General features: G+C 42.5%; 1 protein-coding gene across 2 annotated transcripts; it reads left to right on the top strand.

Moving 5' to 3' along the window:
- Positions 1-17713: 17713 nt before the first annotated feature.
- Positions 17714-48984, top strand: LOC139156408 (shugoshin 2-like). 2 transcript variants are annotated; one of them, XM_070731974.1, is made up of 9 exons: positions 17714-17840; positions 19919-20077; positions 20819-20994; positions 24763-24840; positions 36933-37021; positions 37829-38103; positions 40258-42042; positions 48515-48623; positions 48741-48984. In XM_070731974.1, the coding sequence occupies exons 1-9, from the start codon at positions 17783-17785 to the stop codon at positions 48865-48867; spliced, it is 2856 nt and encodes a 951-aa protein (XP_070588075.1). In that variant the 5' UTR covers positions 17714-17782; the 3' UTR covers positions 48868-48984. The 2 variants fall into 2 exon arrangements, with proteins under 2 accessions (XP_070588075.1, XP_070588074.1); XM_070731973.1 differs by having other exon boundaries at positions 17746-17840; positions 40246-42042.
- The last annotated feature ends 23105 nt before the right edge of the window (positions 48985-72089 follow it).

The raw sequence follows: 72089 nt of genomic DNA, 5'->3' as shown, positions 1-72089 counted from the left end.
TTGTAAGGAAATAAAGCACTCTACCACAAACATACATGGAAATGGAATCTAAAGAGGATGCTGACAAACTGGAAAGAGTGTGGAGAGACTAAATCCTACAAACAGGTTAAATCGTTCAAAGAGCAATTAAAGGAACTTGGTATGTTAGAAAACCAGCCTAAGAGATGATAGCAGTCTTCCAATACCTGCAGGAATGTCCCAGGGAAGATGGTGTGGATTCATTCTCCCTAGAACCTGAGAGTAAGACAAGAATGGGTGAGTGGAAGGTTTACTGTGAGAGATTGAATTAAGGAGGAATTTCCTGACTCTCAGAGCTATTAAGAAACGGAATACACCACCTCCTGAAGTTGTGAATTAACCATCATTGGAGGTTTCTAAGAAAAGCTATTTGTCCATGAGGATTCCTGCATTGGGCAGTGGGTTGGACTAGAGAGTATTCAAGGTCCCTTCCAGCCCTATGATTCTATGAAACAAGAGAAAAAAAAATACTTTCAGCCAATGAAGGGCTACCAAAATTTTTACTACCATACTGTGGGCGTGGCTTATGTAGTACGCCCTGCATTTTCTTTCAACATCTTTCAGTGCAAATTAAACGCTCTGGGGTGGAGCTCCATTTTCACTACCCCACATAAACAACATTTACACACCACTTGAGAATAAAAAAGCAAAGGAAACAAAAAGACCAGTACACATCCACTCCAGCAACCAAGAGGCAGATAAATAAGCAGAGATTAACATGAGGCAAACAATTAAGCAGAAAACAATATCATACTGAAGGCGATATTAAGGCAAGCTATTGTATATAAATGGAGAGAAAACCCCACTGCCTTCTATCACTGAACATATTACTTAACAAGGTAATACAATGAAACATCTGCAAGCAAACAACAAGCTCTTTGGCTGTTCGACAAAATGTCTGGGACATTATCATAAATCCAATCTTTGTTTATCAGTAGTCAAATTATTCCATATTTGTTGCTTTTTTTTTAACAAAGCAAAAGTCTCCTAAGCATTTAGTGGTTATTGATAGATTAAAATATACAACAGCAGTTTTTTTTTGTTTTTGTTTTAAATTGGAGCAGGCCAATGTGGACTCGAAACTTTCTTTTTAGATACAGATCTTGATTTCAGTATATATCAAAATTTAACTGAATGTCTATTCCTCATGTTGTATATCTTTGTAAATAATACATCATACATTAATACTAAATATTTTGAACTTACAAGGGCACTGCAGCTATGGAAGACTATTCAGAATACAAAGTGTCAGGACTTAGTTGAAGATTTTGGCTGTCTAAAGACAATTGGTTTCCTAAATGTGTGTGTGCGTGCGTGCATGCGTGCGTGCATGCGGGCATGCTTGGCAACACTTGCATTAGTAAATTATAGAACAGCCAGGGAAAAAAGTAATATTTGAAAAATAAACCAATGAAATTCTCTAATATAACCCAAAAGTATTGTGCCAAATGCTCATTAAATTTTATTCAGAGTGATAAGTTTTCATCCTGCTGCTTTTATTCCGTGAAACCCAGCAAATGATAACAGAGCCAAAGAATGACATAGTTAATCAGCAGTGTATTTGTTTGCAAGCTATTACAAATTGATGAATGATTTAAATATTGAATAGGAAAAGGACATAAAGCTTTGAAAGAGTTATTTAGTTTAGTAAATATGGGCTTACCAGCTTTGTCTCTGTACTTTCTCAACTTTTCTTTAACTGCATAACATGTGGTAGTCTTGACAAATTATTGATGTTCTTTATTCAAGTTACATTGTTTGGCATTGTTTGGTTATTCACATTTCTCCTTTAACGCTGTATGTCTTGGCATTCGTCCTTAATTATTGTTGGCTCAAGAACCAATTATGAAGTGAAGGAGGAAGAATGATGTTACGATTAATATTTGAGTTTTGGGTTTTCCAGAGGACAAATGTTCAAGTGTCCAAATTCAGTTTTAAAGCAGTCAAATTCATTAGACAAGGCCTATAAAACTCAGCAAGAAATTTACACACAGCTTTTGCTTTGTTTCGATGTAAACAGATCTTATATAACACAGTGTCATAACTATGGAAAAGACAGAAGATGCTAGAAAGCAAAAATATGTTTGATGAGTTCTTGCACTTCTGTTTTAAACTTTACTACACATAGTCCTCAATCCACAACCATTTGAGGTTATAATGACACTGAAAAAAGTGACTTATGTTTTTCATACTTATAAACCTTGCAGCGCCCCCATGGTCACATGATAAAAATTTGAGCGCTTGGCAACTGGAACATATTTATGACAGCTGGTCATAATATCACCTTTTGCGACCTTCTGACAAGCAAGTTAATGAGGAAGCTAGATTCATCTAACAACCATGTTAGTAATTGAACAACTGCAGTGATTCATTTAACAACTGTGGCAAGTAATGTCATAAAATGGGTCAAAACTCATCTAATAACTGTCTTGCTTAGCAACATAAATGTTGGGCTCAATTGTAGCTGTAAATTGAGGATTACTTATACTATTAGCCCTGATGGGGCAGTGGTTAGAATACAGTATTGCAGGCTAGCTCTGCCTACAGCCAGGAGTTCGATCCTGACCAGCTCAAGGTTGACTCAGCATTCCATCCTTCCAAGGTCAGTAAAATGAAGACCAAGATTGTTGGGAGCAATATGCTGACAATTGTAAGCTGTTCAAAGAGTTCCTAAAGTACTATGTTACAATATATAAGTCAAAGAGCTATTGCTGTTAGGTTCTTTCATTCCAACTGGACCATCTGATAATTTTGGGAAAGCAGTTTAACAATAATCAGTGACTGAATTCGCATCACATACTGAGTGCTGATATATTCTTATTGAATAAACTTAAACTGGCTTAGTTTTCATAGTATTTCAAGCAATAAACCATTGGTTACCAACTATACTGGCTACATTTGTACATATAAAAGCACAAACTCCCAAACCACATTTTCGCTTTTTGGGGAGAGTTTGAACCCAGCCTTTAGACCTTTGAATATTTGTTCCTTTGTTTCTATTGCCATTTGCAGTTTTTTTTTAAAAGAAATCCACAGTTCCCTATCCACTGATGTCTCCTCTGCAATTTTCCATTCTTAGTGGAGTAATTAAGACATTGGTGGCCTCAGCCAGGCTGAATGAAGGGATTTCTTTGTTTCATTATTCATTGTCTTGCCCTCTCAGCAGCTTCCTCAAAGGAGATTCTGTTTCTTCAGCCTGATTTATGCAAGTCTAATCAAAGCCATTTAAATGCATGCCCCAATAAAGCAAAGTATATGAAGGTCCTTGATGCACAGTGACAAACAGTGATCTGTGATCAGGTTATAGCTTTTCTGCTTGCCATGCTTACTGTGGCCTAGGTGGCTATGCCTTTTGGCATATGTGACAAAGGATTCCCCCTCCCAAGTTTCAGAATTTCAGAAGCTAATCCTTGTGTAGCATTCACTGACCTCTTGTTGGGTAGAAGCTGAGTGGATTGAAGAACTGCATGGCGCCTGGAGTTCCTTGATGATATAGACTCTAAGCCAATCATTACCTGCCAGTTTTGTTGTTGGAATGAGTTGCTTGAGAACCTTTAGGAAAAGGTGTGAGGAGTATATAAAATGCAATGCTTCGTTCCTTGCTGACCTTTTCCTCTGGAAAGGTTGAGGGATTACTGGATGTCACTGTCTGAATGCTCTTTGTGGTAACTTCAAGTGGTCACAACCAATTCAGCAAACTTCCACCTTGGGGAAAGAAATCATATTTGGGGTGGGGAATTCAGGAAGGATTTAAAAGGTCAGCCAAAAATTCATAGGCTTTTGTCTTATACTATTGAAACATATTCTTTCTCAAAGTTGAAGCTGCACAGATATGTTTGGGGACACTGGCATAAAATAGATATGAGTTCATCAGGGATAAAGTGATCTATATCTAAACCATATATTGAGCGAGAGGGTTTATAGTGTTGGAGATTTTCTCCTAATCACATGGTTTAAAATTCTCCTAGAATTAACCATTTTTCCCTTAAAGCTTTCCTTCAAAAATTCATTATTGCCTATCTTTTACCAACTGAACAAAGTAAGAACAGTTCATGCTGTTTCCTCCTGCTGAATTTCATGATTAGACAGATGATTGCAACCCAATATTATGATGGGCAATCTGGAAAGAAAGCAGATGAAAAGCAGAGCACTACATGTCCAAATGCACTCCACACCTGGCGGCTAGCAACCTTTTGTGCTCCTTTGTTGTGTCATATCTTCAGACTCTAGGCTTTCAAGAGTACCTTTATTCATCTGATTACAAAATTAGTATTGCTATAATGAGATCTCTCCTTTTATTTTTGTCTTCTTGCTTTCTTCCTTCCTTTTGATGATACAACCATTTGCTTTTATCTATCTCCATGGTGATGTGCCTTGTCCCAAGATTGCTTCTACCCTTCACCTCCAATTACTGTTGCTGTGGGGATTTAGGCTGCATGCTAATGTATTAATATACATTCTAGAATAATATAGATTACAAATAAATAGATATAGCTTTCTAAATAAAATACCTCTCTGTATACAGCAAAATAACAAACGTTTTGTTTAATTAGGAAAGAAATATCCTGAATTAAAGGCACCCCAAATGTAGAAATACTTTTAGGACCTTATGAAATCTTGCCTTAAGAGTAAGGTGACAAGACGTCCCACTTTTTGCGGGACAGTCGCGCTTTTGAGCAATTTCTTCTGCGTCCCGCAGCGTTTTTAAAAAGTCCTAATTTTGGGGAGATTGTGTTGGAGCCAGAAGGACTGGCTCTTCATCCTTTGATGCCTGGCGATGATGTGACTTGAAGGGATCGCCCGGCAAGCAGCTCAGCTTCCACGCTGTCTGAAATCGGCCAATGCAAAAGGGGGAGAGGGGGAAGGAAAAAAATGAAACAATGGCCCGAAAGTTTGGCGCTATCGGCTATGGGTTGCTTTGCTCATCCCCAACGGAGAGAGAGAGTGAGAGAGAGAGATCAGCGGGTTGGAGAAGAGACCAAGCACGCACCTCTCTGGCACTGGGGGGAAAGAGTAGGGAAACCGCTTTCTTTGAGGTGAAGCCTCACCCTAACACTATTAAGTGGGAAAACAAACGCTGAGGCAAAATTTTGTAGAAAGTTTTCAGTCATTCCCCCCTGCCCCCCCCCGTCAATGGTGTCCCGCTTTACCAAAGTTACAATCTGGTCACCTTACTTAAGAGTGTCAGGCACCTGCTGAAAGACAAATGGAGCCTTCCAAGCTAATCACTTTAGGAGAAGAGACATTTGGGAATTCACAACCAGAGCAAACAAACTGGAGGACAAACAGGAAGGGAGTGTTCCGTGAGGGAGTACAGCAGTGAAAGAGCTGATTCCCCATGTTCAGAAACTAAGGATTAAAGCCTGTGCACACTAGATGAGGAAGCCTGGGCTTGAAACTGAAATGATAACATAGAAGCTTTTAGATTAAACAGCTCCTAGAAGTTATATTCCTGACTTACAATATGACTGTTCAAAGTTATATTGGCATTGGAAAAAAGTGATTTATTATCAGTCCTCACTCTTACAACTCTTGCAACATCTCCATAATCATTCAAAATTTAGCCACCTGGCTATTCACAATGGTTGCAGCATCTCGGGGTTGAGGACTACCTGTGATGTTGCAATGTATTACAAGCTAAAGTTAGTTAACTTGTGCTGATTCATGCCTGAGGAATGGTGAAGGCTTCCCCAACTTCCTGCCTCCAAAAGTATTTGTTGGCCTTTAGTTTTCCATACCTCTTAGCTAATTTAGACAAACCCTAACCTTACGTTCAGTTCATATTATCCCATCATGTCCCAACTATCTTTAGGATGGCTCTACAGTGGTATAAGGAATTATTCAGTAAGTACTGATTTAATACATGCAAGCAAATTATATTTGTGTGATCTATCCAGAAAAAACTTCGCCCATGAATTATCCTACATTGATTGAAAATACTGTATGGAGAGTGCTTGTCAATTGAAGCAAGAATTTTGGTGGCCTCTTGTGATCATAATAGGAACTACATAGAGTCATGAAAAATTCAATAAAATTTGTTTTAAAGTTTCTGTATCTGAGCAGCAAAATTCTAGATGACCACTGGATACACAAAACTTTAAATGTTGCTGCTATCTTGGGTTTATCTCTCATGCAGCTAGATAATCAATAATAAATGTCTTTTAAAAACAATTTCAGCAGAGTAGAATGAGATGCTATCTACTTTACTTTGGTAGCGGAGCACTTGGTTAGTGTGGGTGGTTTTACAACAGATTTGTGTTTTTAGTTTTCCACCATTACCTCTACTGATGAGGACACTCAGGAAAGGTAGTGTTATTTTCTTTTTCCCTTGTGATTTTATTCCTTTGAAGATGTTCTTTCTTTCTTTCTTTCTTTTCTCCCCCTCCCCCCCTCCCTCCCTCCCTCTCTCTGTCTCTCTTTTTCTTCTGTAGTAGAAAGCAATCTCTCCCAAGGCAAATATCTTGTGACATCAGCTATGAGATGCTCCTAAAATTCCAAATTACTCACCAACTCCCAAGACAGGGCTCCTGACATAGAGTTTATGGTTTATAAAACAGTTCCATGTATGCAGGTATATCTGGATGAAAGAAAGTGAGGGCATCCCTGAATGTGTGAATGCACATGAGAAACATCCATGCTTTTTCCAATCTTTTTTCTTTCTTTCTCTTTCTCTCTTCTCAGTGGCTGGAGAAGGAAGAAAGTGCTCTGGCAAGCACTGGGCATAATTTCCTGGTGAGACCTTGCATGCCCATCCGCTGGCTCCAGGCAGCACCACTTTTTATTTATTTATTTTATTTATTGATTTAGTCCAATACACAATGAGAGTTTTAGTGGGGGTATATATATATATATATATATATATATATATATATATATATATATATATATATGTCACATGTTTAAGCTGAATTTGAAAATTAAGGGAGACTAGGATAGATCTATTTCGGCCTTATTTTGGCCTCATCAGCTAGCCATACCCACTGGGACTTGAACCTGCAACCTTTGCCTTGTAAGGCAGAGAATTATCCTCTAGGCTACAGTATCCAATCCCTTCAGCTCTGTACCAGGGAAGGGTTACATTTTGTGTCGAATCACCCTGGTATATTGAAGGAACATCACAGCTCCTTTTTTGCCTCTCGGCCCAACCCAGGGCCATTTCCAAGGCAGTTAATTTTATTGATAGCCGACAATTCTATCTGTATGTGTCACATGTTTAAGCTGAATTTGAAAATTAAGGGAGACTAGGATACACACACACACATACACACACACACACAGTAAAATACATGATGAAAGTTATAGAGGAGATACTCATAGTAAAATATAACTATGAAATAATAGAAAAGAAGGTATAGTAATAGAACATATCAATTAAAGAATAGAAGAGATATAGGAATAGAAGAAAGGTATAGGAGATATAGGAGAGCAATAGGATAGGGGACGGAAGGCACTCTAGTGCACTTGTACTCGCCCCTTACTGACCTCTTAGGAATCTGGATAGGTCAACCATAGTTAATCTAAGGGTAAAGTGTTGGGGGTTTGGGGATGACACTATGGAGTCCGGTAATGAGTTCCACACTTCAACAACTCGGTTACTGAAGTCATATTTTTTACAGTCAAGTTTGGAGCAGTTAATATTAAGTTTAAAACTGTTGTGTGCTCTTGTGTTGTTGTGGTTGAAGCTGAAGTAGTCGCCGACAGGCAGGACGTTGCAGCATATGATCTTGTGGGCAATACTTAGATCTTGTATAAGGCGTCTTAGTTCTAGGCTTTCTAGGCCCGGGATTGAAAGTCTACTCTCGTAGGGTATTCTATTTTGAGTGGAGGAATGAAGGGCTCTTATGGTGAAGTATCTTTGGACATTTTCAAGGGTGTTAATGTCTGAGATGCGATATGGGTTCCAAACAAATGAGCTGTATTCGAGGATGGGTCTGGCAAAAGTTTTGTAAGCTCTGGTAAACAGTGTGGGATTGCCAGAGCAGAAGCTACGTAGGATTAGGTTTACAACTCTTGAAGCCTTCTTGGCTATGTTGTTGCAGTGGGCTTTGGCACTTAAATCTTTTGTTATTAGTACTGTATACCGAGGTCTTTAACCAAGTGGGGATTATCTGTGATAATTTGATTATTCAGTTCGTAGTTGGAGTTCAGATTCTTCTTCCCAATGTGCAGGACAGAGCATTTGCTAGTTGAGATTTGGAATTGCCATGTGTTAGACCACTCAGAAACAGAGTTCAGGTCTTTCTCCCTGTCCTGACAAGGTCCCCACAAGCTCAGAGGCCAGCAGACCCCTGAGGCTGGTAGAGTTCCGTAGGTGTGTGCCCTGATGCTTCCCGGCCCATGAAGGTCCTGGAGCCAAAGCCGGAAAGGCCAGAGGGACAATGGTGGTGGCAAAAGTGCTCCAGCCCAGCAGCAGCATGTCCCCTGCCATGTGCTGTCCTGGAGCACAGTCTCCAGGCTGATGGGGGCCTTGGTGGGGCAGGAAGAAACTGGTGCTGCCTGGAGAACTGGCAGATGGGCATGCCAGGCAGTCTCTCAGCCTTGTCAGGAAGGTAAGCTGAGCGCCAGCCGGGCCCACACACTCCCAGCCATCTTCCAGAAAGTTCATGGGATGTGGCAGTGGGCAGAGCTGGGCAGGGTGAAGCTGCTGGTGCAGCAGCACCCAGTGAGGAAGACTGGGCGGGGAGGCATGGCCGATTGTCTCATTCACAGCACCATGGAGCGGATGGACTGGAAGAAGTGCAGTTGAGTGGGGCCAGGACAGTGTGCCTTCTCTTGCCCTGCTCTCCATCCCAGAGGGCTGTGCATCTTCCCTGCCAATTTTCCGTAAAAACCAGCTGCCCCATTTCTGCAAAGACAGGGCTCTACAAGGCAATCTAAAGAGGGGAGGGGGAAAAGGCCTCCTTCCACCCGTGCCAGCTCTGCGGGACTTGAGGCTCTGAAGTAGCCCACTGGCTGCCAACCCATGCCATGGGCCGAGTTCCGAGATTGGTGCTGGTGATCGGCCAGGGCAATCTGCAAAGAGAACAGGCAGGTGGCTGAGTGATAAGCCAGTGGGCTGCTTCGGAGCTCCAAATGCCACGGAGCCAGCACAGATGGAAGGCGGCCTTTTCTGCAGCATCCCCCTCCCTTCTTTATTTTTATTTATTTATTTATTTTGTCCAATATCCAATACAGTGTTCCCTCAATTTTCACGGGGGATGCGTTCCGAGACCACCCGCGAAAGTTGAATTTCCGCGAAGTAGAGATGCAGAAGTAAATACACTATTTTTGGCTATGAACAGTATCACAAGCCTTCCCTTAACACTTTAAACCCCTAAATTACAATTTCCCATTCCCTTAGCAACCATTTAAATTATTACTCACCATGTTTATTTATTAAAGTTTATTAAAAAATATTTATTGAAGGCGGACGAAAGACATATGACTTCATCGGACTGGAAAAAACGTGGTATAAGGGAAAAACCACGAAGTATTTTTTAATTAATTTTTTTGAAAAACCGTGGTATAGACTTTTCGCAAAGTTTGAACCTGCGAAAATCGAGGGAACACTGTAATACACAATGAAGGTTATAGAGGATATAGTAGAGAAGAAATATGAGATGTAGGAGAGACTATAGGACAGGGGACGGAAGGCACTCTAGTGTGCTTATGTTTGCCCTGCAAGGGTGGGGTTTTGCCTTTTCAGAAATGGGGTAGCTGCATGTACAGCAGCCCTGAGCTGGGACATTTATTTGTCATTCCATTGCCTCTCTCAGTGTCTGCATTTCCACCAATGATCACCCACCCATTCATTGGCCAAGCTGGGCTGGAAGGTGACCTCGGAAGGCAAGCGGGCGTGGAGGGCTGCTGGGAAGGCCTTGCGGAAGGCTGCCAAGCATGACAAGGCCGTGAGGAAGGGAGTAGGCTCCTACCTCCTTTCCCCACCACCCTGACATGCTTTCCTGCCTTCCATGTGGACTTCTGCTTGCCTGCTGTCTGGCAGCTGACAGAGCCCCAGGCAGAATTGTGTCCTGCACTCCTCTACCATCCTCCTTGCCCAGTGAAGGGCTACCAAAATTTTTACTACCACACTGTGGGTGTGGCTTATGCAGGACGCCCTGCATTTTCTTTCAACATCTTTCAGTGCAAATTGGGTGCTCTGAGGTGGAGCTCCATTTTCACTACCCCACAGCATCCCCCACCGTCCAGGCAGTAGCCCACCCCTGCCCAGAGCCCAGAAGGGGGGGAAAAATCAATCAATTTTGTACCTGTAGGAGCCCATCACTGCCCTTGTCTCTTAGCACATCCCCCCCAAGGCATCCCACTACCCCACCCAGGATATGGTACTACCTACTTGGGAACCACTGGATCAAACCATTACAGACAGAGCCTCTCCATTAGTCCAATTTGTCATCAAACTAATCCCAAGATGTGAAGATGTTATGGGAAACTCAGGCCAAGAAGATGATAAATACCGCTCTCCAAGGCAATGTTGCTGTGGCACTCCAGAGACGAGGCACATTCCTTTCCCCACTCCCAAGGCCTCCAAAATTACAGCAAGGGAAAGCAAGGAAAGAAACATAAACCCCATAGAGAGATCCCCCCCAAGCCTCCCCACTCCCACCAGAATTACAGCATCCCTGTAGGAATCTATGGGACCTGACAGCAAGATTAATAGCTAACCAATAATAAGCACTAAAAATAGCGTAATCAAGGAACTACTAGGAACCAGCACTAGTGACAAGGCAAGCCACTTGTACATAAACAGAGCAAACACCTATTGCAAGTCAACGATGCCTGCAAGAGAACAACCAAGCTGAGAAAACACCAAGGGGCTTCTGGTTCATCCCTGACCTCTAGTATTCTTTTCTATTGATATTTATATTGACTGTTGAAATGGAAATCCAGATATTGCTGTCAAAGTTTGAAATATTCTCCCTTTGCTTGTCGGCATTTCCAAAAGTGGGAATCTGAGCTGAACAATGATGCGGGACAGAAAGAGTAGGCAAAATAATATAAAATGGGATACATAGTAAATTATTAATAGTCTAGCACTGCCCCCTTATGGTTAGTGAGACATTAGGTGCTTAAAGAGGCAGGGTCATTGGATTCACACCTTCAACAATATTATGAATCAGTTTTTCTTGCAAGAGGATATTTTGTGATACAGTAAATTCTTAGCAGAAATAAAAACTTAGCTAGTTCAGAGCCATACAGATGAGGATGTTATTTATACATATATGCAAATACCAAGATATCCCAATTTATTGAATTAGTGACAAGTAAAAGTCTGATTCATGCAAGAAGCTTAAATGGATTTAGGGGGTAGTACAGTATTTGTATATGGAGTAAACAGGAGAATTGAGTCAACTGACCTAACAATTGATTCTAAAGGAGTTATTGTTATAAAGAAGATGAGAAAACAACCACAGCCTGGATATGATTAGCTTAACGTTTATTGAAATACCAACAATTTAGTAAGATGTGTGCAACTTACTTTTACAGAAGCGGATAAATGTGCTTTGGAAAGTTCAATATTATATATCCTACTTACATCTTCTTTTTTGTTGAAATATAATTACGGCAGGGTAACAATCTTACATCCTTTCTCTAGTTCCATTATCATTGTCATTGCTTGAGGCAGAGGAAAAATCCTATTACAGTGGAACCCCGACATAAGAGCTGCTCTACTTAAGAGCAACTCGAGATAAGAGCTGGGAGGGGAGAGATATTTTTGTTCTACTTACAAGCCCAAATTCGAGATACAAGCGCCAAGGAGCTGTCTCCTGAAGCCAAACGCTAACTTCCGCGTTCGGCTTCAGGAGACAGCTGCGAAGCGGCGCGCGTGTTTTAAAAGGTTGCAGCCGGCCTGGGGGGCTCGGGGGGGTGCTTGCAGCTTTCTTTCTTGCTCTTTTTCTTTCTCTCTTTTACCTTCCCTTCCTCTATTTCTTCTTTTCTTTCTCCTTCCCACCTTCTTCCCTCCCTCCCTCCCTTCACTCATTCCTCTCTTACTCTCCCCTTTCATAAGTTTCCTTGCTTCCTTCCTCTGTTCCTGTCCCTTCCCCCTTTCTTTCTTTCTTTCTTTCTTTCTTTCTTTCTTTCTTCTTGCTCTTTTTCTTTCTCTCTTTTACCTTCCCTTCCTCTATTTCTTCTTTTCTTTCTCCTTCCCACCTTCTTCCCTCCCTCCCTCCCTTCACTCATTCCTCTCTTACTCTCCCCTTTCATAAGTTTCCTTGCTTCCTTCCTCTGTTCCTGTCCCTTCCCTCTTTCCTTCCTTCCTTCCCACCCTCCGTCCATTCATTCACCCATTCCTCTCTTGATCGCTTAAAGCCGGTCCCTGGTGCAAAAAGGGTTGGGGACCTCTGTCCTACAGGATTGGGTGGCAGAGAAGTTGAACATATGTAAATTTAAAAGTTTAAGAAAGTTTACAAGTTAAGTGAAAGAAACTTCATTATTCATTTATATGTACATGTACATTTCTTCATTAAAAACATGTCTTTCTGCATAATTTAGACTAACTTTGTGAGTTTTTTGAGGGCTGGAACCAATTAAAATTATTTACATTAATTCCTATGGGGAAAAGTCGTTCGAGATAAGAGCTGCTCGACTTAAGAGCCCAGGTCCGGAACGAATTAAACTCGTATCTCGAGGTACCACTGTATATTATTATTGTTGTTGTTATTGTTATTGTTATTATTAATTAGATTTGTATGCCACCCTTCTCCAAAGACTCGGGGTGGCTCACAAGACATAATATAAAACAGTACATATAAAAAAGCTAAAAACCCAATATCATAAAATCACTATTAAAAATTCTAATATATTAGAAAGCTTCAGCAGGATCGCTAAGGGAGAAGGCTTGAAGCAATTAAAACCAGGGATGTATTTATTTAAAAGATTTATATCTCCACCCATCTTGTGACACAATTTTGGATGGTTAACAACAACAATAAAATCGCTTGGAAGGCAGAGGAAGAGAAAAAAAATCAAGAAAAATCAGTGCCCAATTGATAAGTATACCCATTTACCTCTACAATCCCCAGCCTCCTACTTTATTGTCCCAGGGCCTAGGAGGAAAGCCAGCTCTTCACAGGAAAAATGAGGAACAGTAAGTAGGGGTCTTTATGGAAAAGCCACACTTTCTAGATCCCAGTAATTGGCGATACTTAGGGAAGATATCTGAAGGAAGGCCACTTTATCTAATTTAGTAGAATAGGCCCAACTCCCTCAGGCAGGGGCAGTCCCTCAAACAATCTGGAAACAGCCTAGGGTTGAACCCAATGTAAGATGGAGTTGCTGTCTGTACATTTCAGCTCTCTGTAACATCTGCATGAGCAGGTGAAGACCATGTCCAGGTGCTGTGGTAATAAGCTTGTATCATGAAATGTTTCATTTGAATGTAAGGTTTAAAGTTATCAAATGGGTAACCATAATAGAAACTATCATAGTTATCATTTATATATAAAGGAATAGTGAATAACAGTTGTGTAAACTAGATTTGAGTTAGCTTTCCTTTTTTCTTCCTTCTGCATTTAATTTCTTTTGGTCATAATTTTTTCCCATCTTGTATATTGTGGCTTATCCCAAAAGGAGATAGCAAGAGAATATGTATACATGGAGGATTCTACAGTTTACCTTGATAAATTAGTATAGCATGGATACAATTCATATCAGACAGATTCATGGATTTGCAAAAATGCTTGCATTTTCAGCTTTCATGGGATTCATAAAGGAGCAAATTTTCTGATAGAGGTCCATACCACATGCAACTGCAAAAGGTTTATTATGAACCAAAAAAATATTTAACCAAAATTATATACCATGCTTCATAAGAAGATAAAATCACAGCTTCCCTCTCAATTTGGTGAGATACATAATAGTGAGTTTCCTCCCCTAACTATAGGAAAAAAAGAGAGAGAGCTTAGATACACTTCCTCTGTGTTACTGTAGATGGTTTTGCTTTCTGGTTTTCCCACTTAAGTTTTATATCTTTATTTGATTTTTATCCCACCTTTATTATATTTTATAAATAACTTAGTGAACATTTTTATTTATTTTTCATCTTTATTATTTTTACAAATAACTCAAGGTGGCAAACATAGCCAACATATCTTTCTTTTCTTATTTCAATATCACAGTCCTTTTCAAATAATGGGACACCCCACCCCTCATCCGGGGGAGCGCAAAACGATGTGACCCCAGGGAACATGTGTGGTCCCTCTCGATCGATTTCCCCAGATGGGGAGTGTTTCCCCAATTGCATGCTCCTCCAAGCTCTGCTCTGAGAAGGCGGTCAGCTGGATCGGGGAGGCTGTGTGGGTTACATCCGGAGAGGGGTGGCATACAAGTCTAATAAATTATTATTATAATTATTATTATTGTTGTTCTTGATGAGCAGCATGGCAGCCATGTACGGTGTGGTGAACCTGCTGCTTGAGAAGGAGGAGCATCCTCTGCAGCTGGACGAAAGCTTTGAATGGCACCCTAAAGCCCCCTTCCACACCATTTGTTGTGAGTGACTGGCAGAGGCGGCACTTATGGGCCAGGCTGGTGATCCCAAAATATCAGCTTCATTAAGCTGGCCTGGCCCCGTCAAAAGAGGAGTCTAACCACAGTAGCCTATGCCTGACTAACCAAAAACAGCCTCCACTGAGTTCAGTGTGACTTACTCCCAGGTAAGTGGGTAGAGCAGCTTTCCCCAGCCAATAGTTTATTTGCAGGTTATAATAAGTAAAATAATAAATATTAACACTGAAATTTCATTGGGGCCCAGATCGGAGAATCAGGGGCGCACGCGAAATGTTTACTTCTTCCTAAGGGGTGCATAACAGAAAATAATTGAGAAGCACTGCACTTCCCCAACAACTCTGGGGTGGATTGGGATTGGAAAGAGTAACTGGCCCAAAGTCACTCACAAGATGTGATTAGAACGCACTGCCTCCTAATTTCTTGGCTAGCACCTTAATCACTACACCAAACTGGCTTAATATTTTATGTTCTGTCTGATGCCAAAGTAATCTCCCCTAAAAAAAATCCACATAATACAGCTGTTAAATATGGATACACTAAGTAAAGGTAATAGATGACAAGTTATACTTATAAAAGCTTTTCAATTTATTTTCTTAAGTGTTTTTTCCCCATTAATTTTTCCCTCTATTGAAACAATCTGCAGTAAAAAAACAAATTCAAAGACCCAGCTACATTAAAAGTAAAATATCAAACAGAAAATGCTAAATCAATGTGAATTAGACCATTTTAAGCCATTTTAAGAATGTTTTTAGAACAGAAACTGCCTTAAATGCATGGGTAGATGACCTTTACCAAGTAAAGAGTGGGGAAGTTCAACTTCTGATTGTCTTTATGCTTTCAGCAGCTTTTGCGATCATATATTATGGTGGTTTGCTTGTGGCAGTGAAGTTATTATTCTGCCATATTCCCCTTCCTAGCAATGTGGTTAATAAGTTCATTATTCTGCAAAGTATGTGTATTTATTTCTAACAAAACATACTGTAATGATAGCAATAGTACCAATCTTCTTTCTGTAGACATGCAAACTATTCCAAAATGGAGACTTATTATGGACTATTCATTATACACATTTCTGATTGTATTTTATTATGCAATCAACCTGCTTCATTCATAATTTTAATTCCATTGGCCCTAATTCATCAGCTGAATAGTTTGTAATGGGTCCCAAAAAACTAGGAGTAAAGAAAGAGAAGGAGCATCATATATAAAGCATAAAATTTTATACGGAAGTAAAACTCAGATTTAGTGGAATTAAAGTTCTTTTTCTTTAACTTTACATAAATTTATTTAGATGATGTATACTAAAACTTAAGTGGTATGGGCATTAAATCTGTTTTTAAGATAAAGCCTCAGATAACACATGTGGAATGTTGCTTCTATGAAGTCAGACAACAAAGGTTAGCAATTATATAACATAGAAAAAAAGTACATAACAGAATATAAGGAGGCAAATAATCATGGCATTTATTTAGATCCTAGTGCCATGATGGCGAACCTATGGCATGTGTACCAGAGGTGGCACACATAGCCCTCTCTGTGGGAATGCACACCGCTGCCAGCTGCTCTTTCAGGTTCCGTCATGCACACAATAGCAGCTGGCCAGTGCACCCTAGCCAGCTGCTATTGTGGCTTCCAGTACCCATGCGTGCCACTCAGTACTGAAAAGGTTAACCATCACTATCCTAGTAGGTTATATTTGCCTTAATGAAGCATCAGTTCTACATTTATGTGTTCCTTTATTATATGCTCTTAGAACAGTCTTTCTTCCAGATTTCAGCAAGATGAAATTCCCCCATTGCATACCAATAACATCTTTTTCTTTACTACAAGGACTCAGGCACATGCAATTAAAGATAAAGAAAAAAAACACACACACAAAAGTAATTTTAGTGCAGTGATGACATTCCCTCCCAAACCCAACACCTGTTAACACATATTTTAAAACAAAAAAAAAACTTTAAAAAACAATAGATTGAAACTAAACCTGGAATATCTAAGACACATTAAAACTAGTTATACTTTGAGAAATAACACTTTCGTTCAATGAGATTTAAAATTAATTGAAGCAAGAAAATTATTTAAAGATTGTGTGAGCATACTGAAAGTACTGACTTTTTTGTTCTTAAAACAGACAGGTAGTAAATCTGCAACTTAATACTCTCAAATTAAATTGCATTTCCATTCAAAAACTACATTTAGGATTTTAAGACAGCTGCTTAATTAAAAATGCACACGAAAATTAAGCAATTACAAATATATTATTTAGAAAGCAAAATTGGATATTTCCAATTGTATAGCACTGAAGAAATGAATTAATAAGATAATAACATTGATACAGCCAATTTTACTGAGAGGGTGTTACAAAACTGAGTAGAAAATATTAAGTAGAAGTTAGAAAAAAGGACAGTCTATATGAGAAATAGTTAAGTTTTTGATCTAGTGTTTCTCTCATACTGGTCCATCTTCTTAGGCCCATCTCCCCTAGGGCACAATCATAAGCATCTATAGAACAAGGGTCCTAATCCATTAGAAACAGCTGGAGGTGAACTGCAAGTGATTAAGCAAAACTGAAGCCATGCTAGTTCTCAATTTATAATCACTTTTAAAATTACTGCTGTTAGCTTAAGTGAAACATTTGTTAAGTGAGTTTTGCCTCATTTTTCAAACTTTCTTGCCACAGTTGTTAAGGGAATCATTGCAGTAGATAGGTTAGTAACTTGGTAGTTACGTGAATTTGGCTTTGTATTGATTTTGCTTGTCAAAAGGTTGCAAAAGGTGATCATATGACCATGGGACACAGCAACGTTCATAAGTATGAACCAGTTGCCAAGCATCTGAATTTTGATCACATGATCATGGGCTGCTACAAAGTGTGAAAAAGTCATAAGTCACTTTTTTTCAGTGCCAGTGTAACTTTGAATGTCACTAAGTGAAATGGCTGCACATGGAAAGTGGTGTGGGGAAGTTTGTGCGCGCGCGGCCGCGCAGCTTCGAGGAACAGTGACTACTGCACTAACGAGGTTTGTGAGTTGACGACGGCGGTTAGCGGCATCTTGCTATGCCACTGAAGTGTCGTGAGGGAGGAAGGGGGGGGGGGGTGACTCCTCGCGCATCGCGTTAACGCCGCAGCGAATCCCTCGCTGCGTTTATTCCTTCCGAGAGAAATACCGAGGCGGCGACCGTTGCTGAGGGCGGGAGGAAGACATCACGTGATCAGATTTCAAATAAAAACATGGCAGAGGCCGGGAGTCGCTGAATGGAGAGGCGGCGTTTTGCGCCTGGAGGACAGCCTGCAACCGAAGGGAAGCGGACAGGCGAGTAACCGGCCGCCTCCTTGACTTCTAATATTTCCAAGGGGGGTTGGATCCGTTTCAGGGGAAGGAAACAAACGGGTAGCTCCGAAAGGTGGTGGGGTTTTCCCCCCCTTTTAAATGAACACCGGTAAGGGTGACTGTCTCTTTCTCAGATGGCGTGGGAGAAAAGGGGCTGCGTGGCGGAGAAGAAGGCGACCCTCTTTCTTGTCCGAGCCGTCTGCACAAACCAAGTTTCTTTGACCATTTTAAGATGCCGGTTGGGAATGGTGGACCTGATGTGCTGATTGTTAGCAGCTGTTGCTGCCGTGGCTTAGATCGTCCGCGTATATTTATCTCGATTTCTTTATATTTTTTTTATCATTCTGTGTCTGCTTCTGAGAAGCCAGCGTATTTCGTTTACCTTTGTCTAGGACAGCGTTTCTCAACTTGAATTCCCAGACTGGGTTGCAATGTCAATTCTCCATTGTGCAGAAAAATATATGGGACGGTTAATAGATTTGTATTTTTTAACCTTTCCTTGATTTTTTTTTTACCCTTCTTTCCTTATAAGTGGATACTATGAAAAATTCCTAGTAAAGACGAACAATCCTGTTCTTCAAGCAACAGATAAGAGCTATCTCATCTCCATTGTTTACTGGGCAAGAAAAGAACTAGTGCCCCCAAGAGAAACTTATTACTTACTTACTTACTTACTTACTTACTTAATTAATTAATTAGATTTGTATGCTGCCCCTCTCTGAAGACTCAGTGCGGCTCACAGCAACAGAATAATACAAATCCAATAGTTAAAAACAATTTAAAACCCTTAATATAAAAAAACAATCATATGTAAAGCGGGAACGGTCCAGGGGAATCAATTTCCCAAAGCCTGACTGCAGAGGTGGGTTTTAAGGAGTTTGTGAAAGGCAAGGAGGGTGGGGGTAATCCTAATCTCTGGGGGGAGTTGGTTCCAGAGGGTCGGGGCTGCCACAGAGAAGGCTCTTCCCCTAGGTCCCGCCAAAATTCATTAATATGCACAACTTCAAAAATCTTGTATTTTAGGGAGGCTTTTCAAACATATTATTGACTTTCCTGTAGACTTTTTAGGTGAGAGTGTTATGGGGTTATATTACCCATCACCATATCAATGACTTGGGGCACTATGCAGGATCTGTGGGTCATGCACATGCATTCATTTAGGGGGTGCTTTTCCATATAAGGTGGGCACTATGCAGGATCAGAGTCCCATCTCGCTTAAAACTTGTATGTCCTTTTGTTAGGCCAAATATAAAGTGGGAAAGAATTATCTTATATGGCTCTTGGCTTGACTGGATCTGGGTTCAAATGAGATCCTTATCAATCTGGTGCATTCCTTGTTATTAAGCAATTTACACCTCCAAAAAGCCAAATAGGAGTTTTTAGGCAGTGTTCGCTATCAGTTTTTTGGTTGAATAAAGCAGAACTTGTGTGTGAATTTGTAGTATGATTGGAGATACAGATTTCAAGGCCAAAGGGATGCTCTGGTGTGCAGTATTCCCTCTAAAATGAATACATACAAATTTAACTTTCATGAATCTTCTCTGAACATGATCTTAGGTAGTCACATGTGCTCACATATTCAAATAGCAGCATGCTAGGAAATATGAGAAACTATTAAATCAGATGCTTGAGTGTATTTTATGAACTAGAGTGATGTATCTTGGTGTATAACTCTAGTCTGACCAACTTTCTGGATTTAATTTACTTTGAATGCATATTTGTACTTTTTCTTCCCAAACTTTTTATTATGGCTATGAAATGACCTAGTTGTGGAAAAGATAATAACCATTATTTATTAAATGTGTTTAATAAATACACGCAGAAACTCTGAGTAGCTCATAATATCAAACATAGAAAGTACAGTAAAACCAGTAAAACAAAAGTAAAGGTAAAAATGGCAAGTATGATGAAGTGACAGGTCTAACTCTGACTCACTTCTTATTTTAGAGTTATAACTAAAGTCTAAAGAAACAAAATGAAAAGATAAAAAAGAAATAATGATTGTAGACTAGAAAACGAATATGCTATCTGATATCTCTGTTTCTCTATACATTTGGCAGGACTGTTGGAAAAAATGTCATTCCAGGAATGCACAGAAACATCCTCAGTGGGGTCAGGGAATGGGGTCAGGGAACGGATGAAAGAAAAGAAAAATGGAGTGTTAAAAACAGCAAAAATGAATGCTTCCCTCGCATCAAAGATTAAAACAAGAACAATTAGTAAGTAGTCATATTAAACATGTAAGTGTTAATGAAGAGGTGTGCACTCTGCAAGTCCTGATAGCAGAAAAATGACAGTTCTGGCCATTTTCAGATGAAAGCGAATGAAATAATTCATAAGAGACATTTTGTTCTTTGGGTTCTTCATCTTTTCATCTTGAGTGTTGAGGCCTGAAACAAGGATTTGTTTGCTTGATCTTGAATAGCACTCTTTCTGCAAAAGAAATGCTGCAGAAGCAAGTATGCCTAGGAATATTGGGGAAGGATAGTGGTGCACAGACCTGCTACCCCACATAGGTTTAAATGTTCTATTTTGGTTCTTAGTGTAAAATGAATCTTTATGTGACTGACTTGACACATGCTCAGAGAGACTAAAATGCATGTCTGGGATATCAAATGCTACTTCCACCTAAATTGTGTTTATCATAAATTCTGTACAATTGATCATGATAATGTAAGAGTTTTGTAGAGTTTTGGGACTTGGCTTGAAAGAATACTAGAGAGTACTTAGTTATATCTGTAGCAACCACAAAGTGAACAAAAGGGAAACTTACTGATAGGAAGGAAAGCTGGCAACCCAGCATTTACTATTTAAGATGAGGAAAGTTGTTGGCATGGAGTCTGGGGAACCTGTCCCGAAGAAACAAACTTAAGAGCTGCTCAACCTTAAATTGGAGATCAAATGTGGCAAAGACAAAAACAACATCCCCTAATTTTTGTTTCTCCCCCTTTTCTGTATAGATAATTCATCTATATTTAAGGTTTCCCTGAAACAGAACAATAAAGCATTGGCTCTGGCTCTCAATGCTTCTAAGATAACAGCCCAGAAACTTACTGATGACAAGATGTGGCTGCAGAAAGAAGTAGAATTGGGTCACTTTGAAAATGCTTGCTTGCGCCAAAAGCTCTCCTCTATGGTAGGATATTAGCAAAATTCTGTGCTTCTGGAGAAACTGGAATCCTTTTTTGTGTAAAATTTGTACAATATAGAAGGGGATTTTGAAATCCTAAATCTAGTCTAAATTATTTGTGTTATTACATTCCCAGTAAATAATGAACCAGATAAAATATTAAAATGATGTATTTTTTTGGTAAATGCACTATTAAAAATATTGTTACCATAAAATGATATAAGTCAGTGTTCCCCAACCTTTTTTTAGGGGGTGTGAATGGTTCTGAACAAGCGGCAGGCACATGCACTTGTATACACCACTACATTTCCAATCTCCATTTACAAGTGAAGCTGTATGCCTGATGTAAATGCTTGTACAAGAACTCACCACTCACACCAACAGAGCTGTGTAAGTGCCCTCACCTGCCACTTGCATGGCGTGGTAGTGGACTGCGGCCCAGAGGTTGGGGACCCCTGATGTAGATTGGTAATTTTAAAAAATATACCTATTTTTTGGAGTATAAGACACATCAGAGTATAAGACTCACCTTAGTTTTGGGGGAGGAAAACAAGGCCTCTGCCTCTCAGCAATTTGCCAAACAGCAAACACCACACATGATATACACTGCTGTATATTTCTGTGCATTTGTGTCTGACCCATAGAAATAACAAAGAGTTGGAGAAATGTACATTATGGCAGTATATTAATCCGAGAAAGTTTTCTTAAATGTAATCATGCTAACTCCTCTCAATTATTTAAATAGACCTACTCCAAACATGACTAAGTCAGGGTTTAACTCAGTTGCCTTATCTTAATACTTTAAAAATATTTTATTACTTTTTTTGTAGCTCTCATTAAGTGTCTGCTGTGGTCCTAAAGTGAATCTGTAGTTTCTATAGGTGTAATTTTGCCATAAATGCAGCCATGTTGCCAAGCACACAAAGTTCAGTCACATACTGTCAAAGGGGCTCAATCATCAGAACCTTAAATCCATGTCATAAATCCCCCTTTTGGTTTATTATAAATTAGAACAATCACTAAGCGATCTATCAAAAATTGAGCTACCCATATATAGTGATACCTCATCTTACGAACCGCTCGTCATACAAACTTTTTGAGATACGAACCCGGGGTTTAAGATTTCTTTGCCTTGTCTTAAAAACCCTTTCCGTCTTATGAACCCAAGCCCGCGTCCGTGGGCTCTCGTACTGCACCTGTGCTCTCGTACTGCGCCTGCGCTGTCTGATTGCCGAAGGGATTCCCCTGCCTTGTGACTGTCACCGCCGGGATTTCCCATTTGCTTGCATGGGAATTCCCCGCCGGAATTCCCCGCCCTCTTTTGCTTGCACCTGAGGTGGGGAATGCTGGAGCTGCCCCATTTGCCTGCCACTTTCCCTTCTAGCCCTCAGCTTCCTCTGCTGCCCCATCCTGCTGCCAAAATCCCCCCTAGTCTGCCGCTTCCTTCCCCCATCTCACTGCTAAAATCGCCACTTTAAAAGCTTCCTATCTTGCCCCAAATCTCTCCCAAAACCGCCACTCCAAAAGCTTCCTATCTTGCCCCAAATCCCTCCAAAAATCGCCACTCCAAAAGCTTCCTAAGCCACACAAAATCACTTCCAAAGTCTTCCAAACTCACTTCTCCTTTCAAAATGCCTCGTTTCTCCTTGCTGCCCTTCTTCACTCCATTTGCCTTCGTTAGGACCTCGATTTGGTTGGCACAGGAAGCGACTGAGGTGGCTATTTTTGGAGCAATTTGGGGCAAGATAGGAAGCTTTTGGTTTGGTGGTTTTTGGAAGAATTTGGGGCAAGATAGGAAGCTTTTGGAGTGGCAATTTTTGGAGGAATTGGGGGCAAGATAAGAAGCTTTTGGAGTGCCATTCAAATAATCTTGGATATAAAAGCTCAAAGAAGTACAATTTTATACGGCTGGCATATTGAAGTGGGTGTGCTTCTATAAATGCACCTTTCAAATTTAAAAATACCTACATACAAAATGCTCAGTTATCTCATGAGATACTTAGTTGAGTGTGATTTGAACATTTAGCTACAAAGATTATATATAGAGGGTTTAACCAAATTTATAAATGTGGCTGTATTTATGATGCTCCTCAGATTGAGGATATGGCATATATATGTTATTATATGGACTTCAGCAAAGCCTTTGATACGGTTCCACATAAAGAGCTGATAGATAAATTAGTGAAGATTGGACTTAATCCTTGGATAGTTCAGTGGATTGGCAGCTGGCTGAAGCGTAGATATCAGAGGGTTACAAGCGGTGTGCCACAAGGGTCTGTTCTGGGTCCTATTCTTTTTAATATGTTCATGAGTGACAGGGGAAGGTTTGGTAAGGAAGGTTTGCCTATTTGCCGATGACTCTAAAGTGTGCAATAGGGTTGATATTCCTGGAGGCATCTGTAATGTGGCAAATGATTTAGCTTTACTAGATAAATGGTCAAAGCAATGGAAACTGCAGTTTAGTGATTCCAAATGTAAAATAATGCACTTGAGGAAAAGGAATCGTCTATCTGAGTATTGTATTGGCAATTCTGTGTTAGCAAAAATTTCAGAAGAGAAGGATTTAGAGGTAGTGATTTCTGACAGTCTCAAAATGGGTGAGCAGTGTGGTAGAGCTGTAGGAAAATCAAGTAGGATGCTTGGCTGCATAGCTAGAGGTATAACAAGCAGGAAGAGGGAGATTGTGATCCCGCTATATGGAGCGCTGGTGAGACCACATTTGGAATACTGTGTTCAGTTCTGGAGACCTCACCTACAAAAAGACATTGACAAAATTGAACTGGTCCAAAGACAGGCTACAAGAATGGTGGAAGGTCTTAAGCATAAAACATATCAAGAAAGACTTAATGAACTCAATCTGTATAGTCTGGTGGACAGAAGGAAAAGGGGGGGGGGACATGATCAAAACATTTAAATATGTTAAACGGTTAAATAAGGTTCAGGAGGGAAGTGTTTTTAATAGGGAAGTGAACACAAGAACAAGGGGACACAATCTGAAGTTAGTTGGGGGAAAGATCAAAAGCAACATGAGAAAATATTATTTTACTGAAAGAGTAGTACTGTAGATCCTTGGAACAAACTTCCAGCAGACATGGTTGGTATATCGACAGTAACTGAATTTAAACATGCCTGGGATAAATATATATCCATCCTAAGATAAAATACAGGAAATAGTATAAGGGCAGACTAGATGGACCATGAGGTCTTTTTCTGCCATCAGTCTTCTATGTTACTGAACTCCAGCTGTACTACATAGAAAAGTGAGAGATCAATATCTACAGTACATTGAATGAATGATTTATTGGAACCCATATTTTTGAGTAACATAAATGTAATCAGAACTCAAAGGTTAATAAGTTTTTTATTTGACTAAAACAATATAACTGAAAAGTGCATATTGGTTTGGCTTGGAAAAAGCTATAGGATAATAAATATATAATGCATTTTCTTTTAGATTAGCCTTTTACATTAGTTTATTGTCTTTTGATATGGACTCGTGACTAATTAAGTAACATTATTGTTAATATTACTATTCATATGACAATTTCTCCAGATGTCTCTCTAATGAAATTTGTGTCATTGTAAAAATTATAAAATGTTCTGAGAGGTAATGGATTCTTAATAATAACTGCAATATTTTGAAATGATATAATAAGTAACATTAATTTAGCTGCAGAAAGACATTGAATTGATCCAACAAGGCAACATTTTATTCTGAGTATTATAGTAAACTAAAAGTAAAAAGATCTAAAAAGATTTGTTTGTCCTGTGCAGAAAAAATATGTAGATGAACTGCAGCTCTTTATGAACAACTTCTTTCAAGCTGCAATCAAGCTGACCAGATTTTCTGAGGTGAACAAATAGACAATATTTTCTGAATGAATTTCTTTGTTTTTTAAAAATATATTTCAATCTCATTACATGGCAGTACGTCAGTGTTAATTCTTTTAGCAGCCACATAGATTGCCCTATTCAAGATGATTTCTTCCAAGACTGGCCATTCAGGTCTTCTAGTAGCATAACTATTGTTGCTGTAATCAAATCCATCCACCTTGCTACTAGACTTTATCTTTTCTTTCTTTCCATCTTTTTCAAATGTAAATATTTGTTTATTTATAAAGATAGATTTTCCAAGGGAGCTATGTCGTTGCACTATATGTCCAAAATATGATCATTTGAGCCAGCTAATTTATGTCTTATGATGTGGGAACTCTGCATTGGTTTGCTAATTGAACTGTTCTCATGATCCAAAGTTTGGTCTTCAGAAACAAAGTTGAAGAATATTAATACTTTCTTTCTCTTGATTCTTCAAAATCCAAGTTTCACATTGATAGAATGTCCAGGAAGGCTGTTGCCTGAATGATTTTGATGAAATAACTTTTCCAAGACTTTCATTGGATTAGCAGAAATTGATAAGTCCTGCTTCATGTCTGCTTCCTAGGCCATTCAGTCCAACTATATTTTCCTTGTTATTTCTAGTTTGGGCATTCCAATCTCTAACCACGAGCAGAACATCTTGTCTGCATGTTCTCTTGCTTTCAGATTAAACTTGACCATAAAATTTGTCAATTTCTTCTTTTTTTTTTGCATTAGTATTTGATAATTATAATATTAAAGGACTGTCTGTAAAGTCCATTCTCCACTGCACTGCGAAGGAGCGTCCAATGTGGGTGATTCTTCAGCCTTATTGGAAGGGACTGAGTTAAAAATTAGCATATTGATTATGTCCCACCCACTAGCTGCCCCAATAGGTCAGTCTTAAAAACTCAGTCATAGTGTAGAAACTATGAGTTCTTTTCTCCTACCACAGTTTGGTAATTTTACAGTTTAACCACAATTTCTTTTTTCCTTTTTTTTACAGAAAGATTATATAGAAGAGGTAATTTTACTTGCTGTTTGGGCCACTGCCCTCCGGAGTACTGCCCTTATTCCTTCCTTTTCCCTGATGGGGCCTTTGCTCCCTGGAGTTTAGCCCTGGACATGGGCAGTCACCTTGGTGAGGTCCCTGACGTGCGTGATCATACCCCCATACCTGGCAACCACTGGCAGCGTTGGGGAGCCTTTAGAGAGGATGCCTGTGAAGAGGTTTCCTCCTAAGTGCAACCGTGGTTTGTCCTCGAGGTGCCGGGCGCGAGGCAGTCGCCGAATACACCTCCCCATTATTCCAATGGTAAACGGCCCTCAGATAAGTGATCGGAGGCTACGGACGCCTTTGTACGATCCCCACCATAAGAATCGGATCACTGGCTAGTGCCTGGCATTTTCAGGCTTTTTAAGCACGCCCGTCACCACCAAACCTTTTCCCTGGCAAAAGGAGATGCAGATTGGTCACAGCATTGGACAGAGCGCCCACCATTTCCCGAGCAATTTGCCTGCCCGAAGTTGCGCCCGCCATTTTGGGGGTGTTCCCGGTGACTTAATTAGATACAGTGGTTGCTGGCTAGGCCTGCTTACACAGAGGCCTGTCTCTAGGCATTGTTCCGCCGCCATTTGGGGGGAGGTACCCTCATGAGTGCGCACACACTGCCTCCTTGCATCTGGCAGGCATTTTCTGACGGCATTTTATAGAAGTAGAGTGAGAGGAATTTCGGTAGACAATTCGTGAGTAATTACCCTTACTTGTCCAACAATGTCTCAACAGTCTCAATCCAATCCTGGTGAGCTGGTTACCACCGTTATGCACCCAAGGAAAAGGAGAGGGCCCATGCCTCTAAATCCAAAAATAAGAGCTCACAGGCTTCCACAGCCTTGAAGGAAGCAGAAAAACGTTTCAAAGCCCTAGAGCAGGGGTCTCAAACTCAATTTACCCGGTGGCTGCTGGAGGTAGAGTCTGCATGAGGCTGGGCCGCATCAGGTTTTCCACAAGAAAAGCTCTTACAAAACATTCCAATGTTATCAAATGTCTTTATTTTTTCAACTTATTTTGTGTTAAAAAATAAAAATAAATTAACAAATTCATAAGAAAAAAATTAATCAGTAATAAATAAATAAAATGAAAATAATAATAATACTGCAGATATACAGTTGTTGACTAGAGAAATGTAATTATTATTATTCAGATTCAAATGTCTGTGTTAACAGTTCTTTAACATTTAACTTTCTGAACATGAATGGAACATTGAACATAAACTGTTTTGAACATGGCTTCTTCTGCCTACTTCTTGCTGCTAGAGATCTGGCAGCTCTTACTCTCTCATAGCAGAGCCACATTTGGTTTAAGGTAGGAAGCAGTTGAGACCCTCTGTAGGGCTTGAAGATGCTTATCAGTAAGTCTGAACTTGTATCTGGACTTATTAAAGTTCAAGGTAGAGAAGAACTTTTCGCACAAGTATGTGCTCCCAAAAAGACACATGGTCCGCTTGAACACTTGGGAAAGCTCAGGGAAGCTGGGGGGGGGGGGGGCAATTCTCTCAAAAATTGCCCGAGCTTGTCTGCTTTTCCATTCACCTCTCTGAACTTGGCTTTGAGTTCAGAGTTGCACTGTAGGTTAGCGAGCTCCATTTGAAGCACAGGAGGGGCATCTTGCACATCAAAGGAGAAGGGGTCTGCAAAAATTTGAAATGTGGCTCTGTGCGTCTTGAAGTCTGGAAATCTGTGATCAAATTCCTCCTGTAGCTTCAAAATGACATTGACATACTCCTCACCACTGAATGGTGTGCCTGCATCCATGAGTGCCTTGCGTGCTGGGAAATGGCAAAGGTTTGTCTGAGAAAGCTTTCTAAGTTTTGTAGAGAATGCTCTCACGTTGTCATAGGCAGCACTGACAAGTTGCCCTTGGCCTTGTAACTTCTTGTTCAGTACATTAAGCTCATGTGTGATATCAACAAAAAAAGCTAAGTCCATAAGCCATTTTGGATCACTTAGCACAGGAAACAGCAACCCCATCTCTCTCCATGAAGGTTTTCACTTCTGCTCTCAACTCAAAAACCCTCTTCAATATATTTCCCCTGCTGAGCCAGCGTACCTCGGTGAAGTAGAGCACATCCCCATATTTTGACTCCATTTCATCTAAAAAAGCACAAAACCTTTTGTGCTTTAAGCCCCTGGATCTGATACTCCTCAGCATGTCTAATTGTGTAATGACGTTCCACAACTTTCTCAGGGCAAGTAAGACACGTCGGGATGCCCCTGTGCTCAACAAATAAATATTGCATTTCCCACTTTTCCTGAAATTGTCTGCTCATCATCCAACTTTTCACTGCAGGCTTTGAAAAAGACATGTTTGGGGCTGTGTAATATATAATTCCACTTGGTGTCACTGTTTTAGTGTTTAGCAGCTAAACTTTAGCTGATGCGTCTTTTCCACTTTTTTTCTGTCTCGCTGAGTAGCAATTTCCGCAGTCGCCTCCGCTTCTGAGCCTGGGGTAATGGCGCAAGTTTGCAATAAGCCTGGCTGATGTCCTGCCTTCAAGAGCAGTATACCCCATCGTGATTGGTAGATTTATTCAGCTCCGCACACAACACTGAAAAGTGCCATTCATACCTAACTCGGGCCGCACTAACATTAAACTTTGATATTGAAGTGGGGGCCGCAAACTATTGTCCCGAGGGTCGCAGTTGACCCGCGGGCCACAAGTTTGAGACCCCTGCCCGAGAGGGACAACTCAAGGCAGCACAAAACTTTCTGCACCTAACCCATTGGCCAGTGTACCCCTAGCTCGCCACTTGAGCTAATTGGCCACAGCCACCCCACCAAGATTTCCATCCGCTGGGGCTACCTTAACCAGGCCAGGGATCTGTTACCAGACCACCAATTGAGTGCACCCTTGCTGAGGGGATCCAAAGGCCTGATATGACCAGGCCACTCATACATTCCTGGCCTCAACCTCTGCACCCACAAAGTTCAGTGTCCACCTTCACACGAACAGCAGCAGGTTTTGTTGTCCTCAGGACCCTTGGCAGAACATGTCCCCTTGTATACAGGACATGATTGCCACAGTGTACTCTCAGGGCATAGTGGCCGGGGCACAGCAGCAAGCATTCCCTGCACCACCTTGTACTGCACGTCAAGACCTCTGGTCAATACCGGCACCTCCACCCTCCCTCCAGGATTCCTTTCGAGATGAGCTCATGCTGAGGGAAGCTACCAGAGATCCGGAGGATGAACTTTCAGAAGACAAGACTACCTTACCGGACCAACCTGTCTTTGCTGGCCTCTTCAAGCCGTCGTTGTTCCGTATCCTTCTGAACAAGGCAAAACAGACAATGGCCTTGGGAATCACTGATAAACCCGCAGGCCGATCAGTGGGCATTCTAACAGCCACACGTCTCTTCACTGAGCCTCAGAAGGACGCAGACCATATACCCTCATCGCCAATCTTAGAAAACATCAAGAGGACTTGGGAGAACCCGACTGCAGCCCTGGGGCCTACATTGTCGGATCATAGATTCTACTCCTTTGATCTGGACATGGAGGCACTTCTCCAATATCCGGCAATTGACTGACCCATGGCTTAAAACCTGATGACAGAAAGGCTGAGAACCTAATCAGAAGATTACACCAGATGGCAGTCTGGTCCCTGAGATCAGCATCGGCGGCATCCTTTTTTAATAGGGCCTCTATCCTGTGGCTCCAGGATATGCTTCCGAGGTTGGGTCCAGAAGATGCTCGCCTTCGTCAAGATGTCAACAAGCTCATAGCTGCTGCAGAATTCTCGGCCAATGCTATCTTGTCTGCAACTAGATTTTCTTCACGAGCCCTTGCAACCAGTCTTGCTTCCCGCCGCTTACTCTAGTTACGCACCTGGCAGGCGGACACCAAATCGAAGTGGTGCCTTGCCACTGTGCCTTACCAGGGATTCAAGCTCTTTGGGGAGTCCTTAGACACCATCCTCATTGAGGACAGGGACAAGAAAAAATGATTACCAAAGACCTCCAGGAGACAGGACAGACGGATGAACCCATATTTCAGGAGACAGCCCTTTCGAGCTGACCCACCCACGGCTGTGCCCCTGATCGCCAGGTCCTATGGGCAGGGGGCTTACAATCAGATGTCCTATAGAATAGACAAAGCCGGATTCGGAGACGGGAACAGACAGTTCCACCAGCCTAGGAGACCCTTCAAGGCAGTGGTCCCCAAACTACGGCCCGCGGGCCGGATGCGGCCCAATGGGGTCTTTTAACCGGCCCAGGGCAGCTCAGGAGATTTTACCGATCAATATAATAAGCTCCCGAATCTCCTGTCCACTCACCGCGGTCGGCTGCTGAGCGAGGAGAATTGGCCAATTTATTTCTCGCCTTTAGGGAGAGAAACTGCCCTATGGCAGAGCAGCAACAGTTCCTCTCCCTAAAGGCGAGAAATAAATTAGCCAATTGCAGGCCCGCTTTCCTCCCCACCTCCTTGCCTCTCCACCTCCTCCCCTCCACCTCCGCGGTGAGTGGACACGAAATTCAGGAAAAGGCGATGGCAATTGAAAAACTGTCCACTGAGTGTGGGGGGGAGGCAGCTTCTTGAAAACCCCTGACCTCCATCGCCTCCCCCCCTCCACGGCACAAGGCAAGCACACCTCGCCGCTGACACAGGCGGTGGGGACCGCCCTGTCCCCCTTCACGGCCTCTTTTTCTCCCCTTCCACCACCCCTGTCTGAATGTTGTTTGCCACTTAGGAGTGACCCTCTCTCGGGCTTGTTGTGGATGCGGCGCGGATGAGGGGGAAAGCCGTAAGCGCGAATTAGCAAAACCAGTTCAGCCTCTTCTTCCCCTCCTTACCGACTACTGAAGAAAAAAGAAGCTTCGTTGGGATTTTGGCTCTCCACAGAGACTTTCCAAATGTGCTTTTCCGGGCAGCCGAGCTTTTTCCCTCATCCACGCCGCATCCATAACAAGCCCGAGAGAGGGTCACTCCTAAGCGGCAAACGACATTCAGACAGGGGTGGTGGAAGGGGAGGAAAAAAAAAGCCCCAGAAAGCCAAGCAAACTGGCTGCAGCACGCTCGGTTCTCCCCTCCGCCTTCCGCCAAGTTGGAACTCTTTTTTTCTTTCCCCCCCCCTCCCCTCTTTGGAGGCGCAGATTTTTCCCCCTCTTCCCAATCAGCAGGCGCGCGTGTAGATAAGTCCAACCACTTCCACCCCACCACCCGTTCCTGCAGGAAGAGGTCGGGCGCGCTACGCGGAGGTGGCGTGGGGCTGGGCGCTGGGCACCGTGGAGGGCGAAGGGGTGGACGTGATTGCTGCCTTTTAGCTGGAAGTCCGGTACTCTCCGCTCTCTTTCTCGCTCTCTCTCAGCGCAGCTTAGAAGTAACAATGCCCAAGGGCAGCAGCGGAGTTTGGAGGCTGCAGCAAAGCAGCACCAAGAAGGACCGTATGTTGGTCCTTTGAAACCGCCGCCGCCTCCGTTCGGGTGAATTCGGGGGGTTAGCTGGAGAGCCGGACGGGGGCGGAGGCGACGGCGAAGTCCAGTGCTGGGGCCATGCAGAGCTGCTCATCCAGGGGGCCGTGGACTGGCAAGCCGCCCTCCGCTCTCTCTTTTGCTCTCTGTTGCCAGCGTGGTGTATGAGAGAGAGAGAGAAAAAGGAGGGGGGAGAGAGAGAAAGCAAGATAGAGAGAAAGTGAGAGAGAAAGAAAGCAAGAGAGAGAAAGAGGGAGAGAGAGAGAGGGAGAGAGAAAGAGGGATAGAAATAGAGTGAGAAAGAAAGAGGGAGAGATAAAGAGGGAGAGATATAGAGTGGGAGAGAAAGAAAGAGGGAGAGGGAGGGAGAGGGAGAGAGGGAGAGATAGAAATAGAGTGAGAGAGAAAGCAAGCAACAGAAAGAGGGTGAAAGAGGGAGAGAGAAAGGAAGAGGGAGAGATACAAAGAGGGAGAGATACAAAGAGGGAGAGATACAAAGAGGGAGAGAGAAAGAGTGAGTGAAAGAGACAGAGAAAGAAAGAGAAGAGAGAGAGAAAGAGAGGGACAGAGAGAAAGAGGGAGAGAGAAAGGGGGATAGATGGAAAGAGTGAGAGAGAGAAAAAGAGAAAGAGAAAAATGAGAAAATTATGGAGAGAAAACGAGGGAGAGGAAAATGAAACAAATGAGAGAGAAGGAAGAAAAGAGAGGAAAGAGAGAAGTAGAGAGGAAGGAGGGAGGGAAGGAAGGAAGGAGAAATGGAGGGAGTTTCTTGATTTAAGTTTAAATTTACCTGTTAATAAAAATGTATAAATTACTTTATTACTTAATTACTTCTTATTTTAAATATTGTATTTGTTCCCATTTTGTTTTTTATTTTAAATAAGATATGTGCAGTGTGCATAGGGATTTGTTCATAGGTTTTTTTTTATAGTCCGGCCCTCCCAACAGTCTGAGGGACAGTAAACTGGCCCCCTGTGTAAAAAGTTTGGGGACCCCTGCTTCAAGGGATCAAACCGTGGAGGCTATCGCAGGTCCAAGTGACTCTCGAGACTGTATTCCCATCGGAGGCTGTCTGCAATACTTCATCGCCTCCTGGGAAACTATCTCTACCGACACCTGGGCTTTGGACACCATAGCCCAGGGCCTTCGGATGGATTTTATACAGACTCTACCAAACAGGTTCTTACACTGTCCCAGGTTGACCAACCCACAGAAGCGGGATCTCTTGACTCAGGAAATCCAACACTTGTTGGACATTGGGTCATCGAGCAGGTGCCAACTGCTCAGGAGGGTCAAGGGTTCTACTCCCTAGTCTTTGTGGTATTCAAGGCCTCTGGCAGATGCCGCTTTATTTTGAACCTCAAGCAGCTAAATATCTATGTCCGCTAGCACCGGTTCAAAATGTACTCCTTGCGGACAGTTCTTGCTTCTATCTGTCTGCAGGACTGACTAACATCAATAGATCTAAAGGAAGCATATCTCCATGTGCCAGTTCATCCACATCATCATCAGTTCCTCCATTTTTGTTTCCAGGATTGTCACTTCCAATACAGGGCAATGCCCTTTGGCTGTCATCGGCCCTGAGAACTTTCACAAAACTCCTAGATGTACTTACGGCCGATCTCCGGACTCGCTCGCTATATTATCATTCTGTCCAGGAGTTATCGACAAGCATGGAAGGATCTTGCAGAGACTATAAGGACCTTAGAAATTTGAAGTTTTACAATCAATTATCAGAAGAGCCATTTGAATCCAACCAGGTGTCTTCCTCATCTGGGCACCCGTATATAGATACACTGGCCTGCAAGGTGTACCTTTCGGCCGAACGTCAGGAGAAAATCAAGACCATGGTAACTTACCTATAGCACCTGAAAAGGGTAACCCAAGCCTTTCTCTCCCAGCTGTTAGGAATGTTCATCTTCTGCATCGACATTGTACCATGGGCTCGACTCCACGCCACTCCGCTGCAATGGTTCCTGCTCCCATTCCAGAGAGCACGAACCAGTCATTCAACACATTATTGATTAGTGTGGAAGTTCATCACTCTCTTCCTTGGTTACATCGGGAGGTGACCACCACGACCGATGCCAGTCTCTCGCGCTGAGGTGCCCACTCCACCTTGCAGGTCGCACAGGGCTTCTGGACTTCAGAAGACCTCTTAGAGGTCAACATCAACTTTCTGGAGCTCCGGGCTGTGTTCCAAGCACTACAAAGCTTTGCAGATCTAGTCGGAGGCCAGCATATTCTCATCATGATGGACAATGTAGCCACGTGCGCCCACCTAAACCACTAGGGGGGAACGAGGTCAGGCCGTCTCATGCAGAAGGCCCATGCCCTTTTCACCTGGGAGGAAGTACATCTAGCCTCGCTTTGAGCCAAGCACATCTTGGGCATCTCGAACATCCAGGCGGACTGGCTGAGTTGGAGGACACTCGACCCAGCGGAATGGAGTCTGAATCCAGACTTGTTTCAGGACATCATTCTCCGGTACAGCAGACCGAAGGTGGACCTGTTTGCGACACATCACAACACCGAGTTGCCAAGGTTCTTCTCCCATTTTCCATCCCCGGGAGCAGAACAGATCAACGTGCTGAACTCCCCTTTCTTGGAGGGCCTACTGCATGCTTTCCCCCCAGTCTTCCTGATCTTCAGGGTGGTGGCCAATATACTTCTGGAACGAGCAGAGGTCTTGCTGGTTGCAGCCTACTGGCCGAGATGTCTGTGGTTTGCCGACCTGATGGACTTGTTGATCGCCCCTCCATGGTGCCTTCCTTCTCATCGAGTTTCCCTCTCTCGGGTCAGTAGTCCACCCAGACCCTCAGTGGTGGAAACTTGCCGTGTGGCACTTGAGGAGGACTGCATGAGGAAAGATCATCTACCGGACAACGTCATCAACACCATCCAGGCTTCCCATTGACCATCCACAACTCGAATTTATCAGGCCACCTGGGCGGCTTATTGCCAATTCTGCAGGTCTCAGGAGGTTAGACCCCAGACATCTTCTGTTGTTCATCTACTGGCCTTTTTGCAGACGGCTCTCGACAAAGGGTTGGCACCAATACTCTTCAGAGACTGGTGGCAGCCATAGCCACCATCCTTAGACCGGATCCCCTACGGCCCATTTCGCACCATCCGTGGGTCAGGGACTTCCTTTGGGGGACATCAAATCTGCCCGCCGAATGTCCATCGGTTTCCCACCTGGGACCTTCCCTTCGTTTTGCAGGCACTCATGGAGCCTCCGTTTGAACCATTATGCCAAGTCTCACTTTGACTGTCTTCGCGTCTTTGGAGAGGGGCGGCATACAAATCTAATAAATAATAATAATAATAATAATGACTTCTGTCAGTTAAAAGGGCCTTTTTAGTGGCCATTACTTCACCTGACCTGTGTGTCTTCCACCCTGACAGAGTGGTCCTGCGCCTTGATCCAACCTTCCTGACAAAGGTCAATTTGACTTTCCATCAATCTCAAGATATCATCCTACCAGACTTTGCACTCATGGGTCACACCCATTGGAGTTGCGGTGGCATAAGGTTGACGTCCGTAGGGCATTGAAGATCTATGTCCGCCGTACGAAACACTACAGAAAGACTGAGTCTCTCTTTGTATCCTTCCTCCCATCATCAATGGGAGCCAAGGTATCACCAAATCCAATCAGCCAGTGGATCCGTTCCTGTATCATAACGGCGTATAGGATGAGGTCTACCTCTTTTCCTGCCAGAGTTACCGCTCATTCTACCAGGAGTGTGGCTACCACGGCCGTTTGGGCTACGCAGGCATCAATTGAAGACATTTATCATACGGCGACTTGGGCTGCTCGCACAACCTTTATAAAACACTATTGTTTAGACTCCTACGCCTCGGCGGAGGCTGCTTTTGGACATAGAGTGCTGCAAGGGGTGTGCATTGTTCCTGCATCCTGGTCCAGCCTTTCCCGCCCTGATTCTGTATGTTTGGGTATATCCCACACTGGACTCTCCTTCGCAGTACAGGGGAAAATAAATGTTGAACTTACCTGAACGGTCTTCTCGATGCACTGCAAGGAGAGTCCAAACCCTCCCGGCCTTTTTGGGTCCAGTTAACGTTACTAATTTTCTTATGGTTAATTTTGTACTATTCCTTCATTTTTATTGACTGACCTATTGGGGCAGCTAGTGGGTGGGACATAATCAATATGCTAATTTTTAACTCAGACCCTTCCAATAAGGCTGAGTTATTGGACTCTCATTGGACTCTCTTTGCAGTGCATCGACAAGACAATTTAGATAAGTTCAACCGTTCATTTAGATTATTCAATCATTAACATTGTACCTTCATACTGTTCTTCCAGTATCATTCCTGATCATGAAGGCAATGCTGTTTCTTCCTTGTTTTTCATGATCTGGGGTTATGAAAAACTGGTTCCAGTCCATTTCAGGTTCCACTTCATTTCAATTTACTGATTCCCAAGGGGTTGATTTATCTAATCTTTCACTGTATTGAGTTTTTTCAAAGTCATGTATTTTACATTCAATGTTCCCGGTGTAATTCTGGCTTTGTAACCTTAGAATTTTCTTTCATGGCAACATCAGCAATCAGATGTCCTAAAAGTTTTAATTAAGTCATAAATACAGGTAGTTTTCAATTTACAATAACAGTTCATTTAGCGACTTTTCAAAGTTACAGTAGCATTGAAAAAGGTGACTTATGACCATTTTTCACATTTATATCCATTGCAGCATTCCATGGTCACGTGATCAAAATACAGACGCTTGGCAACTGATGGTGGTTGCAGTGTCCCAGGGTCATGTGATAACTTGTTGTGCCCTAACAAGCAAAGTCAATTGGGAAGCCAGATTCACTTAATTGATGTATTGCTAATTTAACAACTGCAATGACTCAATTAACTGTGTCATAAAATGGGGCAAAATTTGCCTACCCAATATTTCACTTAGCAACAGAAATTTGGGTTCAATTGTGGTTGTAAGTTGAGGACAACCGGTACAATTAAGATTCCAAAACATCCATAGCATTTTCTCAGTAACTTGTTGTGTAACGCCTGGCATTATATCATCTATCACTTTATCTCATCTATCTGTTTTCCTTGGTGAAATGGAGGAGTCACTTACCATTGTTTTCTTCTATTGAGTATGAAATTATGCCTTTTCCGTAATTACAAAAGCAATAATCCATTCTACACTGTTGCTGCCATATAGGCATCTGCTTGCTTTATGTGGAATGATTTTCATGTCTTGGGTGACATTATTTAAATTATATACTGTTGGCATATATTATTGGCATTCCTGCTCATCCTTCCCAAGAACATCTCCCTGCCACAATGAGGAAGCAACAAGGTTCTATGAACATTTAAGCATCATTCTAAAATGTACAGATTCATACTTAATGTTATGCCAGAATTTGAAAAGCTGCAGTAATTCAGTTTACACATACTAGTTATCTGTAGTGGGTAAGTTCATATAGGTTGTGCTTAATAAAGCATATTTACAGCTTAGCAATATATATGAATTATGCCAAACTCTCTCATCTGTGGCCCAAAATTTCAGAATGGATTGTCAATTATAAAATGTAAGAGTTAAATGTTAATCTTAAATCTTACATGGTTTTTTCTCCTGTATAGAGTGATTCCTGTTCCTCATTGCTGGATGAAAGAGGGCGCAATGATGCTCATGGTATTACTTGCAGTCAGGATGATAGCAACTGTCCTAGGTATGCACAAAAGCAAGTTGTATAGTCTTAAATGAAAAGAAAATTAAGTGTATCATATTCACGGGATGTTAAATAGTTGATGATTCTACTTTCTTTCTCAAATAAAGTGATATCATTGTCTTTATTTGACAAATATAATGACGAATAGTATTTCCTGTTGTATTGATTTGGGAAGAATCAGCCTTTTTGTATCCTAAAGATACAATTTTGCTTTTGTTCTATCATTGATTGAGGGCTCTGTATTTTGGGTGCTATTGGACCCAGATATTTTAGAAAGATTAGCTTTAGGAAATGTATTCTCCCAACTTAAAAATTCAAATCATCTTATAAATTGAGCTCATCTATCCCTATTCCCCATCCCACTTTTTAAAAAATGGTTTTCTATGACCCTGCTTCTTCCATTCTTCTTTCCAAGGCAGTTTATACTTGCAAAGGGAACTGCATACATAGGGCTCTATTTTCCCCTATAACAACTCTATGAAATAGTTGTCCTATGTGACTGGCTGGTCTGAAATCTCTTAACTTAGTTTCCCTGGCTAAATATGGACAAGTCTTTGGAGAGGAGTGACATAGAAGTCTAATAAATAATAATAACAATAACAATAATAATAATAATAATAATAATAATATAATTGTTGTTTTGTTGTTGTTATTATTATTATTATTAAATATAGGACTCCAGCATTAATGAACATCTAACTGCTATACTACAGTTATTTGAATTCTTAATGACAAGAACTTTAATTGCTGAATATATGGCACGGCATTAACCTAATTTTGTCATCTTTTTTTCTTTTAACTTTCCAGAGTGGCACCAAAATTTATGAGAATTCCACTGCCTCATGTGGATGATGAAGGAAGTGGCAGTGGCAGAAAGTCATCCACCAGTCTGGAGAAATTCCCTTTAGATCCATTGGAATCTGCTTTTGGTGAGACTTGGAGAAGTATGCCATTTCATGAGGTAAAGAAGTCACTTTCTTCTTTCACTGACAAAGAATTAGCAAGCAGCGGAAATAATGATCCAAGATTACATGGAGTAGATGATTCTACTTTGGCATTGAATTCAAGCACAATTTTTGGAGGTAGGTTCTGGAACATACAGAGCTTTTTATGATTCAAAGTAATATTCAATTGTGAATTATGTTCTGAGCTACACTGTTGTATTTGCTTATTTGTTCTTTGGAATTTACTTCTATGTAAATACGTATTCTGTATTTACATAGAACTAAATCCCCAAATGCATATTCTCATGTCCTGAAGTTAAATTGTAGCTGCTGCGTACCGCTTCCTTAGATCCACAAAAGTGTGGCATTCATTACTATCTATATTTTGCTTTTTAGAATGGAATTCAGAAACATTGTTTAGTTTCAGTCCAATCTATTATAGTAGCATGCTGATAGTCCTTAACTTATGACTAGACAGGTGAAACTTGAAAAAGTAGAATATCGTGCAAAGTTCATTTATTTCAATAATGCAACTTAAAAGGTGAAGCGTAATATATGAGAGAGACTCATTATATGCAAGGTGAGATAGTTCAAGTCATGATTTGTCATTGAACCAGGTCATTGAACCAGGTTTTGGTGCTTTTGGCAGTGTGGGCAGGTACCAAGTCCTGCTAGAAAATGAAGCCAGCATCCCCATAAAGCTTGGCTGCGGAAGAAAGCATGAAGTGCTTCAAAATTTTCTGGTAGACAGCTGTGTTGAACCTGGACTTAATGAAGCACAGTGGGCCAACACCAACAAATCATGGCTCCCCAAATCAACACAGACTGTGGAAACTTCACACTGGGTTTCAAGCATCTTGCAGTGTGTGCTTCTCCATTCTTCCTCCATACTCTGGGTCCTTGGTTTCCAAATGAGATGCAAAAGTTTCCACAGTTCAATGACCATGGAATTACTGTGCTTGATTGGCCAGCAAACTTGCCTGACTTGAACCCCAAAGAAAATGGGGCATTGCCAAGAGAAAGATGAGAAACATGAGACCGAACAATGCTGAAGGCAGCTATTGAAGCATCCTAGTCTTCCATAACACCTCAGTAGTACCAATTGATAGCTTCCATGCCATGTTGCATTGAGGCAGTAATCGCTGCAAAAGGGGCCCAAATCAAGTACTGAGTACATATTCATCCTTATATTTTTCAGAGGTCCAATATTGTTCTATGTACAATCCTTGTTTTATTGATTGCATGTAATATCCTAATTTTCTGAGATTGTGGATTTGGGGTTTTCATGAGCTGGACCCCATAATCATCAATTATGACAATTCACAGCTTGCATATAATGAGTGTCTCTCATATATAACATTTCATCTTTTAAGTTGCATTACTGAAATAAATGAACTTTTGCATGATATTCTATTTTTTGAGTTTCACCTGTAATTAGGAATGGAGCTCCCGTTAAGCAATTTTGAGTAAGTCAGTTGCACCTGATTTTGCAATCTTATTTGACACAGATGACAGTGAATCACCATGGTTGATAAGTGGGGTTATCATGGGGTTGCTAGGCAAATGTGGTTCCCCCATTGACTTTCCTTGTTGAAAATCACCTGGAAAAGTCACAATGGGCAATTATCGTATTTTTCGGAGTATAAGATGCACCTGTATCCCCCCTAAAAGAGGGTGGAAATGTCGGTGCATCTTATACACTGAATACAGCTATTTTTGGTCTCCAGAAGCCCCACCCCCACATCTCATTTTTGAGAAAAATTGGCAAACATGGGGTGGACAGCGGGTCTGGGAAGCCTGAAGAGAGCTCCTGGAGATTGGGGAAAGGCAAAAATGTCCCAATTTTTGTGATAAAAAGGGTGAAAAATGCCCATATTCTGCAAAAGCGGGGGCATTTTTGCCATCCCCCAGCACCCATACGATATGTGACTCAGATGCAGCAATCATCATAAACCACCAGTTGCTAAGCACCCAAATTTTGATAATATGATGTAGGGATACTGTGATGCTTAAGTCCAAGAACTGGTCATAGGTAATTTCTTTTTTAGTTCCATTGTGGTTTTAAGCTAAGGATTATCTGTAGTAAATTACTCTATAATCTCCAAAGCAAGGCCGGGGAAGTAAATTTACGAGCGGCATCTGGCTGATATCTGCTGGAAAAATGGGTAAAATAAATAGATTTTACTAGATTTAAACATCTCTTTTTGTATTTTTACTTCATTAAGTTTTTTAAATAGCTTATTTTGGAGAGTGAAGAACTTTTTTTCCTAATTAATATAGTTATCATTCTAGACAACCTTTGGAATGTGCCACAGAATTCCAGGAGCTGCTCACTATCTATCCTGGATAAGAATTATCCTGTCCATCAATATAAGAATACTAGAAGATCACACAGTGATAGTATATTGAATGTACATGTGACTCAGAGAAAAAACCGTAAAACAGGCTTTTCTGCTACATTTGGAAATAATCTAGAGGCAGAAGTCTCAGACCTTGATAAGCTGCAGAGGACAAAAGAAACAGAGTCTCCTATTAAAGAGAATCTTGAAAGCAGTCAAGTTGGTGAACTTATTACACTGAGCAATAAAAGTGGAAGCCATGTAAAGATCAAAGCAAAGAAAACAAAAACTCTAAAAGATAATGCTGAAACAAAGAACACAATGTTTTCTATCAGTCAATCAAAATTAAGCTTGAATAATGATGGAAGACCAGATATTAATGTTACAGTATCAAAAACCAGTGAACTAAATGATAGTAAGGTAAAACTTCCTAAGTCTGCTTGTTATGTGGAAAATTTAGATCAGGATAGGAAGAAGAAATGTATTTCCCAGAATTTAGGCCAAGCAACAGAAAAGAGAAGAAGCTTTCTGGTGGAGCCAAATTGTATAAATACAACTCAAATTGACAAATTGGAAAAAATGAAGAATTTGGAAAATCAATCCAAAAGTCCAGAGTCTAAATCATTAAGCAATGAAATTCAACAAAATGAGAAAAGTTGTAGTTATAGTACAAAATGCCTTAATAAAACCAAAAATTATAGAACCATTGTGCCAGATCCAGGACCTTCTAATGATAGGAAGAATCGTGCTTCTTTTCAACATATTAAAGACAAGATAGACTTGGAAAACTTAGATAGTTCAGAAAGATTGTTCCAGAGTCCAGAATCTAATTCATTAAACATTGTGAATACAGCATGTTCAGTTGGTTTCCAGAAGCAAATTCCTAATCAAGAAGCAATTTCAGGACTGAATGTAAAGCGTAAATCAAAGAAAAAGGTGCATGAAAATAATGAATCTCATAGATTAAGTGAGATGGCAGAACAGAGTTTATGTAATATAGATTCTGAACTTTCACAACCAGAAGTTAAAAAGAAAAAACATTTTGATAGAGATACCATGCAGAGAGAACATTCCAGTGCTAGTATTGATGTGTTTGATTTGAATGAAAAAGCTCAAAAAGTCAGTAAAAAAAAGAGAGGAAAATCAAAACGTATGGCATCTTTTTTTCCAGTTTCTTTGGATGATGGTGATAACATTGTTCGAGAAATTAATAGCTCAGTCAAAAAGAACTGGGAAACCTCAATCACCCAAAACCGTTGCTCTTTAACTAAAAAGAGCCATTCAGAGAGGACAAACTGGACTGCCAACAGCAATGAGACTGGCTTAAAGAAAAAAATGACAAGATTTAGCAAGAAAACATGCATTGTAAATGATTTGCATAACAAAGGTACTGATTGTGAGCCATTCCTTCAAAGTCCAGAGGAATATGAAATCGCTCAAACCAATCAGGCAAAATGGAGTTTGCGCCAAGTTCCAGACTGCAGCCCTTTGCAAAAGCCTATTGTGGATATTACCAAGATCTTGCCTCTAAATCCTGATTCTCCTTCAGTTGGCCTTTCTAAAAGCTCTAGTCATGTTGAAATCCAGGAAAGCCAAGAAAGAGACTATGCTTTGTTAATAACCCCAACTGGCTTCGATACAAGTATTACGCAACTTCAGACTTCTGGAAAAGAAGAGCAGCAGCCCATACAAGCCATTCCAGAAACAAGTTCAGAAAATGTAGCCCTACAAGAAAATGGTGAGTATTACAGACCAATGAAATTGATGGTTTATAGTGAGCCCCAAGGAATTCTACCTGGTTTTGCCTTCAGCTTTCTCTTTATGCAATCATATATGAGTCTACTGCTTTCACTTCTGATGACCCTAACTTCCTGTAATTTAGATCAAGATTTTTTTTCACTTATTTGTGATTTAGAGTGCTTCTCTAATTGTCCACCTTTGAAGAAAAAATAATGTCCTGGAAAGGACCTTGTCTGATACATCTCTTATCAGAGAAGTGGATATAGATCCAGGAATGGGTTAAATCCATCCGCTGTCTGATTGGACTGAGTCTGTCAAAGCTGTTTAGGTGCCACCTTTGTTGCTATGCTTGTCAGCTTGAAATGAAGAAGCGAAGCGACAGACTCCGTTGTGCCATCTTAAGTTAGGACAGTCCTGCAGAATCAAAGCCAACAGTCAATGTTGACAAAATCTGGGTGGGGCTGGATGTTATATCCATCTCTCCAAGAAGAGGAATATCAGGTAAGACCAACACCCCTTCTCCCTCACGGTGGATATAGCATCCAGGAATGGGACATAACAAAGCTGGCTGTCCAAATAGGTGGGCAATAATGGTTGCTAGTCTGTTGCTGAGGCACTAGTCCTGAATAACTTGTTGCAACACTCCTGCCAAAGGAAGTTTCAGCTGAAGCAAAAATATCGATTTTATAGTGCCGCTGCACAAATGGAGATGGTGATCACCAAATTGCTGCATGACACACCTCTTTGAGGGAAACCTGCATCGCCCAAGCTGCTGAAGTGGCAGTGCTCTTTGTAGAGTGGGCAGTGATGAGTGGCTACACTGATGGGCTGCTGCCAATTCTGGAATAAGGCAAGGTCAAGTGCAAAATGATCAGAAATCGACATGGCTTCAGTTAATGACTGGCAAACTTATGGAGCATGTAACTGGCATAATTGAGGGTGGAATCTTAGCCGTGCCCTTGTAGAGCATGGCTGCCCATGAAGCTAGTCCTGCAACTTGCCTGGCTGTGCCTGATGGAGCGTGGCCTTGTCTAGCCATGCAAGGTGGGGCAAGGCCCTGCCATTTATAATTGCCAAGCCCTGCTGGGACATGGCAATCTGCTGGTCCAGGGGCACGAATGCTCTACTGGTATCTGGTCAAACCATGTCTGAAATGGAGCAACGTATAATGCCCACTCCTAAATAGCACTCACACCTCAGAAGAAATGAGGGAGGAATTAGCCCTTCTGAGATAGCTGAGGGCATGCAGCAGAAATGGCCAAAGTGCTGAGAAATCTCAGTGCATCTCCATGATGTGATAAAATGGCTGCTGGTTGCACAAAATGTCCACCGCAACTTCCTGGCTGTCACAGCACTGGGGCAATGGTGTCTGTTACTGGTCAGTCGGGCTGGTGCAGTTGTTCCCAAATGCTTGCTCCAACTACAATCTGTTAACAAGTTTAAAAGGGCAGACTGTCCTGGCAACTTTACTTAGTTCAGCATATTGCCGCCATTGCTGTCAAAATGGCCACCGCAGTCTCCGATTACCAGCTAGCTAGGAACAAAGAGCCAATTGGCAGGGTGACTGACAGGCAGAACCTGATTTCCCTGGTCAAATTAAGTACCCAGAGAATTATATAGCTTGCACTCTCTATAAGACCAAAGAGAGTAAAACGACTAGTGATGCCTAATTGAGCCTTTGAGTGACAGGCAGAAATAACAGCCGGCTGAAGCAGCTCGAGCTGCCAGACAATCCCGAATTCACAAATGCAATCTCTGATACAAGTCAGAAACGACACACTCACAGAAATGGAAGGAATAAGAAACCTCAAAGTGAATATAGCAACCAATTTTCACGAAGTTCATAGGAGAAATAGAATCGCACAACAGTCCTTGCTGAGTGAGTGAAACAGTCCTTGCTGAGTGAGTGAAAAAGCTGGCCAGCATAGCAACAAGAGTGGCACCTAAACAACTTTGACACTCAGTCCAATCAGAGAACAGATGGATTTAACCCATTCCTGGATGCTATATCCACCATGAGGGCAAAATAAGAGATTTGTGATACAACAAGATACTTGCCTCTATTCACTCAGACTGTTTCAACATATATGGTAGAGAAACCTATTATTGGTTTCTGGGAATGGAGTATGTAGGGATTCCAGCAAAGAAATAATTAAAAGCTTTTACTAGAAGAATAGCAGAACAAACTAACATGCATAAATTAATTAATCTTTAAGAGAAATATTAATTTTAAGATTAAAAACTTCATTCCTACGTTTATCTTTTGCTTTACAAACTATAAGATGCAGCAAGTTAAGTTAGAATTGTCACCTGAATTCTTACTTTGTTTCTTAATTTAATTTGTCAGATTAATTGTTCTTAAAAATATTTGTAAAATATTACTAAAATTTCTGGCAGTTAAAGGGTGTCCACATAGGAATTTTCTACCATGATTAAATAATCTGAGCAGATTAATTCAGGCTTTACACAGTTGCCCCTGTAGTAATTGATTACTGTATTTCTGCTTGAGAGGAGTGTAGCCAGAAAGGTATATACACCAAAAGTATCCTAAATATGAAACTAATAACAATAGCAACTAGTGCTAGTGCTATGAGTTATTAGTTACCAATAAGGAATAGCAACTAGTGCTAGTGCTATGAGTTATTGGTAACTAATAACTCAGATTGCTGCAAATTGTTTGAAAGATCATGGCTGTAGAATATTATAGAAACATAGAAGATTGACAACAGAAAAAGACCTCATGGTCTATCTAGTCTGCCCTTATACTATTTCCTGTATTTTATCTTTGGATGGGTATATCTTTATCCCAGGCATCTTTAAATTCAGTTACTGTGGATTTACCAACCACGTCTGCTGAAAGTTTGTTCTTTCAGTAAAGTAATATTTTCTCACATTACTTCTAATCTTTCTCCCAACTAACCTCAGATTGTGCTCCCTTGTTCTTGTGTTCACTTCCCTATTAAAAACACTTCTCTCCTGAACCCTATTTAATCCTTTAACATATTTAACATATTTTTCAGTGTATAAGACACACCTTTTTTACTTTTAAAAAGTGCCTCGAAAACTGGGTGCGTCTTATACATCGAATGCTGCATGGGAGGGGGGGAGGAATTGGGCAGCGGAAGCCTTCCCGTGCTTCAGCGGCTGTCCCCGAGGCCGCCCAGCAGCCCTTGTCTGCTTCACTCCCTGCGGGTGACAGGCAGGCGTTGCACAAGGAACCCTCCCAGCAGGCGGAAAAGTGGCTCAGGCGAGCGGCTGTGGCAGAAGTTGGGCAGGGTCTGCCTCTCTCTAGCTGAGGCAGCTTCGTTTGGAGCGCCCTTCGCCAACTGCCATGGCCATCCCGCCGGGGGCCACGCATACCACCTCCTTCTGTCCTTCACTTCGGTGTCAGGGAGAAGACAAGTGGCGTCTGCCCTAGTTTCCAAGCCTCCTGCGTGACTGATTTTCTGTCTCGGAGCCCCATCTCTCCCCGCCACCCCGCGCACCCCCCGTTTCATCCTGCACTCCAAAAACCCTTTTCTCTCCATTTATGACCAGCGCTCTTCTCTCGGGTTGGGGAGAACGAAGCCCGAAGCGCTGCCTTCAAGCTCCGTGCAAGGCAGCCACAGGCACTTTCGGCAATCTTCGGCCAGGCAAAAGACGCGGCGGCAGAGGTTCTCGGGCGTCCTCCGTCATTGCCTGACTGCACTGTTCACTCATTTTGGAACTGTCAGAAATCACTACCCCATAATACTTCTCTTCTGAAGTTTTTGCTATCACAGAATTGCCAATACAATACTCAGATTGAGGATTCCTTTTGCCCAAGTGCATTATTTTACATTTGGAAACATTAAACTGCAGTTTCCATTGCTTTGACCACTTATCTAGTAAAGCTAAATCATTTACCATAGAAACATAGAAACATAGAAGTCTGACGGCAGAAAAAGACCTCATGGTCCATCTAGTCTGCCCTTATACTATTTTCTGTATTTTATCTTAGGATGGATATATGTTTATCCCAGGCATGTTTAAATTCAGTTACTGTGGATTTATCTAGCACGTCTGCTGGAAGTTTGTTCCAAGGATCTACTACTCTTTCAGTAAAATAATATTTTCTCATGTTGCTTTTGATCTTTCCCCCAACTAACTTCAGATTGTGTCCCCTTGTTCTTGTGTTCACTTTTCTAGAGGCATCTGTACCATATTACAGATGCCTCTAGGAACATCAACCCTATTGCACACTTTAGAGTCATCGGCAAATAGGCAAACCTTCCCTACCAAACCTTCCCTTATGTCACTCACAAAGATATTAAAAAAGAATAGGGTCCAGAAATGACCCTTGTGGCATACTGCTTGTAACCAGTCTCTGCTCAGAATACTCGCCATTAGTAACAACCCTCTTATATCTACGCTTCAGCCAGCTGCAAATCCACTGAACTATCCAAGGATTAAGTCCAATCTTCACTAACTTATCTATCAGCTCCTTATGTGGAACCGTATCAAAGGCTTTGCTGAAGTCTAGATAGGCAACATCCACAGCACCACCTTCATCCAACACCTTTGTGACATAGTCAAAGAAATCAATGAGATTTGTCTGACATGATTTGCCCTCAGTAAAGCCATGCTGGTTTGGGTCCAATAAGTTATTGATTTTTAGGTGCTGATTTATCCTCTTTTTGAGTAGAGTCTCCATCATTTTAACTATAACTGATGTCAAGCTAACTGGTCTGTAATTACCAGCTTCTTTTCTACTGCCCTTGTGGATAGGTACAACACTGGCCATTCTCCAATCATCAGGAACATCTGTTAAAAGGGATTGGTTAAACAAATCAGTCGGGAGCAGCAATCACAGATCTGAGTTCTTGAAGAACTCTGGGGTGGATGTCATCTGGACCCATGGACTTATTTGTCTTTAATCGTTCAAGTTCTTCTAAGACGGTGTTTCCCAACCTTTTTTGAGCTGCGGCACATTATTCATATTTTCAAAATCCTGGGGAACATTGAGCGGGGGGGGGGGTCTAAAAAAAAGTTGGGACAAAAAAAATATCTTCCTCCCTTTCGCTCTATTTCTCTCTCCCTCTTTCTCTTCCTTCTCTTCTTTCTCTCTCCATCCCTCTTTCTCTCTTCCTTCCTCTCTTTTTTGCTCTTTCTCTCCCTCCTTCCCTCTCATTCTCTCCCTCCTTCCCCCGTCTTGCTCTCTCTCTCTTTCTTTCTTTCTTTCTTTCTCTCTCTCTCGGTCTCTTGCTATCTCTCTTTGTTTCTCTCTCTTTCTCTCTCTCTCTTTCTCTCTCATTACACCACGCCGACAACAGCGGCATCAGGCAGTAGCCAGGGGTGGCAGCAGAGCGGTTGACTGCCATCGGGAGCCCTGACAGCGGCAGCTGGACGTGCTGTTGGATGCCGCATATGCTGGCACTGTGCTGGTCATGGGCTTGGGGCTGCGCCCCGCAGCGCCAGCATGTACGGCGTCCAGCAACACGTCCAACCACCACCGTCTGTGCTCCACCCTGGAGCTCCCTCTCGCCGCCGCCATCCCCCGGCGACTGCCTGGGGCTGCTGCAGCCAGCACCCTCCCGCTCCCACTGCCAGTGCCCTCCTGCCGGGCCCCAAAGGACACTGGTTGCTGCTCCCACCAGGGAAGCTCCAGCTGGGCGGGGCGCTGCCAGTGCCTCCACCCTGGAGCTCTTGCTTGCCACCACTATCCCCTGGCTACTACCTGGTGCCGCTGCTGATGGCACCCTCCTGCTCCCGCTGCCGGTGTCCTCCCTCTGGGCCCCAAAGGACACTTGCCGCTGATGCCAGGGAAGCTCCAGCTGGGCGGGGCGCTGCCGGTGCCTCCGACCTGGAGCTCCCACTCGCAGCTGCTCCCCGGCTACTGCTTGATGCCGCTGTTGCTGGCGCTCTTCTGCTGGGACCCAAAGAAGGAAGGCGGGAAAAAGGAGGCGCGAAGAATGAAGCTCAGCTTCCGGTCTCGGAAGCTGAGCTTTGCGGCACACCTGACCATGTCTCGCGGCACACTGGTTGAAAAACACTGTTCTAAGACATTGGCCTCTGAGATCACTGGAGCTGAATCCCTACAGCTAGAAGCAATGGGATATCCACCCATAGTATTATATTGTAAGCTGAGAAAACTGAACAGAAGTAGCTATTTAAATGGTCAGCGACTTCCTTATTCCCATCAATGTAGAATCCTAGATAGATATCCTAGATACATTGTAGAATCCTAGATACATATACTCAGAACTTATTGGTACTTACTCCCAATTAACAGGCATAGGGCTGTGGTATAGTTAGTTAAAAATGAAAAAAAAACCTTTAATATTTTACTTCTTAGTAATCTACAGCTGTTTAGTAAATTAGTAGAGTCTTCGGAGAGAGGCAGCATATAAATTTAATAAATAAATAAATAAATAAATAAATAAATCGTAACTGAATTCACCTGGAAGTATTGACATCGTAAGCATTGATTAGTTATCAAATTCTATTCACAGGGAACAAAGTACTGAAAGATTCGACCAATGCTATCCCTGTTGAAACTTCTCCATATGTAACCCGACGACGAAAAAATGATGTTTCCTATGTAGAGCCTAAACTGAATAGGTTAGTTTTGCATTTTGTTCCACATATTTTTTTTAATTGAAATGTACAAATTGGATGTTATTTTCTGGATATGAAGTCTACATAGTATTTATGACAAATTATGTTTCTTTCCTGCAGTAAACTGAGGCGTGGTGACCCGTTTACAGTAACTGACTTCCTCAGTTCCCCCATCTATAAAACAAAAAACAAAAGGAAAAAAGGAACTGAAAAGTCCAAGAAAACTAAGAAGGGGAATTCACCTTAGATTTAGTCTTAAATCTTTAGACAAAGTGTAACACAATTGTTTCCTAGGTGTGAGTTTTTTTGTTAATTTACCTAGTTTTAGCTATTTCATTTTTAAAATAAAATTCTTTTGTACAAATATTTGTTTCTCAAACTAGATCTGTTTAATTACATCAGATTTATTCTAACTATTTCAAGATGCATTGGAAGACCTATATGTAAGCTTGCTAAAATGTCAAAATGACATGAAAACTAAAATCAGGTATTCTGTCCCCTACTATGTTTTCTGTATTATTCTGTATTATTTCTGCATCTGATGTGTCCCAAAGTACTTCAGCAATACTTTTCCTTCCTCCACTTCGCAATCATTTAACGCTGTACAGTGGTACCTCTACTTACGAACTTAATTCGTTCCGTGACCAGGTTCGTAAGTAGAAACATTCGTAAGTAGAAACAATTTTTCCCATAGAAATTAATGTAAAAGCAAATAATGTGTGCAATCCCAAAGCTCATCCCTTTTGCCTTATTACCACCAGCATTCGGATCCTTGTTCGGGGGCGGGTGGAGGAGGTGGGGGGGGAAGACAGTGGAGGCTGCCTGGAGGGAGCCTCGTGGGTGGATTGACACGCATGGGAAGTTGCCTGGCAGCTTGTCAGCCGGCGGGGCTTCCACCCTCCTTGAAAATTTTCGGCGGCAAATGAGAATCCCAGCGCTTTGAGCTCAGACAAGACTCCCTGGCTCTCACTCTGTGCCTGGCACCTGTTTCCTCCGGGGGAGTCCCTTCAACGCTCCCTTGTAGTCCCTTGTAGTAAAGAGGAGGAATGAAGGGGGGAAATTTGAAGTCCCCCCTCCAAAAAATGCGAAGCCACGCAGAAAATTTCCCACCCGCGCTATGTTCCCCCTCGCCTTTGAAAGAGAATTTTTCTAACACCCAACAAACGTGCCCATGTTCCCTTTTCTGCACTCAGTCCGCTCTTGTTATTTTTGACAGTGGCTGGAAAGTGCTGGGGGGGTGGCCAAAGCGCCTGGGATGTTCCCTTTGCTTTCCACCGGCTGGAAAGCGGTGGGGGGTTATTTGAGGAGGGGGCTTGGGATGCTAAACGGGAAGGCAGACCCTCCTCCTCCCGGTTGGGAATGAATGGTGTCAGTATCCATCCATGCCTGCTCCTAAAAGTCCCCAAAACTTTTCTTTAAACTCCAACTTTTGGTAGCATCCTGGCCGATTCCTCACTGGGGAAGCCAAGGCAGCTCCTTCTCTTAAGGGCGGGCAAAAGACGGCCAGGGCCCCTTCATCTCTCGCTTGCCTGCATTTCTGGAAGCCGTGGCACCCATCCGCGGGTCCCTCCGAGTGGGCAGGGAGAGCTCGGCTTGTCCGTAGCCCACTTTCCTCTTCCGATAGCTGCCCCTCCTGTCCGTGAAAGTGGCTTTTTGTCGGTTGCCTTTACGAAACGCCCGGAGGGGGGGGCCCAGCGCAGCCTTTCGCCAACGTTAAAGCAACGGGAAACTGGCGTCGGGCTGGCAAAAGGCTCCCACTGACCTTCTTTCCCCATCACCACCACCCCGGCCCACCTCTGATTTCCTGATAGATCAAATTATTTCAGCGACATCTTCACCTCCCTCTCGAAGGAGGGTCTGCCTTCCCGCTTAACATCCTCCTCAAATATCCCCCACCGCTTTCCTGCCGCTGGAAAACAGGGAAAATTCCTGGCGCTTCAATTGGCAACAGTCGGTGTTGGCAATCTGGAGGAGGGGAATCCCGCAGGAACAGCAAGCAAATGGGAAATCCTGGTGGTGGCAGTCACAAGGCAGGGGAATCCCTGCGGCAGTAAGAGCGCAGGCACCTGGGCTTGGGTTTGTAAGTTGAAAATGGTTCGTAAGTAGAGGCAAACAAACCGGGTTCGTATCTCACAAAGTTCGTCAGTAGAGGCGTTCATAAGTAGAGGTACCACTGTACTGTTCTTTGAACATAGTTCCAAATAATTAAAATTAGAATAGTTTATTTTAGATTCTTATATACAAACATTTTATCTAATTTACCTAATCGTCTTCTATTTCTGATGTGGCATGTACAACATTATGATAAATTTTCTGGATAAAATGGAACAAATTGTTTCCCATATACAATTTCTATCACACACTTTTTAAAAAAAATAGATAACTGCGATTCTGTGCTTGGTTGAGAATGGAACTGTTGGACAGAAAAAAAAGGTAAACTTGAATTGAGCATCCTGGAGACTGGAAACCATGTTCCCACCATGGTATTTTGCCTTACATGAATGGATGTTCTGTGATTATGGCTGTGTGCACTTTAATTTGAAAAGGTACATCAGATTTTCAATTCTGTCACAGGTCCAACAGTGATTCTTACCTTATAGAAAAGTTAAATGTAATCTGCACTTCCCTTTTTTTTTCAGGTTCCTCGGGAACAAGAGATGCTCATATTTACATACTGGGTTCCCCCCCAAATAAGACCCTTTCATATAGTTTTTTGAACCCTGAAATAAGTGCTTGGCCTTACTGCCATGCACTCAAAAGCCCGATTGGGCTTATTATCAGGGATGCCTTGTTTTGGGGAAAACAGGGTATCAAGTTGCACTCGTATAAGAGCTAGATCTTAGTCTGTTTTGTCCTAAACATTGCATATCCGTTAAAGTGGCAGAATAAATGTGCAAGTTGCTGGATTTTAAGTTACAGTTCACAGATCACAGGACACAAGGATGGGTATTAGTGTTTATTTCCTGCCTTAAAAACCAATGTTTCCGCCAATCAGAATTGGGTGATAAGTTAGTTTGAACTACATATGCAAGCAGAAAGCAGCTTTTTCTCTCATTAGCTCCTAGATGTAAGGAAATTCAAGGATTGTTTCTGCCTCTATTGTGTACAAGGCTATATCATAGTAAAGCTTCCTGTAAAACGTTTTTCTCTTCTTCCCCACCACAAGTAATTAAAATCCACTTATAGCAATGCCCATATCAAGGTGGATGTTTTTCAATTTCAGTAAAATGTTTTTGTCAGAAGAATACAGTCTGCATTCTGTATATAATCTAATGAGTTATAAAGTAAAACTTTTAAAAATGACATTAGAGTCCATTCCCCTTAAACAAATATTAATTCCCCTAATTCCTGACCAGGAAAAAGCTATTTTCCGTAGAGACAAACATCAGTTCTGTTACTGTTCTCTGTCCCTTTCCCTCTCTTAACATTACAGAAATATAGAGGGTGAAAGAGTTTGATCATTAAAAAGTTCAGGTTGATTTCTTACTTTTTGAAGTGCTACCCTTATTTCTTTTATGTATATGTGTGTGTGTATGTATGTATGCATGTATGTATGTATGTATGTATGTATGTATACACACACACATATATACATAATACATAATATAGTCATTCTTCCATCCATGAGACAGTTGTCTTTCCAGAGCAAATACTTCAAGCCCAGCTCTTACCATCTTGGCTGAGAAGATAATTTTGTCTTCAGGTTTTCAGCAAGTTTATCCATGAATTCAAATGTGTTCAAATAATCAGAACGTTTCACGCTGTGATTAAAACAAAGTAAAACAATAGTGTAAATTCAACAGTATAAGAAATGCTCTTACAAGGTATCTATTTTTTACACAGGTAGACCTTGACTTATAACAATTAGTTTAGTGACAGTTTGAAGTTACAGTGACATATAACCGTTTTACACGTGAACATTATAACATCTGTCAAGACTGGAGCCTACCTGATGCAATATTACAAATTGCAGAGAAGAATTGTAAAACTGACTAGTCACGGTGAATATGCAAATTATAATTTAATCTAATTGGTTGACAAAAGTATATAATGCACCTTAGCATAGATTTGGCTTATGCATTGGATTGAAGGTATTGTGGCTTAGTATGGTTTAGAGTGGCTTGTGAATTAGTGTGGCCTGTGGTGGCTGAAGACTTGTAGCTAAATACAGTGATCCCTCGAGTATCGCGAGGGTTACATTCCAAGACCCCTCGCGATACTCGATTTTTCGCAATGTAGGGTTGCGGAAGTAAAAACACCATCTGCGCATACGTGCCCTTTTTTTTTCATGGCCGCGCATGCGCAGATGGTGGAGGTGGGGAGCGATGAAAGTGCGGAAGCCGACAGATTGCTTTGAATGTCGGCTGCCCCCGCCCCCCAGCACCCGCTCGCCCGCCGTTCGCCGCTCACCCGCCACTCGCCCGGCCACCCGCCGTTCGCTCGCTGCTCGCCCAGCCACCCGGGTTCAGGGGGGTGCTGGGAAGCCCCCCAGGCCGGCTGTGACCTTTTAAAACAGCCGCGCCGCTTCCCAGCTGAATCCTGAAGCCAAACGCGGAAGTTCGCCTTTGGCGTTTGGCTTCAGGACTCAGCTGGGAAGCGGCGCGGCTGTTTTAAAAGGTCGCAGCCGGCCTGGGGGGCTTCCCAGCACCCCTCCGAAGGGGGTTCGGGGGGGGTGCTGGGAAGCCCCCTAGGCCGGCTGCGACCTTTTAAAACCCGCGCCGCTTCCCAGCTGACTCCCGAAGCCAAACGCGGAAGTGGGTTTTTTTTAATTAATATTTTTTTAAAAATCGCGATATAGCGTTTCGCGAAGATCGAGATCGCGAAACTTGAGGGATCAATGTATAGCCATAAGGCTCCAAACAGGCAACAAGACTCTTTACTACACATTACCAAATTGTTCACTGATGTTCATATCCATTATTATTAGTGTATGTATTGTTACATTATCCAGGAAACCAAAGTCCCATTGCAGAATAGTTTGGCTGTCAATTTACCAGCTCTGTTGTAAGACATGCTTGCATGCTTCCCAAGGCGCATCATAGGAGGCCAAACTGGATTTGCACCAGAAAGAAAGATGAGTGACTCTTCATGCTGCATTATCCTTCCCAGGGCCAACTCATAACTGGATTCCACAACTGGGAAGTTCAGAACTAGCAGGAATCTGACTGCCCATATGGAGCACCAACTCATCTCCCAACAAAAGTGGTACTTATTTATTTACTTCTATAGAACATTTTTTAAAACTGTTAGGTGGACAGAAACTGAGGTGAGTGACAGCAGCTCATCCTGACACAGTGCCAGGACTCAAACCAGACCATCTCCAGATTAAGCCACTGTGCAACTGCGCCTCCCTTCATATTCACAATTCCAAGTCAGAAAGAATAAAAGAAAAAGTGCAGAAAATTAGAATTCACTTGCTTGTCACGTAAAGTCTTTTTAATTGGCTAAGTTTGCAGCCAAGAAACATCAGGCCCCTCATTTCCTCTAAATCTGTAGCAAATTATGAAATGCATCTGAAGCCACATTTGGTCATTTGGACCCCGTTGAACTCTCAAAACGAACATGCCACTACTGAGCAGAATTAGAACTAATATTATGGCAGGTCCATGCTGACCAAAAAAGCGGTTCCCAAAATTATGTGGAACAGATCATACACTGTCAGAAATGTCAGTAAAAAAAGCTTACTGTATTCATAAACTAATTCCTGTCTAATGTGATAAACCTATACTGCACTTATTCAAAATGCTACTGCCATTACAAAGGTTGCAGCATCTTGTAGTCCAATGATTGCTATTTGAATTCTCAGATGTTCCAATAAGCAAATTGGGAAAGCTGATTTTGCTTAATTAACACATGTGATTTGCTTAACTATGGTAACATATTCATAAAATCAGATCCAGTCACATAACTTGCTTATTGATTGCATTGCTTAGGGATAAATATTCTGATCCCAATTGTGGTTGTATGGAGAAGTGCTTGTACTTCTTGTGATGAAGATAAGAAGTTTCTGTATTATTTTCTTTTTCTATTTCTCTATTTTCCCCTTTTCTTTCTTTTTTGCATCTTTTGATTTTTTCCCAGTTTGTCATAGTTTTTATTCTAATTATAGGCTAATAAAATTACAATGAAATAAAACTAATGAGTTACATCTATAAAGAAAAACTCTCTCCAAAATGTTCATAAAAATAACAACAGCCAAAAATAAAGATAACAATTGGGAGTAACACTGGACTGTTTTACAGGAATACTGTTAGAAACTTAGGAATTACTAACTGGAAGCTGTTAAAATTATGGCCTCTAATTGCCAAGTTGAGAAGCTATGCAATTACATTAGTTAGGAATGAAATACAAAGATATAATATGCCTGGAGTTTTTTCAGTCAAGCATCAGCCTGTACTTGTCACTTAGTACAAGCTGGCACACAGCATACAATTATTTATTCATGGCTCCACTGTAAAGCAGTACACATACTACAGCAATTTTATTGGCTGTGCCATAGCCATCAGTTCTTTATTTCTTAATGCATATTTTATTAAGTTGCACAGATATGAAACATTTTATGTCTACCAGTTAATGCAATCATATTAATCTGATTAAGGGAAAAATATACAGGAAACATGAAAGGAATTTGGCTCATAGCTTATATAAATGAAGTGTCCTATTTACATAAAGATTGGAATGCAACAAAGCAATTATATTATTTCCCAGAGAAAATCTGTAATATCAACATAAAATACTCTTGGTCATCACAAATAAAAATAAGGAATCTGGATACAATGGATAGGATAATGTAAATATAAGGTAAATGTAAGCCTTCAAACTCTTCAAGAAAGATTTTTCAGGTTACCGTACTATTATTAAAATACATATATCACCTTTGTAACATAAGTCCCTCTAAATGTTAAAAGTGTTCTCCAATGAGAACACTTATTTTTCAGAGTATAAGACGCACCAGAATATAAGACGCACCTTAGTTTTGGGGTAGGAAAATAGGAAAAAGAATCTGTTCACCAGATATTCATCTGGTTAGAATCCTTTGTCTGGTCAGCTTCAGCACAATATTTTATCCCCTGGTTAAAGTCTTAATTTTTTTTTATTCTGAGATAGTAACAATGAGAGTTTGCAAGCCAGTAAGAGCTGGGAACATCATTAGCACCTGGAAAGGAACAGCCTGAGCAAATAGAGCAATGGAAAAACCCTGCAAAGACTTAGGACTTAGAAAACATTCTTTGCAGAAAGTAACAATGAAAGAGCTTGGGTACATTAATAGTATCTGGTTAGGGCTGAAATGGAGGTTTCACAGTGTTCTGTCAGGCTCTCTGGTAGAATCCTCCCAAAAATTCACAGGTACAAATTTCAGACACACACACATTTGAAAATTCAAAACAAAGTTCTTTATAATGAAAATTCACTTAAACTAAGCCCTCTTTTGTTATAGCAAAGAGCACTAGTCTCCAAACAAACTGGTAATTTATACAAGTCCCTTATCAGTCCCGTGATACTTAGCTTGCAGCTGTGAGGCAATTCAAAGTCCTTCTTTCACAAAGTGAAACACACTTTGCTCTGGTTTAGTTTCAAAGCTGGGGAAAATCAGCACACAAAAAGTCAAAGTCAGTAAAGCAGTCATGAAACACAAGGATCAGATAATCCTCTACGATGGCCAAACCCACAGGCTGCTATTTATAGCAGCCTCACTAATTACCACAGCCCCACCCAACCACAGGGGGCCTCATTTTCTTTGATAATAATCACTCAGTTGTTGTTGCCTATGCATCGCTCTCCACATGCGTGGCTGTATCATTAACTCTTGTTCTGAATCCAAGGAGGAGCTAGATAATTGATCTCCTTCTGAGCTGTCTGCCACACTCTCCTCCCTGTCACTCATGTCTTCTTGTTCAGAGGAGCCTTCATCAGCAGATTCCATGGGGGGGGGGCAAAACAGGCCTGCAGCATGTGGATGTCTCCCCCACAGGAGCTGGGCCAGAGCTTGGGGCAGGAGCTGGGCCAGAGCTAACCACAACACACAGGCTAGAAAATTTTCAGGAAGGCTGTCCCTCGATATACAGGAAAGATAGTTTTTCATCTAAGAAGTTAGATCAAAAGGAATGAATGTCACAGGTATATTCACAGAGCAATAGATTTCTTTTTCTGAAATTTATTCCTCAGTTCAAAAAACAGGAATACATGAATTAGATTCAGTACTTAGGTCAGTTGAAGTAGCTATTCAACATTAAGTGATTTCATGGTTAGAAGTAATGGTAAAGCAGATATGAATTTAAAACCAGAAATATTTTGTTGTGTATTTCAAAGGGAATACAGTACATATTTAATTTTACACATGTTAACAGCTGCTAGAATTGTGTTTGTACAACAGTAGAAAAGCAAAGATATGAAAATGAATAAAGCAAATATTACAATGCACAGAAATGAATAAACTGACAGTTAAAATCAAGGCAAATGCTTCAAATACTTTTTAACGTGGGATTTGTTTTATCAATATTTATTTATTTATTTATTTATTTATTTATTTATTTATTGATTTATTTGATTTATTTGATTTATTTGATTTATTAGATTTGTATGCCGCCCTTCTCCGTAGACTCGGGTCTGCTAACAACAATAATAAAACAGCATATAACAAATCTAATATTTAAAATAACTAAAAAACCCTTATTAAAAACCAAACATACCATGCATAAATTGTATAGGCCTTGGGGGAAGGAATATCAATTTCCCCATGCCTGACGAAAGAGGTGGGATTTAAGGAGCTTACAAAAGGCGAGGAGGGTGGGAGCAATTCTGATCTCTGGGGGGAGCTGGTTCCAGAGGGTCGGGGCTGCCACAGAGAAGGCTCTTCCCCTGGGTCCCGCCAGACTACATTGTTTAGTTGACAGGACCCAGAGAAGGCCAACTCTGTGGGACCTAACTGGTCGCTGGGATTCGTGTGGCAGAAGGCGGTCCTGGAGATATTCTGGTCTGATGGAAACGTAAGTTAGAAATCTGAAAGTATGAAAGAAAACACCAATTATGGTGCAAGGAAAGATCACTAATATGTATAGTATTATTATTATTTGATCATTATTATTGTACAGTAAATAACTGTGGGACATTGAACACATATGCATCCACACTGTTATAGCGCCAAGGAAACACCAAAAGAATAACAACAGTTTTCTCCCTAAAGGCAAGTTGTTTCCCTATGGACTGGAAAGACAAAGCCACTGAAATGAAAACCATCAAGGCATCCTGGAAAGTATTAGCATAAAGGACAGTGCTAGAACCCTCACAGAACCAGAAACCACAAAAAACAGCACTAAGAAACTCAAGCCAGCCCTTCCCCCTTTAAGAAAACATCAGGGAAAAGCACCAGCTAAATTCTTAAGCACCCACATTAAGACTAGGGGAATCAGAAGGTTAAAAATAGCTCACCTGGAAGTCCCCTTGGGATAGGAGACCTGGGACCTGGGAACAAGATTAATTTAGGAATACAGTGATCTCTCGGTTAGCGCAGGGGTTACGTTCCAAGACCTCCCGCGCTAACCGATTTCCGCGTTATATTGGATGCGGAAGTAAAACCACCATCTGCGCATGTGCGCCATTTTTTTCATGGCCGCACATGCGCAGATGGTGGAGTTTGCGTGTGGGCGGCGGGGAAGACCAAGGGAAGATTCCTTCAGCCGCCCAACAGCTGATCTGCTCCGCAGCGCGGAGCCGAAGATGGGGTAAAGGCAAAGGGGAAACCCCATCTTCGGCTCCTCGCTGCCGCCGCGCTGCGGAGCGGATCAGGTGTTGGGCGGCTGAAGGAACCTTCCCTTGGTCTTCCCGCTTGCCGCTTGCCAGTCCACACACGCCCCCCTGGATGAGCCGGCCACAGGGGCGAGGGGTGGGGATGAAGGGGCAGGACTTCCCGGGCGGAAGGCATGCTCGGCTCTGCCGCTCCAGCCTCTTTCGGCCGAGCCTCCCCGGCCAAGCAGCCAGGGAAGTCGAGCCAGGCGTGGCGGCGGCAGCGCTGCTTCTCCGGTCGCCCGGTCCTCTCCTGCCTCCGCCGATGTTCCCCGCTGCGACGGAAGGCAGTCGCTTGGCTAGGGAGGCTCGGCCGAAAGGGGCTGGAGCGGCAGAGCCGAGCACGCCTTCCGCCCGGGAAGTCCTGCCCCTTCATCCCCACCCCTCGCCCCTGTGGTCGGCGGGGATGAAAGGGCAGGACTCCCTGGGTGGAAGGCGTGCTCGGCTCTGCCGCTCCAGCCGCTTTCGGCCGAGCCTCCCTAGCCAAGCGACTGCCTTCCGTCGCAGCGGGGAACATCGGCGCAGGAGGCAGGAGAGGACCGGGCGACCGGAGAAGCAGCGCTGCCGCCGCCACGCCTGGCTCGACTTCCCTGGCTGCTTGGCCGGGGAGGCTCGGCCGAAAGCGGCTGGAGCGGCAGAGCCGAGCACGCCTTCCACCCAGGGAGTCCTGCCCTTTCATCCCCGCCGACCACAGGGGCGAGGGGTGGGGATGAAGGGGCAGGACTTCGCGGGCGGAAGGCGTGCTCGGCTCTGCCGCTCCAGGCACTTTCGGCCGAGCCTCCCCGGCCAAGCAGCCAGGGAAGTCGAGCCAGGCGTGGCGCTGGCTGTCAACTTTTCTTTTTAGCACTGGGGAGGCAAGTCAGCTCCTGCCCAGTTTTAAAAAGAAAAGTTGACAGCCAGCGATTGTTCCGCTGCCGCCAGCATGGCCTGGCTGGCAGTGGAAGATGTAACGGAGCCCACGGGGGATTCGCCTTCCTCCCACCCGCAGCCGAGACTGATTGTGGGCTCCTTCGCAACCTCGGAGAGCTTCCGGGGCATGAAAGCTCACGAAAACCAGGAAGCTCTCCGAGGTTGCGAAGGAGCCCACGATCAGTCGGCTGCCGGCGGGAGGAAAGCGAATGCCACGGGGCTGGGCTCGGCTCCCCCCTCGGCTCCCCCCCTTACCAGCCCCGCCGCGGAAGGCTCCATTCTGTTCCCTGCCGGCCCGATTGAGCGGCCGGCGGTCTCCATTCAGGGAACAGAATAAAAAAAAATTTATTTTTTAATATTTTATTTTTTTAAATAATATTTTTTGAAAAACCGCGTTGCAGCGTTTCGCGCTAATCGAGAACGCGCAAGTCGAGGGACCACTGTACAGGAAAACAAAAGCAGGGCAATCAGAAATCCATCAAGCTGCAGGAACTCACAAAACCACACACAGATGAACATTTAAAAGCAGTAATGGAGTCATATAAAAGGTGATTGCTGCAAGAAGCAATTATCCCAAAAACGAGTTATCACACAGAAACACACAAGAAAGGCCTCAGCCAAGCATTGCCTGGCTTCCCAGTCTACGCAGTCTTGGTTCTGGCAGTAGGGACCGCAAGTAGAATGCTTGGCTGCATAGCTAGAGGTATAACAAGCAAGAAGAGGGAGATTATGATCCCGCTATATAGAGTGCTGGTGAGACCACATTTGGAATACTGTGTTCAGTTCTGGAGACCTCACCTACAAAAAGATATTGACAAAATTGAACAGGTCCAAAGACGGGCTACAAGAATGGTGGAAGGTCTTAAGCATAAAACGTATCAGGAAAGACTTAATGAACTCAATCTGTATAGTCTGGAGGACAGAAGGAAAAGGGGGGACATGATCGAAACATTTAAATATGTTAAAGGGTTAAATAAGGTCCAGGAGGGAAGTGTTTTTAATAGGAAAGTGAACACAAGAACAAGGAGACACAATCTGAAGTTCTTTCACAATCTGAAAGATCAAAAGCAACATGAGAAAATATTATTTTACTGAAAGAGTAGTAGATCCTTGGAACAAACTTCCAGCAGACGTGGTTGATAAATCCACAGTAATTGAATTTAAACATGCCTGGGATAAACATATATCCATCCTAAGATAAAATACAGAAAATAGTATAAGGGCAGACTAGATGGATCATGAGGTCTTTTTCTGCTGTCAGTCTTCTATGTTTCTAAGCCTTCCTTGCCACTATTCCAAAAGCTTGTGTAGACCATGAAAATTGGTGCCACTCTCAGTAGTTTCTGCCTGCAATTGTGTGTCACACGAAGTCTTCCTCTGAATGCTGCTGGGTTTCCCAGTTTACGTGAGCCCCAGGAATGGCTAAAGCCTTACTTGCTGCCATTCCCGGGGCTCAAGTAGACTGTGAAGCCCAGTGCAGCTCTCGGTAGTTTCCTCCCACCATTGTATGCCCTACAAAGTCTTCCTCTGAGCGCTGCTGGGATTTCCAGTCTACATGAGCCTGGGGACTGGTTGAAGCCTTAGTTGCCACCATTACTGTGAAGACTGAGAAGGCTGGTGCAGCTCTCTCCCACCATTGTGCACCTTGTAGAGTCTTTCTTTGAGGGCTGCCAGGCTTCCTGATCTAAGCGAGCACCAGGAATGGCAGCAAGAACGGCCTCAGTCATTCCCAGGACTCAAATAGACCACAAAGGCTGCTGCTGCTCTCGGTAGTTCCTTCTCACCATTCATGCCCTGCAAACAAAGTTTTCCTCTGAGAGCCGCTGGGCTTCCCAGTCTATGCGAGCCCTGGAAATAATAGCAAGGAATGTTATCACTCTTGGTAGTTTTTTCTGGCTCACCTGCTGTCTGCGCCCACAGCCATAGGCTTACTTACCATTAGGCAGCCACAGGAGGAGGCAGCAGTAACTCAGATAGGCAAGCCAGAATATCAGGAAGTGAAGTCATGAAAGCTGGGAAGTCAGGGCAATAGGCCAGACTGTGTGGTGACTGCAGTGAATATCAGGCCCTAAGAGGGGGGGCAATCAGCAAGCCAGCGACTCATTCAGCGGCAGGTGGGGAGTGTGGTGGGGTAAGCATGGTGCAGATGGGCAGGACAAGAGAGAGTGAGCAAAGGGTAGGTAGGAGGGCAGCGCATGCGCAGTGCCAGAAACTCAGCTTCTGTGCATGTGCAGAAGAAAAAAATTCAAGAAATGTTATTAAAAAAAAAAAAAGATGGTCACACCCATGGATCAGCACCGACAGAAGCAGTTCAGTGACATCATTGTGACATCACCAGTGGCTCATTACAGTCTAAACCAGGAGGAACCCACCTCCCGTCTCCACGATATGAAGACAATCACTGTGTTTTATGTTGCTTTACAGAGGCAAGTTTTCTTTTGATATAAGATTTATTCCATAGACTTCTGACTAAGAGGGAGGCCCACTGAAAGACACCAACAGACAGGATATATACAATGACAAAACATCTAAATAGCCAATATAAGATACTTCTCACACATTCACAGCCATCATATACAGTTGGTCCTTGTTTAGTGTTTACAATTAGGATAAAGTGACCACATTTCAAGATTGGGAAAGAGGGACACTATTGAACAGGGGGCCCCCCTAAAAAATGTAGCAAAAAATTTCTCTCTCGCTTTCTCTTCCTCTCTCTATTCCTTCCTCCATCTTTCTTTCTCCCTCCTACCCTCACTCTCTCTTTCTCTCTTCCTCCCTTTCTATTTCTCTTTCCCTTTCAATCCATTTCTTTCTTTCTCTCTTCCTCTCTTTTCTCTCTCTCTTTCTCTCTCTCTTCCCTGCCCCAATGGTGCTTGGGTGGAGACGAAGGTGGGAGAGGAGGTGGAGGGGTGAAGCGGGTCTGAAGGCTCAGCAGGTGCTTCTCTTCTCCCACGGAGTCTCTGCCCAGCGGACCCGGACAGCCCCCTGACCCGCCCTCCAAGTTCCTCTGCTGCTCTTTCACACACCCTGCCTGGCTCAAGACTGACACAAAAGGTCAGCTGTGGGGGGGGATGGAAGAATGATAACCCCCCCCCCAGTTCTGCTGCCCCATTACTCACCCTCGCAGCTGTCCTTCCTGTTTGGAGCCAGGGGGCTGGGAAGGAAGAGCAGCCAGCAGAGGCCTGGCTGGCCCTTAAGCTCCTCCCTGGTCATGGCAAATCCTCCCGCCTGCCGTTCCTTCTTCAGCAGGGCAGCCCTGTGTCGGGGCAGGGGAAACAGGTGAGCAAAGGTCCTGCACAGGTGGCCTGAAGTCTGTGCAGAGACCTCCGGCCAAGCTGGGTTGGGGCAGGGAGGGTGAGGCAGCAGTGGAGAGCCTGGAATCCCCTCCCTCCAGCCTCTTCCCAAGGGGGCTGGTTGGGAGGGAAAAAAGCAGGGCATTTTTCAAAGGGCACAGGACAAATGTTGAAAAACAGGACTGTCCCGCTGAAAGCGGGATGTCTGGTCATTTTAAATTAGGACCAGCAACTCAGTCATTAAGGGAAAGTTGAAGAGAGACTGACCTTACAGTCTCACTTCAACTTTCCTTTGCTTTACAGTCCTGCAAAGATTATGAAGGCAAGGACTGATTGATAAATGAAAAATTATCTGCAAATTCACTTGCACTTCATTTGGGATCGTCCCTGTTTCAGGCCAGGCCTTGAGCCATTTCACGACCGAACGGTTTGAACAAACGTTTCTATATTATAAAGTTGAACTTTAAAAGGGGCCAGGGACAAAAACAAGGAAAGCAAATACTGCAGTTATAGGAATGCCATTGCTTGAGAACACGTTGTCCTAAAGGGGAAAATGTGTCTGTCAACACAATGCCGTGTTTTAGCAAGCAAAGTAAAATCATTGCTAAAGCTATAAATTACTCAAATGACATAATAGGCCACAGGCAGATGAGAAGAGATATTCTCAGATTAAGTAATATTCATTTTCAATAACAGTTGTTTTGCCGTCTTTTTCTTTTTTTAAGCAGTCAACCGCTCTAAGCCAAGACAATTGAAAAGTCACCATCTGCTGCTAATCCAATTAGACAGTTCAAAGCCACTTTCACAAAGCACACTGTTACTGATTTATTCCATAAATGTATTTTTCAATTAAGCAACATGGAGGTCTGAATTCCTTCTAATTATGCTTTACTAAGAAATTATAATGATCCATGGATCGAGAAATTGAAGTGCTGCAAGAAACAAACGAACATAAAATGAATTTGCAGTAACATTTCCTCCAGACATGCATCCAATCACTTTTCACGACATCCACCTATTGTGCTCTATATCTTGATAATTTAACAGGTCTACCGTGTTTTTCATAAAAAGAGAAGGTCATTCTAGAAATTATGAATATCATTATCCTAGCCATTGTCTACAGACTGACAGATGAAGGCCTCTACTGCAGTTTCCAACCAATATAGTTTTGAGATTTCTTTTGCCAATTGGGCGTGCAATAGTTGCTGATGTCTTTGTTCTATCTTGTTTTAGGTAAACCCTTGCTGGCATATATCTCTCTGTGTCTCTGTCTCCCTCCCTCCCACTACAGTGATCCCTCCATTATCGCGAGGGTTCAGTTCCAGGACCCCTCGCGATAATCGATTTTTCGCGATGTAGGGTTCTGGAAGTAAAAACACCATCTGCGCATGCGCACCCTTTTTTTTCATGGCCGCGCATGCGCAGATGGTGGGGTTTGCGTGTGGGCGGCGGGGAAGACCCAGGGAAGGTTCCTTCGGCCGCCCAGCAGCTGATCTGCTCGGTAGCGCAGCAGCAGCAGCGAGGAGCCGAAGATCGGGGTTTCCCAGCCGCCCACGCAAAGGGGAAACCCCGATCTTCGGCTCCTCGCTGCTGCTGCTGCGCTACCGAGCAGATCAGCTGCTGGGCGGCCGAAGGAACCTTCCCTGGGTCTTCCCCGCCGCCTCGGCTCCTCGCTGATGCCCGCCCGCCGTTTGCCGCTCGCCCGTTCACCCGCCCACCTGCTGTTTGCTGCTCGCCCGTTCACCCGCCCGCCCGCCATTTGCCGCTCGCCCGTTCACCCACCCACCCGCTGTTTGCTGCTCGCCCGTTCACCCGCCCGCCCGCCGTTTGCCGCTCGCCCATTCACCCACCCACCCGCTGTTTGCCGCTCGCCCGTTCACCCCGCCCGCCCGCCGCTCGCCCGTTCACCCACCCACCCGCTGTTTGCCACTCGCCCGTTCACCCACCCGCCTGCCGCTCGCCCGTTCACCCGCCCACCCGCTGTTTGCCGCTCGCCCGTTCACCCGCCCGCCGCTGGAGAGCAAGAGGAAGGAAGAGAGTGACGTCATCGTGGGAAAAATCGCGATATAGCGTTTCGCGAAGATCGAGATCGCGAACATCGAGGGATCACTGTATTCCTCTCCCCCTTTCAATATAACCAATAGAAAAACATATTTTTGCCAGGAACAGTTAACTTTTTGGAATTGGGAGAATACAACTCACCCACCAGTAGGTGAAAAACGAAACATTGGGTTTGGCCCCAAAATTTGTGGGATGGTAATGGAATATGAGATCACCTCACACTCCAGCTGATCCCAGGTACATTTCCCACACTATTCCTTAACATAAAGGAACAGGAAAGTGAAAAAAGAAGAATAATTTTCTCCCCACCCCATCAAATTTTATTAGTCCATTACAAACTCAGGGTACTTCACAACTACAAATGTAGCTGAAATGACACACAGATCATGGAACGTGGCTTCTTTATGCTACATTTGCATCCTTGTTTTTAAAGGGAAGAATTATGTAAATCAAAGATCCCCAACCTTTTTAACAGAGGTGGGAATATTTGGAAAGCATTTTCTGGACATCCTCACAAAATGAGTGCAAGTGACCTCAGTATGCTGTGATTGGCTGCTCCCCATAATTGTGATATTTCTTTTCCAGAGGGCAGATTTGTGGGTTGTATGCTTTCCAACTTCCTTCTTGCTTTCCTGCCTTTTTTCTATTTTTCTATCATTTCAGCTTAGTGGTTTTATTTTTTTTATTTTTTTTTAGAACTTTCAGTAATTTGGAACTGGCTGTGATTGACTTTTTTTTTTTCATTGTTCTATTAGTCAGCTAGCGAGACAGCACTGATGGGGTTATAATGCTCTCAGCATTTCTAAGTACAAAAGAAGACAATTACAAGTCAGTTTTAAATTTCCTCCCAGTTTACAAGCTTCAATAAATATGAAATTTACACATCAACAGGTGTGCATATGCAAAATAGGAACCATGACACACATTTATTGGCAGTCTTACAAACTCTGCTTAGTTTACAAAGCCCAACAAGGTTAACTGGATCCTGCCATTTGCTGAGATATGATTCTATACTGTATATCAAATAAACAAGATTAAACTATAATTTTAGCCAAAGTAACTTCTGAATTGCCTCAGAGAGGACTTTCTCCATTAACTTGGAACTGAATTAAGGAAAGATGGGCTCATAAAGACCCCACTCATAGCATTAGTTTATTTTATATATACAGTGGTACCTCTAATTACGAACTTAATTCGTTCCGTGACTGGATTCGCAAGAAGAAAAGTTCGTAAGAAGAAGCAATTTTTCCCATAGGAATTAATGTAAAAGCAAATAATGCATGCAAACCCATCTGTGAATTGTATTTAAGCACCACCGGCATTCTGATCCTTTTTCGGGGGCGGGTGGAGGAAGGGGGGAAGGGAAGACAGCCAAGGCTGCCTGGAGGGAGCCTCCCGGGTGCATTGACATGTGCAGGGAGCTATTCCCTATTTGCTCTCTGTGTGTCCCTCAGTTTTCACGGAGGGTTTCCAAGCTTTCCTCTTCATCATTTGCTCTCTCTGTGCTTTCTATGTGTCCTCTAGTTTGCAAACCCTCCGTGAAAACTAGAGGACGCATAGAGAGCAAATGACGTCATCTTAAACACAATCTAAGCATCGCCCATAAAATCATCTGCTACAATATACTTCCTGTCAATGACCACTTCAGCTTCAACTGCAACAACGCAAGAGCACACAACAGATACAAACTTAAAGTAAACTGCTGTAAACTAGACTGCAGGAAATACTTTAGTAACAGAGTAGTTGATGCATGAAATTCACTACCAGACTATCATCACCTAACCCTGAAACTTTACCCTTAGACTTTCCACTGTTGACCTCTCCCAATTCCTAAGAGGTCAGTAACGGGCGTGCATAAGTGCACCAGAGTGCCTTCTGTCCTCTGTCCTAATGTTTCTCTTTTACTAGTATCATGTATATCAATATTATTATATCTTTGTATACCAATACATACTTGACAAAACAAATAAATAATAAATAAATAAGCAAACTAGCTGAAGTGTATGTATGTACAGTATGTGTATATGTATGTATGTATGTATGTATGTACATGTGTATGTTTTTTTCTGTCAAAGCTGAGACAGGAAGAGAACCTGTGGCCTAGAGGTTAAAACTTGAAGGCAGACTGCCCAGGTTCAAATCCCAGTAAGGGAATGAGAGCAAAATAACTTGAAATAGATCTATACTAGCATTCCTTCCTTTTCATTATCAGCAAAAATATGTTATACACACACACACACACATTTTTTCTAGTTGATAGTAGTAGACTATATCATACTCTGAAGCCATTCAATCAGAGATGTACAGCCTTATGGTTGCCAGGGTACATACAGAAATTCTAAAATAAGCTGCACACATAAACTTTCCCTAAAACTCAGAACAATACTGATGTGTCAATATTGTTCTGAGTTTTAGGGAAAGTTTATGTGTGCAGCTTATTTTAGAATCTAATCCATAGTTTTCTATGTCTCATGCTAATTAACTGACCTGCACTGTCAAACTGGCACATAATTTTTTTCCATAACAATCTCTCACCTTTCAGCTCTTCCAGTGATACATTTGATTGTCGTTGCAATCAAGTCCATCCTCCAGGCTTTAGTTTGTCCTCTTTCCTTCCAACTTTCTCAGGTAGAAGCTCCTTTTCCCCTAAAGAACTCGCTCTTCATATAATATGTTCCAAAGGGGATAATTTGACCCTAGTCATTTGTGCCTTGGTTGAGAATTCAAAGCTGATTAGGTTGACCATCCTTTTATTTGTAATCTCAGCTATCCATGATATTCTCAGGAATGTTCCACAATGCCAAAATTTAAAAACACCTTTCATACTTCGCCTTCTCAAAGTCTAACTTTCTTCATAAAATATGGCTTGCAAGATTACTGTATTTTTGGTGTATAAGATGCACCTATCCCTCCCTAAAATAGGCTGATAATTAGGGTGCGTCTTATACACTGAATGTAGCTTTTCCCCCCCAGCCCTAATGATCTTCCCAGCTCTTACCTTGCAGGGTTTTTCATTGTTTCTCTCTACGAAGAATGTTTTCCAAGTCCTATGTCTTAATTACTGTAACTTGCTCTGAGTAAGTTTCTTTCTAGCCCTAACCAGGTGTTAACAAGGTTCCCAGCTCTTACCGCTTGCAAGCTCTTTCATTGTTCATCCCTGCCAAGAATGTATTCCAAACCCTGCCTTTGATTTTTTTTTCATTCTATATTTGCTCCAAATGTTTCTTTTCAGCCCCAACCAGGTGCTAATGATGTTCCCAGCTTTTACTGGCTTGCAAGCTCTTTCATTATTACTTTCTGCAAAGAATGTATTCCAAACCTTGTCTTTGGATGGGCTTTTTTTTCATTGCTTTACTTGCTCCAGATATTTCTTTCCAGCCCTAACCAGGTGCTATTAATGTACCCAAGCTCTTTCATTGTTACTCTCTGTGAAGAATATTTTCAAGCCCTAAGTCTTTGCAGGGTTTGTTTCATTACTTTAACTTGCTCTGAGTAAGTTTCTTTAAGTCCTAACCAGGTGCTAATAATGTTCCCAGCTTTTACCAGCTTGAAAGCTCTTTCACTGTTACTCTCTGCAAAGAAGGTTTTCCAAGCCCTAAGTCTTTGCAGTGTTTTTTCCATTGCTCTACTTGCAATGTATGGAAGATCTGAGGAAGGTTACGCACCTGGGATGAGCTGGGGTGTGAGTTCAGATGGGGACGGCTAGCTTTCCACCAAGTTCTTTTCTTTTAAAGAGAGAGAAAAAAGGGGGCGGGTGAATAACTAGCTTCTCTAGAGAAAGAAATGTGCATCTCCCAACAATTGCAGTGTAAAGACAGAAAGACAGAATTACACTGCAATTGATGTGAGATACACATTTCTTTCTCTAGAAAAGCTGGTTATTCACCTGCCCCCTTTTTTCTCTCTCTCTCTTTAAAAGAAAAGAACCTGGTGGAAGGCTAGCTGCCCCCAGCGGAACTCACACTCCAGCTGATCCCAGGTACATAGCTTTCCTCAGATCTTCCTCAACTGGGCTTGGCTTCCCACTCCTCGCTGCTATCTCTTCAGAGCCTGCTGTTGTCATGCAGTTGCAGCTCTGCAAGCTCTGTCCAGCTAGAGCAGAAGGGGCTGTGAATCTGAACCGTGGGGTGGGTGGGTATGGGGGGGAGAGAACCAGGAGGAGAGCTGAGTCGGGCATGACTGGTGGAGGAATTCTGGGAGTTGAAGTCCACAAGTTTTAAAGCTACAAGTTGGAAGACCCCTATGTTAGAGGTTAGGAGTGCAAGGGTCTTCAAACCTGGCAAGTTTAAGGCTTGTGGACTTCAACTGCCATTTCTGAACTAGCATGACCGATGGAGGAACTCTGGGAGTTGAAGTCCACAAGTCTTAAAGCTGTCAAGTTTGAAGACACCCGAGTTAGAGGTTAGGAGTGCAAAGGTCTTCAAACCTGGCAAATTTAAGGCTTGTGATCTTCAACTCCCATTTCTGAGCTAACATGACTGGTGGAGGAATTCTGGGAATTGAAGTCTTGAAGCTGTCAAGTTTGAAGTTTGTAAAAGGTGTACATGGTTTTAAAAAGTATACATGATTTTAAAAAGTATACATGGTTGTAAAAAGTATTCTGCTACACTGGTATTTTATTAAACAATATAATACTGCACCATTTGATTCAGAATGATTTTTTCCTTGTTTTCCTCCTTTAAAATCCAGTGGGCTGTAGAATGGTGGCCCAGAAGATTCTCTCCTTATCTCTTTCTCTCTCTCTCTCTGTATGTATGTGTGTGTGTGTGTATGTGTGTGTGTGTGTGTGTGTGTGTGTGTGTATGTGTATATATATATATATATATATATATATATATATATATATATATATATATATTTGTTTTCGTAAATTTTCACGGGTATATGTATGTAGATTGTTCTGAGTTCGGGTTTTGCCCTGTGTAATGTTTTGCATGTCTATGCGACGTTTCGGCGAAATCACATTCACCATCTTCAGGCTGAAGTTCCAATCTTTGTGTTGTTGTAAATGGAATGTTAGCAACTGACATTTCTTCCTAGTATGTAGTGTGGGGGTGGAGATTTGTTTTGAATGTAGCAAATAGATTGGGTGATTATGTTTCAGTGATCTGATTGGTTGGTGTAATCATAGTTATTAGAAGGAATGACATGGAGATTTTTATGAAGTGTTTTGTTTAAGGCTGATTTCCAAATATAAAATTCTAAAATCATAATTATTAGAAGGATTGACATGCTGATTATTATGAAGTGTTTATTTTGTTTAAGGCTGGTTTCCAAATCTCTGGCAGGCGGGAGGTATCATCTCTTTTATTTAGACAAAGGGGTCTCCTCTCAATTTCGATAGCTTCTAGAGAAATTATTCTATATAAATTCTCTGTTTTGTGGAGTAATTTAGTTTTTTCAAAGTCAATTTCGTGCCCTGTTTTTTTAATGTGCTGGACAAGGGAGGAGGTCTTTTCTTGTTTTTTGACTGCATTCACATGTTCTGCTATGCGTTGGCTCACTCTTTGGTTAGTTTGTCCAATGTATGTGGCTGCACATGTTTTGCAAGGGATTTCATAGATTCCTTGGTATTCCAATTGGATTTTATCTTTGGGGCTCCTTAGGATATTAGATATTTTTTAGTTAGTGCAAAATGAGGTTTCGATGTTATGTTTGTGCAGAATTTTACTAATTTTATCCGTGGTGCCTTTGATGTAAGGAAGGATGGTGGTGCCATTGTCCTGTTCTTGATCTTGTTTTTTGGGGGGTGTCTCTTTATTGATTAGGTTTGTTATTGTTTTCTCTTTGAATCCATTAGAAATTAGTACATCTTTGAGTTTGTTCAATTCAGTTTTTAAGTGCTCATGGTCAGCTAAGCGTTTGGTTCTGGTGATGAGAGTTTTGGCCACTGAGGTGATTTGTGCGGGGTGGTGGTGTGAGTGTGCATTTAGATAACGGTTGGTATGGGTTTTCTTTTGGTAGATAGTATGTCCTAGGCTGCCATTGGGTTTTTTATAGACCAGTACATCTAGAAAGGGAAGTTGATCATTGATTTCTGTTTCCATAGTAAACTGTATTTTGGGGTGTAGGCTGTTGAGATGTGTGAGGAAATTGTCTAGTTTTTCTTTACCATGTGGCCAAATTACAAAGGTATCATCAACATATCTCAGCCAAAGTTTGGGTTTGTATTTGGCTTGCTCTAAAGCATTATTTTCGAAATATTCCATATAGAGGTTGGCTATGACAGGTGATAGAGGTGATCCCATGGGGGCTCCCTCTATCTGTTTATATCTTTGTTCATTATAGATGAAGTATGTATTGGTCAGGCAGTGGTTGGTAAGGTCTAGGATATATTTGGGGGGTTTGTGTTTGTCCTGGATAGCTGTCAAGGCTTCTTTAATAGGTATTTGTGTGAACAGGGACACGACATCGAAACTTACAAGTAGGTCATCGGGTTGTAGGTTTTGTTTTTTAATTATTTGTATAAAGTGGAATGAATTTTGAACATATGAGGTAATAGTTTCTGTATATGGTTGAAGGTATTTGGCTAAAAATTTGGCAAGGTTTTGTAGAGGGGAGCCTATAGAACTGACTATTGGCCTGAGAGGTATTCCTTCTTTGTGTATTTTTGGAAGGCCATAGAGTTTTGGACATATGGAAGATTTTTCTCTGGGGATGATTTTTTGCTGGATTTCTTCGCTGATGGGAGAGGCCTTGATTTTAGATTTGGTGGTTTTTTCTAGGTAGGTGGTACAGACTACAAAGAAAAAATGACAAATCTACTACAAAACCCGGCCTACAAACTCCTAAGCACAGATCCACGAGTGGTCAGGGAATCACTGCAATGGTGGACCTCCCCAGCCTTACTTCAGGGTTCACTTTTTCGTGACCAGGACCACCTTATTCTCACCACAGATGCGAGTCTGTCAGGCTGGGGGGCTCACATGGGTTCTCATTTGGCCCAGGGACTTTGGACACCAGAAGACTTGAGCCCTGTAAATATCAATTACCTCGAACTCAAGGCAGTTTTCCTGGCCCTACAAACCTTTGCACGCTTGGTCCAGGGCAGACATGTCCTAGTATTGACCGACAACGTGGCTACCAGGGCTCACCTAAACCATCAGGGAGGAATAAAGTCTCGCCGACTCATGACCTTGACTACGGAATTGTTCAACTGGGCCGAACACAGGTTGGCCTCATTGACCGCAGAACACATCGCGGGGACCAGCAACATTCAGGCGGACTGGTTGAGCAGATCGGCCTTGGATCCCTCGGAATGGAGACTGGACCCTGGCCTATTCCAACAAGTAGTTCGCCGCTTCGGGTCTCCAGTGGTGGATCTCTTTGCAACCAACGTCAATACACAATTGGGGAGATTTTACTCCCGTTTTCCGACTCTGGGGGCAGAAGGGGTCAATGCTCTTTTGTCACCCTGGCCTCA

The sequence above is a fragment of the Erythrolamprus reginae genome, chromosome 1 (genome assembly GCF_031021105.1).
Source record: "Erythrolamprus reginae isolate rEryReg1 chromosome 1, rEryReg1.hap1, whole genome shotgun sequence".
NCBI classification, from domain to species: Eukaryota; Metazoa; Chordata; class Lepidosauria; order Squamata; family Dipsadidae; genus Erythrolamprus; species Erythrolamprus reginae.
The sequence above is the reverse complement of the archived record's forward strand: the minus strand, read 5'-3'. Positions and strand labels throughout refer to the sequence as shown.

What these genes read in the sequence shown, in the direction of transcription:
- LOC139156408 (XM_070731973.1), top strand. Translation starts at nt 17,783, where the DNA reads ATGGAGAGGCGGCGTTTTGCGCCTGGAGGACAGCCTGCAACCGAAGGG. An exon ending in AGCTGACCAGATTTTCTGAG is followed by an intron (nt 24,841 to 36,932) that starts GTGAACAAATAG and finishes TCTCCTGTATAG; the next exon opens with AGTGATTCCTGTTCCTCATT. An exon ending in GATGATAGCAACTGTCCTAG is followed by an intron (nt 37,022 to 37,828) that starts GTATGCACAAAA and finishes TTAACTTTCCAG; the next exon opens with AGTGGCACCAAAATTTATGA.